At 41.7% G+C, this 54,946-nt stretch overlaps 1 pseudogene; it reads left to right on the top strand.

The window, feature by feature from the left end:
- Positions 1-14,062: 14,062 nt before the first annotated feature.
- LOC6051511 lies at positions 14,063-15,873 on the top strand (annotated as a pseudogene).
- Positions 15,874-54,946: the final 39,073 nt, after the last annotated feature.

Raw genomic sequence — 54,946 nt, 5'->3', positions numbered from 1 at the left:
GAAGTTCTCCCAAATACGCTAAGTTCGACGAGTAAGAGAAGTTTGACGACGAAGTGATTTGTATCGGAAGAAGTTCAGTTCATGCTGCAGCAAACCGCTGACCGACGACAAGGGACCGACATCCATAACGTACCACGACCTACCTACCTACCTCTTGCTGAGTTCCGGGAACGACGAAACACACGAAGAAAGCCAAGCAAAGATCCGCTTGCCGAACTGGACATAATCATCCCGTATTGCCAAGGATCGCTCAAAATCCCAACGGTGCTGATTAGGATGCCCCCTCCCTTCCCTCCTCCCACGGAAATTAATGTTTATTAATCAACACGAGAATACAATAAATTATGGCTATCCCAAACAAATCCCAAAAAACACCCTGCCAGCATATGGCCACGGTAACACAATGTCGTTAAAATCTTTTCGGGCCTTCGTACACGTCCTCAATCAAGGGTTGTCATTCGCCTTCCTAGTTCCTGGTTCTTCCCATGTGTCCATTGGAGTCTGTAGCTTCTGTCCGGTCCATGATTTGCCCACGGCCCCGTACGAAGAGTTATGCTGGTTAGGGCTTTCACTAGCGCACGAAACCAGATCCGTGCACATTCGGAAGTACATTCTTCAACATGATCTGGGGGAGGAGGAAAGTTAAAAAATAGACATGCTGGAGTTGGACAGTGCGGAAATTTCCTTGCGGAGGTTTTCCAACTCGTTTGGAAACTTCCCGTTAATACTTACCGGAGCCATGGTACTTGGAGTTGGTCGCAGAGCAAGGCTTTTCAGAAAGTTTAGCAACATAGGTATTTTTTCCCGAAAATAATATTTAATTGCCGCAAAACCAGTGAACTTTACAAGGCAAAATCAAAACGGTAAACATGACATCAGATGAGAAACGTCAACAATGTCAAAAGTGATATTTCTGACGAGAAGAGCGAGGTTTCTCTCATTTCTCCGAATTTCTCTCGATTCCTCCCGTTTGCTCCCGGAGTAACTCTAGTTTGTTCTGGTTTCTTCACTGTCTTGCCCCGAGGACAGTTTATCATGTTGTACTTCCGAGTGTTGTAGTTCTCCAGATGGTGCGATGCTGTCAGGTGCGTTTCCGTCAGGATAACAACTTTTGGCTCTAGTTCTCTACGAGATCCACCAGCTCATCAAAGTGCGACGATATTCCAGCAATGTTCATACTGATGACTCTCGGTTTCTCTGGTTGCTACAGCGTGAAATCGACTTGTTTTTCTCGTCGTTTTTTGAACCTCAAGTAAACAGGACAGTCGACACTCCAGGCAGCATGGTCAACGGCAATATCCAGCTTCTGTTCTACACGGCACTTTTCACAGTTGATACATTTTTCTTGGGTCGCTTTACACTCCTTCACGCGATGATTTTCGCTGCAAATCGGGCATACCTCACTTTGCAATCAGCACCTTTATGATTGAATCCACAGCACTTGAAACAACGCAGAACGTCGACACCGTCGAAAACACGGCAACGGTCCCATCCAACGTTGAGTTTTTCCAGCTCCATCACCTTAAAGAATGTCGCAGCGTCCAGTTCCACAATCGCAGAGTACTGTGCATATTCTCGCCTTGGGTTGCTCAGGAACTTCCGCAGTTTAAAGTGCTTGAGACCTTGAAAGACGTCATTCTGGCTGACCAGCGTTTCCTGTAGTTCCTCTTCCGCGTACTCCTCATTCATTCCAACTATTTTGATTGTGGGTTTAATGCTTTCTCGTACAGACACGTCAAATTTATCTCCCATTGCCTTCTTGACACTCTCCTTCAGCTGTTTCGACGATCCTTCATCCTTCAAAACTACCATTACCGCTCCATCTTTGCCTTGAATCACGCGACTGACGTTCAAATTTTCGGGTTCACTTTCTTTTCAGCGCTTCCTTGTGCTTCCGGCTTCCGTACCCTGCTTAGGCTTGATAACGATAACCGGCTCCGGTTTCTTGTACTGCTTTGGGGCTGTTGGCTCTGCTTCATCTGGTGGTTTCGCTGCTTTTTGCTTTCCGCGCCCATTATTAGACACTGGCGTTTCCGGTTTATTTTTCTTGGTTTCTGATCGAAGAACTCGTCCATTTTGCTCCTTATTATCTTTTTGCACTGTCACACTAGAGTTATTTTTCACTAATTCACTTTTAACAATTTTTCGCACTTTTTTGTTCAAAGTTTTTTACCAATTCGACGACACACGCGAGATCATTTAATTTGTTGACAATTTCATCTAATGTTTTATTACAGTGTCCAGCATCGTACTCATACCCGTGCAATGCATAACACGCATCACACACAAAGACTGCGTTGTGGATCTTTCTCAGCTGATCGATCTCCACCGCGGTAGCACCGGGCAAGCAGTTTGTGTGTATTTCGAGTCTACAGTGACCGAAACATTCTAAAGTCTCGTCTTCTTCTGTGATCGGTTTCGCACACTGCGCGCAAGGCTGCATGTGTGTATCACCTAGTGTATCACCGTCTTTGACCATTTCTACTGGTCCGGGCACTTGCCCGTGTAGAACAAACAAAAAAACAAATGCACAAGGGTACTTAGCTTCGAGACAGAGGCAGGATTAAAACTCAACGAAAAAATCAGTCTTCTGTTACAAATCAGGACTGCACTCCAATGTTAGCTCACTGCACAGATCTTTCCACGTCAACACAAAAATTTTGATGGAAAAACACTAGTTTTAACACCCTTTAAATTTAATTTTCCAGTCCGCTCATTTGAGACACAAACGGACACTCCAATACTTTCGTCAAACGTTTCTGTTCTCGAGTCGAGAATGTCGAGAAACGCTCAACCAAACCACATTTTTTTTAATGTTGATAGGGACCATCTCTTGAGCCAAAGAAAAACATGGGTGACTTCAACTTCCCAGCCATTCGCTGGACGCGGACCCCGACGAACAAACTGCTTACAAACCTAGCCCTTACTCCGACCAACGCTTTAAAGCACAACCTCCTGGATGACTATTCCACCGCAAACCTTAGCCAACTGAATGACATGCGCAACAACTCAAACAACGTTCTCGACCTGTGCTTTGCCAGCTCAGATACACCGATCAACTATACTCTTCTCCCAGCACCTTTACCGTTGGTTAAAGACGTGCCACCACCTGCCATTTCTCGTAGCGATATCTTGCACGGTGCTCCCTTTTCGTGCAGTCGCTGGCAACTCTTTTATGGACTACCGAAAGGGAAACTATGATGACATGAACAACTTCCTGACCAACATCAACTGGCACCAACTTTTGGCCAACCTTGACGCCGACACAGCCGCTGCTACTTGGACAGGTGTTCTGACGGATGCCATCAACACCTTCGTTCCAAGGAAACTGCGCCAGCCTCCAAGATATCCACCGTGGTCAACACATCGATTGCAGATTCTGAAGTCCAGGAAACGAGCTGCCCTCAAGAAATTCGCCAAACATCCGACAGATCGATGGAGAAACCATTATAGGTCAAGAAACCGGAAGTACAGTATCCTGAACAAACAACTTTTCCATCGTCACCAACACCGAATCCAAAGCCGATTGAAACGAGACCCCAAGAAGTTCTGCCAACCTCCTGTGGCCGAATGGTTACGGGTTTCGCCTCATAAGCGGAATGTCATGGGTTCTTCTCAGGGTGGCAGCATTAGGTTTAAGTTCAGAGGTAGCAGCAACCGTATGAGTATAAAACGGTTGCTTCACGTGCTCTTAAGCATGTGATCGATCTTGGGATATTCCTTTGCGCCTCTTTCCCAAAATACTTTCCTCGTGTCTTCGCATGTAAATAATGCCCAGCCGATCGGTATTGCACTGCAGTCCAGTCGCATTGTCCAATCAGAGCAAAGGGAACACCGCAAGAGTAGCGCCGCAATAAGACAATTGTCTTTACAAGACCCCGCGCGGCAAATAATAGCTGCTGGGAAGAGCTTGAAAAATGACACGAAAAAATTGTCACCGCGGTTCTAGCGATACATAGCGCACAAGGCACAAGGAATGGAGTTTACAGCATCTGGATGGAACAGCACTTTTCCTCTCAATAGGAACTGTGTTATAGATCTGGAAATGCTTAATAACAGTAAAATGGGTAACACGATACAATAGTCCTCGTAATAAGGATTCCGTGTCTTAAAAAAAAAAAAAAAGCGATCTTTTTCGTCGCCAGTTCAGCAGCGCATTCACCAACGAAGCAGTAGAGGAAACGCATATTGCTAAGGCTGCTAGCAACGTTTCACTGCGACCTCCCATCGGACCTCACCCGGTGGTCACTTCCGAGTCCATCCGTCGTGCCTGCGCCTCTCTCAAAGGTTCTACCAGCTGCGGTCCAGACGGCATCCCAGCGTTTGCGCTCAAAAAGTGTTGTGATGCACTCGCGGAACCACTGCACACTGGGAAAAAAGGGACCCGCAGCCCCATGAATTAGATGCCGCTGAAATTTTAACTTGGAAATATGTGTTTATCATGTAAAAAAATCCGGGGAATCGAATGGTGATGGTTTCGTCTGCCGGAGATATTGGGAAAGGGTCCATTTTGCCCAAATATCCCTAAAATGCAACCTTTTTATATTATATGCTACATTACGTGAAATACCGCAGGTTTTTAGACTTCAAAATAAGTGAACTTTATGTAAAAAACCATGATAAATCGATTGGTGAAGGTTTCACGTGCCGGAGACACCGAGAAAGGTCTTATTTTGCTCCAATTAACCCTATATTCGATTTTTTCATGTAATTTGCTCCACATCGTAAAGTGCCGCAGTTTTTCAGACTTCAAAATAAGTGAACTTTATGTAAAAAACTATGACAAATCGATTGGTGAAGGTTTCACGTGCCGGAGACACCGAGAAAGGTCTCATATTGCCCCAATTAACCCTATATTCGATTTTTCATGTAATTTGCTCCACATCGTAAAGTGCCGCAGTTTTTCAGACTTCAAAATAAGTGAACTTTATGTAAAAAACTATGACAAATCGGTTGGTGAAGGTTTCACGTGCCGGAGACACCGAGAAAGGTCTCATTTTGCCCCAATTAACCCTATATTCGATTTTTTCATCTAATTTGCTCCACATCGTAAAGTGCCGCAGATTTTCAGACTTAAAAATAAGTGAACTTTATGTAAAAACTATGGCAAATCGATTGGTGAAGGTTTCACGTGCCGGAGACACCGAGAAAGGTCTCATTTTGCCCAATTAACCCTATATTCGATTTTTTCATCCGGGTCCGGTGGTTTAGTGGTTAGCGTGGTAGCCTCTAAATCCCAGTATGGCCTGGGTTCAATCCCAGACGGACCCGGTGGTATTTCAAATATTTTGAGTTTGTGAAGTATTTAATTTATTTTGCGTATTTTAATTAGCTTGAGTTTTTGAAGTTTTTTAAGATTTTTAATTTGTTGAGTATTTTAAGAATTTCGGTGTTTTTTTTTAATTTTCAATTCAACTCTCTATGACTCTATTTGCGTCAAATTAAAGTGTTTGATCATCTGCATTTACAAAAATAAATCCTTCTATTGTAATTAATCACTTTAAAAAAAAATATTTTTGAAAGGCTGAGAAAATTCTCTATATTTTGCATTATTGAACTTTGTTGATACGACCCATAGTTTTTTTCAAAGGTGGGCAAACATGGGCACTAATTTAAAAAAATTAAAAACTGCGACTATTTTCAAAAAAGTTAGCTAAAAATGGTTATTACTTGAAAACGGTGCAGTTTATAAAAAATTCACTAAAGTACTTTTTGATTGCAAATTCGATTTTACATCGAAAAATGAAGTTGAAAAGTTTTTGCGACCAATATTTCGATTTTTGAAAAATCTGTATTGATTCAAAAAATCATAACTCGGTCAAAGATTTTTTGCCCATTCTGGAAATTTCTTAAAAGTTGGCATTTTATGTCTTCTAAAACATATCAAAAAATAAAAAAAATTAAAAATAGTGTTTTTTTGCAAATCAAGTTTTAGTGACAAAAGTTAAATAAAAATCACCAAAAATTTTTACGTGTATCATTTTTTCAGTGTAGTCCATATCCATACCTACAACTTTGCCGAAGACACCAAATCAATCAAAAAATTCCTTCAAAAGATACAGATTTTTGAATTTTCACATATCATTTTTGTATGGACAGCTGCCAAATTAGTATGGAAAATTATATGGACAAACTAATGATGCAAAAAGGCTTCTTTGGGCATACCAAAGGCACCAAAAAAGTTTCAGCCGGATTTAAAAATACAAAAAAAATCGAATGACCGAAATTTCAGAGAATTGCTCTTCAGATAACCATCTAAATATGTATTTTTATTTAAAATTTAAAACAGCTTTTGCTTTTTTCCATCAAAACAAACTGCCCGATTAAATTTACTGCTAGAACTGTCAGTTGCACTTGACAGTTCTCGCTGTCAAAAAAAAATCGAGCAGTATGACGTGCAACCGCTTCGAAAGGCTAACCAAAAAGAGTGCTAACGCGCGTTAAGGCTTGAAAAGGCACACAAAAGGAGGAGGAGGAGGAGTCTTTAAAAAAGGAGTAGCGAACCCAGAAAGGTGCAAAAAGAAACTTAAACGCTCGATAAAGGCGGAAGTGATCTACCCCTCGGTGAATCAGCTACCAAAAAAAAAAGCTTTATTGTGCAGCACAAGCTTACCAAACGAACGCACCAATGCAACTGACATGTAGCGTACTCAAACGAACGCACCATCGAGCTGTCAAACTTTTTCACTCGCGCGTGTTCGATCATGTCCGCGTAGTTGTTGGGTTCGGTGTCGAATTTTCCGCAATAAATCGCGTGTGAAAGTTTATTGGGCGCTTGCCCAACCATGTTTTGTTGAAAAGGCCCGCCGGGGACCAAGCCGGAATCACTCCGAGATTGTGACTAGGTGTGGAACGACGATTTTCAGCAACTTTGGTAGGTATTTCGAGAGTGGAGAAATTTGGATCTTGGAATTGTTTTCAACTGTGTTCGTGAGGAGACCGGAGTCCCACCCCACTTTTTGCAAGCAGTGACATTACCAAACTTTTCAGCACCTTCCGCAAACGTCAAACCAGTCCGAAGTTGGTGCGGATCTCTTCCGGAATAGATCCTGCAACAAATTGGTATGGTTTGACGTTGCGGAGGATGCCGAAAAATGTCAACAAATCGCTTGTTGCATTAGAAATAGTAGCAGCAGGCATTTTTCTTGCTTGGGCAGCTAGTTTTAACAATCTTTTGTATTTGGTTTCCAACAGGGAATATTTCGACCATTGATCATTTGAAGCTGTTGGCGCTCGATTTGGCAGAGAAACGACACCAGCGATTAAGGGTGCACAGCAACGAAGGAAGTTGTTGTCTTCTTATACCAAAATAGTCAAACTTACGGACCCAATCCTGCAAAATTGGGAATGTAAAATTAATCAAACTTTGTTGTAAATTATCTGTGGACCGTACTTTAGGGGATGAATAAAAAAATATTTCGATAGTACCCGTAGTTTTGAAGATACTAAAATGTCTGTTACAAAAATCTGGGTGCAAAAGCTCTGGTTGATGTGCACCGTTAACTCCAACCACAGAGTAACCCTCTGCACCTGCCTAAACTCCTTTCTCCATTCATGTCGTTCATCACCGGCCGATTTCGTCACTGTTGGCAGTATCCGTCGCACCGTGCCCCGTGAAACCTGTAACCAGCAGAATGAATCCCTTCTACCCACACCAATGCTGTTCCCGTAAGCGGTTCTCTTTGTGGTAAGCTGATTAAATTTTTCAAAGAATCAATTGTTGAAATCATAACGAGGATAAATTCTCTAATTCCAGCGGACCAGTATGCACAACAAAATTGGACATCCGTCTCCGGATGTTTTGGTCAGACAGGAAGCAAGAAGAGGAACCTCAACCAGAGCTAACAAACGATGTTCTCATCGTTGAGATCTTGGAAGACACGGATGAGGTCGTCGAGTACAAAAAAATGTAAGCTTTTTCGTTAATTTGGAACATAATTTCCACATCAACTAAATTATTATCCTGTTCCTCAGGTACTCGTCTATGTACCAAAAGATTAATAAGGCCTTTTCCTTGAAGACGGTGGCCCGCGGCAGGCTTGAATTTCATTTCTCGTTGGGTAAGTTTCACCGCAAAGCAGCGGGAGTTGCCAAAAAATAATTATTAGGCTGTACTGGGGAAAATAGTGATTTATATATTTACAATTTCAGTTTTAAGTAGGTTTTAGACTCATACAGCCGGCTGTATAGAGTAAATAGTAAGAGAAAATTTTGGCGTTGGATTAAAATTGACTCATTCTTAGACAGCCGGCTGTGGAAAGACTGAATCGTTGGGAAAATATAATGTGCATTTAGTATTTTCAGCAATACCTACATTGATGTCTATAACCGAACAATTAACCGAAGAAAAGCAACAAAAAATACAAACAAATACGGGTAAAACCAACGTGACAACGGGAATGTTTCGCGACGACCGTGACGTGAACTGTTTAGAAGCATAAAACATAAAAACGCAAAAGACGCGGCGTTGTTCTACTTCAAAATACGAAAATTAAATTTGACACGAATTGGATCTGTGGGTCTGTGACCTCTACTGTGAGTTAACTGTGGTAATCGGGAGGAGACGCACACGTACATACAGCCAATCACTCATTCTCTCACATCATCACGATCTTTCGCTCGATCACACTAACACAATTCAAGGCGAGAAACAAAACAAAATATAACATAAAAAGAACGATCTCACCGGGTCCGAAGCAGATGCGCCATGCGGTTTTCAAACAGCAAATTCCTCCTCTCGACTGACATCTCCTCTCCTTCTCAGACGAGCACCGAACCACCGTCCCATTGTAATGCTTGCTGTTTTAACTGTAAATGTATGATGTTTTCACAGTCGGGCCGAGTTTTTGGATGAATAATGCTACAATAAATAAACAGTAAATTGCGTCGTATTTGGAAAAAAATGTATGGAAAAAATCGAAATTTTTATGGTACAGACGCATGACAACCCCCTTTTATGGTAAAGTCCCAAAATACGACGCAAATCATCTTGAAAAACGATGCTGTCTACTGTGAAAACACTGTCAAAATGACAATATGTTTTATCGTTTTGTAACGTTAAAATTCACTGTAAGTTCATCAGAAATCTTTATGCGGGTTATATCCGGGGTGTCTATTACGATCATTTCGTATAAAGTTGTAACCATCAATTGCGATCAAAGAATCAGTAATAGAGGTATCAAGCCATGTTTCAGTAAAACAGACAACATCCGCTTTACTATCCTTGAAAACTCGTATTAATTCTTCAAGTTTAACTAGATTTCTTGCACACAAGCTTTGTACGTTGATTTGACAAATGTTTAGTTTAGTATTATCAAAGATTGCATTTACAACATCTCTTGTTATATATTGATTAGCTGAGGCATTTCCAGTTATTGAACTAGCCATTATAAAGATAAATCGAAGGAAGGCGCAAACTCTGAGCTTCAGTGAAGTTGGCGTAACCACCATCGAGCTGTTTTCGCGCTCTGCCTTGACTCCATTCACCATCTGCTTGATTCTGGTGTGGCAGTGCGTGGCCGAATGGTTACGCTGTCCGCTTTGTAAGCGGATGATTCTGGGTTCGATTCCCATCTGATCCAACCTTCCATCGGATGAGGAAGTAAAATATCGGTCCCGACCTTGGTTGTTAGGCCGTTAAGTAATTCCAGGTGTAGGAGTCGTCTCCATGCCATAAGTACAAACAACACACCAAACCAAGCCTACTCCGGTGGAATCGCTGGCGGCGGTTGGACTCGCAATCCAAAGGTCGTCAGTTCAAACACTGGGGTGAAAGGTTCCTTGGAGTAGAAAGAGGTTTGGGTGCTCTCCCCATTCAAGCCTTCGGACTCCTAGGTTCAAGCAGAAACTTGCAATAGAGACCACAAAAGACCCGGGGGTCGTTAATGTGGATGGTTTGTTTTTTTTTTATTCCGGGAATCGGCTACAACCGAAAAAAGGCCTTTTTGAGACCCGAACTTTGACGACCTGTATCTCCGGCAAATTTAAACCAATCAGGATGCTCCGGGTTGCATTCGACAGGTATATACCTGTACTTTGACCACAAATATTAATATCAGGGCCAGGTGACCTACCGGTTCTGGAAATCCGGAACATCCGAAAAGTTCATATTTTACTGGTTTTCCGCGTATATGTGATACCAATACTCTCTTGATAGTTGAAATTGATCCATAAAACTTACTAAAAACACAATACACGATTGCCAGAACCACTCTGGAGTGTTAGTGGCCACTTCCAGGTAACCTGGAACCGGTTCCCGGGTACCCGATGAACGGCCAATTTGATTCTTTTGTTGAAAACCCATCATGTCGCATATCAAACTTCATGAAATTGAAAGATATGTCAATCTACGGTCATGACAATGTTCGATGACCCTTCCTGGCTAATTTGGAACCGGTTACTGGTGCCCCCTAGGGACCACTTCCGGAATATAAGAGAAATCCTATCATCCGAGATATCAAACTTCATGAAATTGAAAGATATGTCAATCTACGGGCCAATGTTCGCTGACCCATTGTGGCCAATTTGGAACCGGCTACCGGTAGCCCTTTGGGACACTCCCGGAATATGAGAGAAACCCTATCATCCGACATATCAAACTTCATGAAATTGAAAGATATGTCAATCTACAGTCATGCCAATGTTCGCTGACCCATTGTGGCCAATTTGGAACCGGCTACCGGTAGCCTTTGGGACACCCGGAATATGAGAGAAATCCTATCATCCGACATATCAAACTTCATGAAATCGAAAGATATGTCAATCTACGGTCATGCCAATGTTCGCTGACCCATCCTGGCCAATTTGGAACCGGCTACCGGTAGCCCCTTTGGGGACACTCCCGGAATATGAGAGAAATCCTATCATCCGACATATCAAACTTAATGAAATTGAAAGATATGTCAATTTATGGTCATGCCATTGTTCGCTGACCCTTTCCAATCTGGAACCGGTTACTGGTGGCCCCTTGGGGACATTCAAGAATATGAGAGAAACCCTATCATTCGACGCATCAAACTTCATGAAATTGAAAGATATGTCAACCAACGGTCAGCGAACAACATCATGTCCGTAGATTGACGTAGTTTTCCATTTCATGCAGTTTGATATGTCGGGTGGTAGATACATTCATATTACGAGAGTGTCCTGGGCCACCGGTAACCGGTTCCAGATTGGCCAGGATGGGTTAGCGGACATTGGCATGACCGTAGATTGACATATCTTTCAATTTCATTAAGTTTGATATGTCGGATGATAGGGTTTCTCTCATATTCCGGAGTGTACCAAAGGCTACCGGTAGCCGGTTCCAAATTGGCCACAATGGGTCAGCGAACATTGGCAGGACTGTAGATTGACATATCTTTCAATTTCATGAAGTTTGATATGTCGGATGATAGGATTTCTCTCATATTCCGGAAGTGTCCCCAAGGGGCCACCGGTAACCGGTTCCAAATTGGCCAGGATGGGTCAGCGAACATTGGCATGACCGTAGATTGACATATCTTTCAATTTCATGAAGTTTGATATGTCGGATGATAGGGTTTCTCTCATATTCCGGAAGTGTCCCCAAGGGGCCACCGGTAACCGGTTCCAGATTGGCCAGAAAGGGTCAGCGAACAATGGCATGACCGTAGATTGACATATCTTTCAATTTCATGAAGTTTGATATGTCGGATGAAAGGGTTTCTCTCATATTCCGGAAGTGGTCCTAAGGGGCCACCAGTAACCGGTTCCAAATTGGCCAGGATGGGTCAGCGAACATTGGCATGACCGTAGATTGACATATCTTTCGATTTCATGAAGTTTGATATGTCGGATGATAAGATTTCTCTCATATTCCGGGAGTGTCCCCAAGGGCCCACCTGTAACCGGTTCCAGATTGGCCAGGATGGCTCAGCGGTTAACGGCATTACCAAAGATGGACATATCTTTCAATTTCATGAAGTGACATGCTTCATATGCGACATGATGGGTTTTCAACAAAAGAATCAAATTGGCCGTTCATCGGGTACCCGGGAACCGGTTCCAGGTTACCGGAAGTGGCCACTAACACTCAAGAGTGGTTTTGGCAATCGTGTATTGTGTTTTTAGTAAGTTTTATGGATCAATTTCAACTATCAAGAGAGTATTGGTATCACATATACGTGAAAAACAGTAAAATATGAACTTTTCGGATGTTCCGGATTTCCAGAACCGGTAGGTCATCTGTCCCTGATATTAATATTTGTGGTCAAAGTACAGGTATATACCTGTCGAATGCAACCCGGAGCATCCTGATTGGTTTAAATTTGCCGGAGATACAGGTCGTCAAAGTTCGGGTCTCAAAAAGGCCTTTTTTCGGTTGTAGCCGATTCCCGGTGGCCACAGTGACCAAATCCGGTATTTCGGGTCGGTTTCGAAAAGGGGACGTTCTAAGCTTTCATTTGTGACCAAAAGAACCGGAATCGGTCAAAAACTGGATTTTTGACGATTTTTTAAAGTTTGGGGTCGAAAAGGACCCCAATACCTTTAAAGTAACTTTTGTTATGGACGCTCCCCTAGGGGTCGTCCGAGGATTATTTGTTTTGTGAAATGTGTATTTATACTATAAATTTAATGTCAGAAAATTTGAAGGCTCTAGCATGTATATAACAAAAGTTATGGCAAATTTTATTTTCAAAATGCCGAAAAGGACCCCAATACCGTAGGAAGGTTAACCCTCCTTCTGACCTCCTGCAACACGGTCCTTCCGAGCAGGACTCCATCCTGAGGGGTACCACCGGCGAAGTTCAAATACGGATGACTTGGGAGTTTCCCCTCCAATGACTCCTATCTGCTGACTCGAAGCAGCCGCCTGGTTCAGCACTGGGGATCTCATCACCTTCCCGCTTCCACGGAACGCGCTCGCTCCTCCGCTTGCTGTGTCGCCGCCGTTTGACTCGCCTCCTGCCATTTCGACGTTTGCGTCCTCTTCTACCTCCGTGTTTTCCTATGCTTGGGGCGCATCGGGACCCTTTTGTTGGTTTGTTTCACTTGTCTTCATTTTGAATCCCACGAGTCGCTAGGGAAATGCGGTCCGCTGCGCCAGTGCCCTGCCGTGACGCAGTAAGAGCAAATTACGTGTGGGGTGCGCCCCTGTATACCACAGGCTCCGTTAGCGACTAGGAATTTGTTGAACCCCCCCAGCCATGCATTCCTCGACACGGGTCGCGTCACATCTTGGATTCGGGGTTTGGTGAGGTTTTGGGCTAAAACCTAGGGGGTGGACATATAGGTTAATAGACCATTAACATATTAAAATAGATGGTTAAAGTATTGACATTTCGTTAATTTATTGACGCGAACCCACCTTTTCATTTTCACCGTTTTGACAAATCTTGGTTTCCCATCCTAATTCTTTGAGCGTGTGCGAAAAATAAATGCGTGTGGGACGCCATTTTTCCATTGTTGTTGTTACGCTCGGGCGGTAAAGAAGTGTAAAAGTGTTCGGTGTTGTTTTTCTTAAAAAAATAGTTTGAGTTTGATGTTTCGGCAGGAATGGTGAGTAAATCTGTGTGCCAGCATGGAAAATATATATTCATAAGTCCTTGTACCAAATTAAATCCCACTAGCCACGGTTAGCGCCGGCCGGAAGATTCCGGGAATCAACAAACCCGCGAATGATTGTAAGAAACAGAACCAGCGATGGGTGTCCTGAAGCGGACCATGGAAAAGGAGCAGTTGCTGGAACCGGTGCCGGTGTTTTGCCACGATGAGGACAAACACGAGCGGAGTGACCTGCGCGTTGACTGGGGCAACATTGCCATCCTGTTCTTTCTGTACCTGCTGCAGGGTATTCTAATGGGGCTGGTGCGGCCATCCTGATGATGTTGCAGAATCGCGGCGCCAGCTACAAACAACAGGTGCGTGTTGAATGTTGGGCCGGTGATGCGTCTTATCTCGATGAGGTTGTTGAGATGAGTTGCAGGCATAACGCGTCGCGATAACAATTGTTAAACATTTCAGGCCGAGTTCAGCTTCGCACACTAGTCGTTCAGTATGAAGCTGCTGTGTGATCGCTCTCTACAGTATGTTTGTTGCGGTGATGGCGTTCTTTACGCGAACTAGCGGCCGTCGGCGGAACGTACATGACTCTGCTCAACACGCTAAGCAATCTGGGCGGAAACTGGCCCACCACCGTAGTGCTGTGGATGGTCGACGTGCTGACGTAGTCGCTACTGCTGGTGAGGAAGAGAAGAAGGAGGAACCGCCTACGGCCGGCAACCAGTGGCGACAGGGCAGTGGCCGGAGCCGGAGTACGCGTATGCGACTCGGTTTGAACTGCTGCAGCAGGTTGCGTCGGAAGACACCGAAAACGAGCAAATTTCTGAGCTTGACGGATCGAACCGGGGTGACGGTGTCGAAGATCCGTCGACAGATGGATTGGACCGATAGTGAGGAGGCTGACTCAACCAGCTAAGCAACCGTTCACGGTGAAAAAGTTCTACTCGCACACAATCTCCTCTTGATCAAGCGATCCCTCCGGTGTCGTCAGTGCGACCACAACGTGACCAAGTCCGAGTACAACCCGAGCTCGATCAAGTACCGCATTGCGATGTTCGCCGCGTACCACGCTCCGGAGGTTCGCTTCATCCGGTGCGAGCCGCTCATGTTCAACCAGAAGGCCATCCTTTTGCTGAAGCTAATCAATCCAACCATCAACGACATGACCATCACGATAATGGAACTGCCAACCGACGAGGAGGAACGTCGCATGATCGAAGAGCTCAAACTGTCCGCGGAGGCGACCGTCTCATCGTCGTCCTCTTCGCTGATGCTGGTCGGCCGCGGGGTCGATCTCGGATACGAGTAGTATCGAAGCAGGCGGCACTGCTGGAGGACCCGCGGATGATGCAGCAGAGCGTCAACGGAACGTTCAGTCTACACTTTTTCAGCCAGAACCGAAACCGAACGGTTAGCGGGATACTTTCCAACGAAGCATCCATCGCGATTGCGGCGATCAAATTGTTCACTACCGAATAGCTGACGAAGAAAAAAGCCAGATCGAAAAATTGAAAAAGAAACACAGATACGAACAGCTTTAAATTATGAATGTATTCAGTAAAATAAAGTAATGTTTTCGCTTTTTGTTAATTAGCTAATAAAAAAGGGGTGAGGAGGGGTATGTTTCCATGTGCATCCTGTAACGGGCCTTGAACACCTTGGCAAGAACGCTAGCGATGATGGGTTCATGGCCAGCGGACATTTTGAGAAAAATAGACTACAAGTTTTATAAAGATTGCTTTGATTTCATAAGCCAAAGCTACACCGGAAGTCGTGATGAGGACATGTCTACCTGTTCTCATGCGTTCTTCCTGGTGGTATTCTTCAGATTGGTGTGTAGTTCTGAGCGCCCGGGGTTCTGAAAACGGTTCCTAAGAAGCCACAGCAAAAGTCTAGCCGGGGATGCTGGAAAAGGGGAATTGTGGGGGAACGAAATAAACATACAAGTTTTGCTTTTGATTCAAGGCGAGATTCAAGGGCAGCTTGATGGGCTCCAACAGAAAACTATCTGAAAAAGGTTTTTGGCCTCGTTGATGAGCTTCATTGTACATCGCCGCGAAAGTTTTTGGGCTCCACAGGACTCAAAAAACATGATGGTGGACCGTTCCGAATGCTAGATTTTTCTTTGCCAGACGGTCCACGCAGAATGGGCATAAGAAGGTGCCGCCGGTTCTGGCCCTGATGAACGTCTTCTGGCACTGCACGACTCAAATAGCATAACTGTTGACCGTTGCGGATGCTTCCACTAACTTCCCGTCCTCGTTTTTGGTAAAAAAAAAATCGACTCCTTCAGGCGGCCACCACCATATCCCCGTCCACGTCTTTTGTAAAGATAGTTCTTCCTCTGACGGCTCAGGCAGGGCCGTGCACAGGATTTTCGAAAGGGAGGGTTTTCTCGAAAGGGGCGCATGCACCATGGGGTATTTCCATATAAGCGAGCGGCCAAAAATATTTTTGCTTTTTGTGACTTTTTGTGTTGTTTGTACTTAGTATAATGAAAACAAATGAATTTTGATATTTTTCCAAAAAAGTTTAATTTTCGATTTTTCATATATTTGAGGCCACATGCATTAAAGTGGTGAATTTTAATATTCTTGCTCTGTCTATTTGATGCACGGAATGGCGGTTTATGCTATGTTAAAGTTTCTGATTTACGTTCAATCTCCCTCCCCTTCTTCTTGAGTTAAAATCCACCTCTCTTTGAATGAATTTCTAATTTTAATAAACGTACCTAAGTACCAACAAAGTCATGAATATCAAATCAATTTCAAAACATGCATAGTAGGTACATTATTTCTTCCTCTGCAGGTAAAATAATATGCTTTTAACCAAGCGTATACGCGAAATCATTCATTTTCCTGCATGAATCAACATATTCAAAATGGCATAACTTAAAAAGTGCACATAAGTGCACTTTGAAATTTAGAGACAAGTTAGGACATGGTTCCGGGACCGTGGTGTAGGGGTAAGCGTGATTGCCTCTCACCCAGTCGGCCTGGGTTCGATCCCAGACGGTCCTGGTGGCATTTTTCGAGACGAGATTTGTCTGATCACGCCTTCCGTCGGATGGGAAGTAAATGTTGGCCCCGGACTAACCTAAAAATAAAGGTTAGGTCGTTAGCTCAGTCCAGGTGTAGGAGTCGTCTCCCTGGGTCCTGCCTCGGTGGAGTCGCTGGTAGGCAGTTGGACTAATAATCCAAAGGTCGTCAGTTCGAATCCCGGGGTGGATGGAAGCTAAGTGTAAAAAGAGGTTTGCAATTGCCTCAACAATCAAGCCTTCGGACACCTAGTTTCGAGTAGGAATCTCGCAATCGAGAACGCCAAGGCAATGCTGCAGAGCGAATAATTTGATTTTGAGGACATGGTTCAAATTTTAGGCTGCAAAATTTGCAGATCGCACAAATGCACACAAAAAAAGTACTCCATTAACAAAGTTGAAAAAAACTAAATTTTGAATAATAATCCATCTTTTTTGATTTTTATTTTTTTAGCGTGTAAAAGTGTGTTTTGAAAAATGTTATTGAAAAGTTGAATCAATTACCTTTCTGAATATATATAATGATGCAGGAAAAATACATAAACAGCTACACAGTACAACTATGAAAAATAATCATTTTTTTGTCAAAAACATGTTTTTCTTACCATTTTCGCCTTTGAAGGTCTGCAATTCAGTGAATTTTGATCCTACAACTTTCAGACTCCGGATTTTTCTTAGTTAGAATGTTTATTTTCGAAAAAAATACCAAAAAAATAATTAGAGTATGTCGGTTTTTCGATTTATGGCCGCCTGAAACCCCATAGTGGCATGGGGTGCTTGTTTAGATTGCGAAAGGGCGCTAACAGTCAATCTTTAAACTCAATAAATAGTACTTTGGTATATTTTACATATATTTTGCTGGTTCGAATCCCGCGGCGGACGCTCTAAAATTCTAAGTGTAAATATGGGTATCCGGCGCAGTCGCTCTGTGCCTTACTCAAACAGGGCGGCGAAGTCCTTGTAGTTAAAAGGAAGACAGTGGTTGGTCTAGTACCGACAGATATAAAGTCAACTTCGTTTTTTTATATATTTTACATTGGTGCAACAGGAGACTACACTTTTTGAATTGTCGCTGCAAATCGTGTTGAATAGCGCCATGAAGGGGGGGCGTTAATTCGGAGTTTGAGCGAATTTGAGATTTTTGCGCAAATGAGAGTTTTGGCGTAAATCGGAAGAGGGATGGGCCGTTCACTTGTGGAGCGTAAAACGTGGTTTTAATGAAGAAGTGTAGCAGTAATTACTAAAAACAAGTTTTCATAAGTTTTCTTTTTTTAATATTATGAGTAGTTCTCTATGATTTCGCAATTTTTTTCACGATTTTTAACTTTTCTATTTTTTGATTTGGATGCAACTTTGCCAAGGGATTTTCTGATCGATTTGGTGTCTTGGGCAAAGCAAAAAATCCGATTTTTTATGTTTTAGGGGACTAAAAAAGACATCTTCGGAGCTTTAGTGATGGTGCAAAATCTGGTTCAGGAGAAATGATTTTTGTGAAGAAAAAAAAACGAAGAAGTGGACAAAATTGGTCGAAGCAATCTTGTTAACAAAATGTACCGTTTTCAAGTTAAAGCTAATTTAAGGACTGCATTTTCAATTTATTTTAGTTTCTTTTCATTTTAAAATAATACTTCTGGAATTTAAAGTACCCCTAAAAAATATTTTTGAAGAGCCAAGAAAATTTCGAACAATTTTCTCTCTGAAACTTTCAAATCGAGCAATTTGTTCCTGAGATACACAATCTCAAAGAAATCAAATCGATGAACTTGATTTTTTCTAAGTGTTAACCCTTTGCTGCCCATTTTTTTCGATTTTTTTTTATTTTTCCCTTGTCATTTTAAGCAACTTTTGTTCTACGAAAAACTTTACTTCTCTTGTTGGCAAACTTATCGGAAATTGGACGAGCTTTCCGGTTAAAATATTTACGAGACTGAAAAACCAAGTCTGTCATATAGAAATGAGCATGAGCATGAGCATGAGAGACCACCCATGGTTGTCCTTCTCCGTTGCTGAACAGGACCGTAATCTCCTATCAATACAACTGACCATACGCTTAAACGATCTAATGGTGTTTCCCTTATCAACAGCATGTATGAATGCGTTGAAAAGATAAAACATCAAGATCATTAAAACTAGATCTGAAGCAAATAGGTAACAGTCATTGGCCACCAACGGCGCCCGCCATGTCAGTTTGTAGATCTCGAGGGGATTGGGACGGGAATGTTAGTTAGCACAGGTTGCTACAAAGGGTGGGTTCTATACGATATCCACACCCCACGTGTGCCGGAAAACTACTTCTACTTGGGATTTTGTTAGTGGGAAAGGGTAATGGCCAGGATTCATCATAGAGGATGATGATGCGACCCAATAATCAATGAATTTTGTTTAATGATGTGATGTATTATGCATTCTCAAGGCAAACAGTCGGATGATGCGGATGAGATTATTCCCGGTTATTTGGTGTTGAGTTTAGCATAAATGATTCAATCTTAGACAGCCGGCTGTGGAAAGATAAAACCAAATAAAATGCGAAAACGCGAAACCGACCGGAACGAAAAACACACACAATCGGGGGACAACAAAGACGGAAACGGCAACGAAAAACCGGCGTGTTAACCGCGACCCGCACCGTTCGAATTCTCCAAAGCAACTGTCAAACATCGCGAAATCATCCGGGTCGAAATACAAACAATCGGGGGGAAAACAAAGACGGAAACGGCAACGAAAATCCGGCGTGATAACCGCGACCCGCACCGTTCGAATTCTCCAAAGCAACTGTCAAACATCGCGGAATCGTCCGGGTCGAAATACACACACAATCGGGGGGGAAACTAAGACGGAAACGGCAACGAAAATCCGGCGTGTTAACCGCGACCCGCACCGTTCGAATTCTCCAAAGCAACTGTCAAACATCGCGGAATCGTCCGGGTCGAAATACACACACAATCGGGGGGGAAAACAAAGACGGAAACGGCAACGAAAATCCGGCGTGTTAACCGCGACCCACACCGTTCGAATTCTCCAAAGCAACTGTCAAACATCGCGGAATCGTCCGGGTCGAAATACACACACAATCGGGGGGAAAACAAAGACGGAAACGGCAACGAAAATCCGGCGTGTTAACCGCGACCCGCACCGTTCGAATTCTCCAAAGCAACTGTCAAACATCGCGGAATCGTCCGGGTCGAAATACACACACAATCGGGGGGAAAACAAAGACGGAAACGGCAACGAAAATCCGGCGTGTTAACCGCGACCCGCACCGTTCGAATTCTCCAAAGCAACTGTCGAACATCGCGGAATCGTCCGGGTCGAAATACACACACAATCGGGGGGAAAACAAAGACGGAAACGGCAACGAAAATCCGGCGTGTTAACCGCGACCCGCACCGTTCGAATTCTCCAAAGCAACTGTCAAACATCGCGGAATCGTCCGGGTCGAAATACACACACAATCGGGGGGAAAACAAAGACGGAAACGGCAACGAAAATCCAGCGTGTTAACCGCGACCCGCACCGTTCGAATTCTCCAAAGCAACTGTCAAACATCGCGGAATCGTCCGGGTCGAAATACACACACAATCGGGGGGAAAACAAAGACGGAAACGGCAACGAAAATCCGGCGTGTTAACCGCGACCCGCACCGTTCGAATTCTCCAAAGCAACTGTCAAACATCGCGGAATCGTCCGGGTCGAAATACACACAATCGGGGGGAAAACAAAGACGGAAACGGCAACGAAAATCCGGCGTGTTAACCGCGACCCGCACCGTTCGAATTCTCCAAAGCAACTGTCAAACATCGCGGAATCGTCCGGGTCGAAATACACACACAATCGGGGGGAAAACAAAGACGGAAACGGCAACGAAAATCCGGCGTGTTAACCGCGACCCGCACCGTTCGAATTCTCCAAAGCAACTCAAAACCAAGTCTGTCGTATAGAAATTGCCAAAAACCACCAAAAAACCAATTTTTTCATCATTTTTATTTTTAAAACCGCTGTATCTTCCCAAGGATTGGACATAGGACAATGGTCAATATGGAGACTTTTATGTAAAATTGTCTGGAGAATCGATTCCCACTACCGGGTTTCAAAAATTTTGACGTTTAGACCACTTTTCAAAAAAACTGTTTTAGTAAATGATTTTTGTATTTTTTTAGGAGGGACATAGCATCCTACATTTTTCGTCAGTCTTTTGGTAACATCTTAGGCTATTTCCTCAAAAATTTTGAACGAAAAAAAAATCGTGACAACACATTTAAATTTAAGTTTTAGACTTAAAAATCGAAAAATCTCATAGATGTGGCGTGTATTTTGTTTCAGTGTATTTTTTCAGAAAGCCCGTCCAATTTCCTATAAGTTTGTCTTTGACCACTTTTTGATACGACTCATCGGCTTCGAGATACAGTAATTTTTAAATTGCAAAATACAAAAATATTTATATACCTTACGCCCTTCTCAAATGTTATTTTCGAGTACTATTGGCTCCATATACACAAAAATGGCTTATATAGGCCTAGGATAACATGTCTAAAAAGTTTCATTGGAATCGGAGAGGGTCGGGTACAAAAGTACCAGAAAAATTCCTGATTTGAGCTGGAATTGCTCTATGATTTTGGGTAACCATTTGAGAAAACATCTGCAAATATTTTTTTTAAGTTATCAAGAAAATTGTTTACCATTACAAACATTAAAATAACTCTATTACATATGGTGACCATTTGAAAAAAATGTAATCAAGGTCCGCCAAATAACATTATTACAAATGGTGACCTTATCTCATAAGGTTTTTAAGTTCCACACTGCAATCGATATAGTTTTCGTTTATCCGGGTACACACTCCATACACACCTCAGTATCAGAAGTGATTTGCCCTTAGGGTAGGCAACACAAAGTCCATGCACTATTTTGGAAAAAAGTTGTTTCAATAGTGTTTAGAAAAAGAGTTAAGTTAAAAATTCTTAGTTTGAATTCCAGGGTGACTTTGATAGTCATAGTTTTTCTTGTTAAAATCATATTTAGATGTTCAAACTTTATTTGTACGTTAAATGTACCATCACTAAAGTAGCTGATATAGTTTTGAAGAAAAAAAATCAATGTTTATAATTAGTTAACTAAGTTTATAAGCTTTTTAACAAAATACACATAAATTTTAGGTAAAATTGTTAAAAAGTCGGAATTTTGTCTGAAATTTGTTAAAATTAGTTTTGTTTATAAAATTATCGATTAATATTGCATTTTAAACTGAATTCGAAGCACGAATCACAAGTTTTCACATTTTGTATAAAATTTGTTCTACTGAAAATGCCTATAAATCTGAAGTTTTTTTTAAATTGTTTTTCAAAAACACATATTTTTGTTATTTACAAAATTTATTTAACCTTCTCTTAGTGAAATTTTTCCAAAGAATCCGAAAATACATTCCGCTTTCCGATTCAAAATCATGTTCATTGAGAAAATTATGACACTTTGAGAAGTTTAAAGTAATGACTTTCATCAACATTTTCTTAACTATAGTAAACTAACTTTTTAAATTTTTCAAATTTTATGAAAAGTTCTTTTTGAGGTACTTTGAACACTTCTCTACCATAGTCAGTATGATTCTAAACAATTCCGTACGTATTTTAATTCTACTCTTCATTTTGCGGATAAATTGCAAACCTACACAGAAAAAAAAATTCCGGTAAATTTACATCATTAATGATGTACCAAAAGTGCACGTCATTAATGATGCGAATTTACATCAAATTCATTTTAAATTTACATGCCATCCAATGTAATTGTTTCGAACAAACAGCGGTCTGAAAACATGTAAATTTCCGATGAAATCTACGTAAATTTACCCAAGTCGAAATTTTTTTTACTCCGTTGAATCTTGAATCTGATGTAATTTTCAAATTCTTTTGTATCCTGATGCAGTTAGAAAGGCACACATTTAGATTACTCTGTAATCAAACTAAGCATTGAAATTACTTTTGTTTGACCAGAAAAAACTAAAGTGAACCTTTTTAAAATGCTATAGGAAAAGATTTGAGGATTGCAGACTTTAGATTCAACGGAGTAATATGTAAAATTAAGTAGGAACCAACAGCTTTTGATTTCCTAATCTTACGAATAATTCAGAAAAGGATAGACATAAATAAAACAAAGTAACTCACTCGTGTTCAATTCACCATTTTTCAAACCAGCATGATGATGTACTGCTGTTTAAACAGCATCTCTCTGCAGGAACCAGCTCGACGAAGATTGTGATCATGTGACCTCGCGCACAGCTAGCCCGGAACAGGCAGAGCGGCGCAACGTCGGGACTCCACGGCGTGTGTTTGTGCATCATGCATTTCTTCCCAGCGTCGACCGGTACCTCCGGCTTCAAACCACTGTAATTGTCGTGCAATGTGACCTAAAAAATCAATAATAAATATTATTATTTTGACTTACAACAAGCTTTGAAGGTGAAGACGAAAACCAAAACAAACCTGTAGAATTAAGCCCCGGCCAATTGTTGCAAGTTGCAATAGAATCTGGCCATGCAATCGGTGTCGTTCTTGGCAGCGGTGACGGCGGATAATCTGGAGCCATCATCAGCGATGACCTGCAGTTCCAACGAACTCCACGTTCCATTGATCAGGATCAGCTCGTTTTGAGCGGCTTCAACGCCGTAGCTGGTTTCGAAGCGTTTCTCGCCCTCCATTAAACGACCCAAATCGTCCACCTTGCAGGCCGGATAGATAATTGACGTGAGGGGAATCTTCTGTTTCACCAGTAGCTCGGCGACGATGCTGTCAACCGATGTGGTTCTTCCATCGAACGTCTCGTTCTGTAGCTGGACCAACGTAAAGAGCACATTGTGGCCAGTTGCTCGACCTCGACCAGGCGCAGGATGGGGGCTCCGTCGTTCGTGATCGTCACATTACCCTCGTCCTCCACCAGCACTTGTCCAACCCGATCGGGCCCGGCAAAGATTTGTTGATGGCGGCAGTTATGAAACGGACATCACTGAAAACTGCACAAAAAAAATATTAAAACTTACCACAACTCTGTCAAAGTGAAAAGTTACTTTTTGGCTGTGTATTTGCCCTCCGGATGTTGTTATTTTTTGTGAAAAGCCTGCCCTGGCACTGGCGTCGGTGGAGCTGCTTGTTACGAAATTGAGAGGAACCGGCAATTTTACGCGAAAATTTGGCGCAGCGAATCGGAGAGTATTTTGACAGATAGCTTCTTCTTTTTGTTTTACAGAACGCGCGCGAGAACGTCAAGGAAGTATACCTTTGGTAGAAGCAGGTAGAAGCCATGCGAGAACGTCGCGAATGTCGACTACCCCTGTGACTGAATTTACTTTTCAGCCCAAGCCCCCCAAGCCACGTTTAATTTGTATGTACTTGGCAAAAAATCTGTACAAATATATTATTTATTTGAACAACGCGAGAAAAGAGCGTATAATCATTTTTACCATTTGAACAGGTTTGCTTTGGCTTTAACTAACTTTTTTATTTTCATATTGAGGTTTTAAATCATATTTGTTCATGACATGAACTAGTATCGACATAAAAGGTAAGGCATGAATTTCATGCCTTGCCTTTTATTTACCGCAAACCGGAGTGATTTTGATAGGTTTGAAATTTTTCCGCTCAATGAAGAGGACAAATTAAATTCGTACGGAATGGTATGGCATTATACAGGCCGTGGTAGAGAAGTGTTCAAAGTATTTGAAGAAGTAGTTTCAATAAAATTTTGAAAATTTTGAAATTTTCAAAAAGTCAGTAAATTAAAGTTAAGATTTGACATTAGTCATTAGTTTAATTTTATCAAAGTGTCAATCAATCAAAGTTTCTCAATAATAATAAATTCAAATCGAAAAAAAACACTAAGAGATGACTAAATTAGTTTGTAAATATTTTTTTAAATGTAATTTTGGAACACAATTCGAAAATTCTCAAAATTTTTGGCCATTTTCAGTAGAACAAATTTCATATAAAATGTGAAAACTATAGACGTAAAACTAACATTTGAACACTTCAAAACTGATTCTGATCAAAGTCACCCCAGATTTCAAAATAGTAATTTTCAAAGCAATTATTTTTTTTAACGCTATTAAAAAAATGTTTTTTCCAAAACTAGTACAAGGACCGTGTGTGGCCTACCCCAGCTCATGCTTTAAAAATAATAATCTTGAGAGAAATCATAACAGTTAGGAAATATTCCAAACTAAATTGAAATCCTATCAATGTCACCCCCGGTTTACAGTACATCATTTGTTAAGAGCTAGAAAAAAATAAGAAATAAGAGTTTTAGAATTTTTAAATTCAAGATGGCAGCCAAAATAGTAGTAAGGAAATAATTAAAAAACGCAATATTTAATTTCACTGGCAATCAGCTATTCAAGTTTTACTAAAATGGGGTCGCAAAATTCGGAATTTTATGTAAAAAAAAATAAAAATTGTGAAAAATGTGAAAGTAAAAATTGAGACCTTAGGGCTTTCTGATAACCGTGACCAACTTTTAAAATCGTGTAGAAGGGTAATATTTATCGTTATTTTGCTAGGCTTTAATTTCTTTTTCTTTTTTGTAATTGTATAAAAAACATTGAACGATAGATAGAGGGAGGAGGTGAAATGTCCAATTTTGGTTTTATAAAATAACAATAAAATAAACAATAACGTAATAAAAGAACGCTCCCTAGAACCGAACTGATTTGCAATTCCAGTCACAGGGGCATACACCGAGCTTCATCGACTTCACCGACTTCACCTGATCGAACTGCATGGCCTCGATCAAACTGTCAAAATGTCATATCACGAAAAAATCCGTCGAAAAAGTCAGCGTCTTAGCACCTAAAATTTGAAAATAATATCAATTTTATATTTCTCTATAAGTGAATGTTACTAAATGAGCATGAGCATGAGCATGAGCATGAGAGACCACCCATGGTTGTCCTTCTCCGTTGCTGAACAGGACCGTAATATCCCATCAGCACAACCGGTCACACGCTTCAACGATCAAATGATGTTTCCCTTATCAACAGCATGCATGAATGCGCTGAAAAGATAAAACATCACGATCATCAAAACTAGAGCCGGTGCGGATAGGAAACAGTCGTTGGCCACCAACGGCGCCCGCCATGTCAGTTTGTAGATCTCGAGGGGATGGGACGGGAATGTTAGTTAGCACAGGCTGCTACCAAGGGTGGGTTCTATACGATATCCACACCCCCGCGTGTGCCGGAAAACTACTTCTACTTGGGATTTTGTTAGTGGGGAAGGGTAATGGCCAGGATTCATCATAGAGGATGATGATGTGGCCCAATGATCAATGAATTTCGTTGAATAGTGTGATGTATTATGTATTCTCAAGGCAAACAATCGAATGATGCGGATGAGACTGTTCCCGGTTATTTGGTGTTGAGTTTAGCATAAATGATTCAATCTTAGACAGCCGGCTGTGGAAAGATAGAATCAAAATTATGTGTGATTAAAAGGTGAAATATTAAACTCAGCGTAACATATTTACGTAGAGTTGACCTGAGACTATTTATACTTTTAAATTATTATAAGATGAGCGACCAATTAATGACTGATGAGTTATGATGTTATCTGAAGGACTTGAACAATCGCGTTGAAACAATATTTGTCGCCGTGATTCACGGGAAACGAATGGTTGAATTGAATAATAATTTATATTTTACTAACGCAATTTAAAACGAATCTTCCCGTGAAACAACTGCAAATCATTATAGTATCAATTCGACCGAGATTCTCCACAAATTCTTCGTCGTCGTGCCTTCCGATCAACGGTGATGTAGGAAGGGCTTCATTCATTAAAATGAGTTTATATCATAAGCCTTAAAATATATTCGTCGGCGTGCCTTCCGATCATCGATTATATAGAAAGGACTTAATCCAGCAATACGACTTGCTTGTCTTAAAAAAATTCGGATCGTTTCTATCGAAAACTATATAAATAGAACAAAAACTCATCGGCCAACGAACGCACGAACTAAAAAAAATTAAAAAAAGAAAAAGAAGACCAATCACCCCATGCAAACAAACAGCGACACAAAAGAGACGAAAATAACACGAAAAAAAACAGGACTGTGCGTCCTCATAGGCACTGCACTAATCTCTTTACCTAAGAATCACAAATAATACACTAACACAGAAATCACGATTTCAAGGAGATATTCCAATTCACACACATGAAAGCGACTAAAAATAACACAGCAAAATCCGAATCATCTGCTAAACATCAGAGAACAATAAATAGATGTTAACTAACTGGTTATCGTTATAAATAAGCGCACAAATTACAAAATTACAAATTACTATAAAACAAAAATTATAAGTTTTAAAAAAAATATATGCGCATATTACATTTTGTTTAATTAGAATCGATTCATTCTTATACAGCCGGCTGTGGAAAGACCGAATCGTAGGTCAAAATATTGTCACTTATTTTTATTCCTAATCCTTCCTAACTGAATAATAAGCTGAAGAAAGAGAAAAAAAACACACACACACTCACACACACAAAGTGGGGAAGATAAACGGCAAAAATGGTAGTGGAAATCTGGCTTGAGCTGTCTAATAGCATCAAACGAAATACGAGCAAAACAATTACAATTGGAATTTAATTTGAAGTGAATATTTTCATCAGTTGTCTTCTGGTTACGTCTATACAATATTGCATGCAAGTTTTTTTTAATAAGGTCTATCCGGCATTGGCAAAAAAACTATAGTTCTTCTGTCGACAAACACATTCATCGACTTTTATTTCGAAAGAGCGCTCTCTCTCCTTTTCCCCCCTGACGCAAACCCGCACTATCTACCAACACTAGCATGCACCCTCATACCCACACATAACAGCCCACAACCCAATATAAAAGGTGCAAAAAGAACGCTCTCACCCGCTTCCTCGTCAGGAAAGAATTAAGCCGCATCGCCCTCAACTCTGCTGCCAATCGAGCCGGTCAACCAAATCGGATGAGCCGGCACGATCCAGAGTGTATGTGCCACTCAACGTCGGAATCGTCCTCTCATTCCTTGATCGCCCAGCCCGGCTCCTCAGTCTCAATCAGCAACAACACCAATACAAACACTCGCGAGTCGCGACTCTTCCATCGACTCTTCCATCGACTCTTTCTTCGACTTCAAAAGAACAAACATCGCTGGCTTGAGGGAACAATTTTGGTCATCAAAATTATTCCAAAAATCGACACTAAGCATATTTTTCCGCGTCACTCCATAACTACCGAAACGCGCACATTAAACCGATTCGATCCGCACTGTCTCTAAAACGAAATAATCACGATTTCACCGAAAAAACGCGTTTCCAGTAGGACACCAACAAGACGCGCCGTTAACACTTTTCTCTATAAGTGAATGTTACTAAATAATGCTGTAAGTAAACTTATATACAACACCCAGCATAAAATTTTGGATTTAAATTGGCAAAGACTGCCGAGTAAAAACAAAAACATACATGTTCTTTTTTGTGTTTCCCGTTCCTGTTCCTCCTCCAACTCTCGTACAGCTGAGGACCAGCAGCTTTCTTCCGGACTCCGTAAAAACCTACGAGGGAGTTTGCAGAACATTTCCGGACCACGTTCTGACATTGTAAGATTGTGAATTCAGAATATTGCGTCTATCTTCGCCGCATAAAACCTACCGCCGCATAAAAGCCGCCGAGAATACCAGTTTCGGCCGTTCAAGCCGGGACAATGGCACCAAATACTTCAACCGATGAGGAGACCCAGAAGAAGGACGCTGTTCCGGATAAGGTTGCCACCGCGTAAGAGGTTCCGGCTGCCGCCGCTAGACGTCATAGTTGCCGGCGAAGCTCAACATTCCTGCTGCCAGCATGAATACCGAACCATCTGAAGCAGCTGCGAAGGCAAAAATGTAATATTTTGTAAGTAACCTTATAAATATTTACTCACCCGGTGGTGCAACTGCTACAATCAAACCGGAAGGCTTTCACGTAATCCTCCTAACCCGGGTTATTGCCAGACAAATGAGCCTTATTGCATAGGAATTAACTGATTTTTGATTAGGTGTTTGGATTGGATTTGATTGGCACTATGAAATGTAAACAAACCATACCTTTGATTGCTGCTGGTGTCGTTGGTACAGATTCCATCTGTCCTCTCTCAGCGGCTCTGTTTTTTCAGTTCAACATCGACAGCAATCGATCCACAAGGTTTGTTTACATCTCTCCAGACCGATCGTATTCTACCTGAAACACCTTTCATCACTTGTTTAAGCGAGAGAAGAGCCGATTAAAATCGCAATTGGCCATCCAAACCCGGATGAAACAAAATTGTTGTACGGAACCTTTCCCTTTCTTATCCGCAGCCATCTACTGTTGTCCAACAGTCTCGCGAAATAAACAGCTGATTGGACAACAACTAAAAATTTCATTTTAACACAAAATCTACCGCAAAAACACTTCCAACTCAACCGCACCAAACAACAATAACATTGAGCTGATTAGTTTTGTCCGCCTTTTGTGCTGTCATTTGCAAAGCTGCTTATATTTAAATTTAAATCTTTTTTGGGATTACATTTAGAAAAAATTACATCAGATATGCAATTACATGTTATTCATATCTTCAAATTTATGTTTGGCCACAAAATAAAGTTTTATTTACATGGGAAACAACGATAACATCGGATCTCATTTTACATGAAGGCTCTTTAAATGCGAATTAACGTTTTACATTGCATTTAAAAATTACATTGAGCATGTTTACGTTAAAAACATGATTTCAGTATTGGGTAAATTTACACTTTTTTTCTGTGTATCAAAGTCACCCCGGCTATCAAAGTCACACCGTTTTATGGTACCTTTTTGAAAATAAAATTTCACTAGAGGTGCCCTCATGACAAAATAAAAAAATAAAAATAAAAGGAGAGCAACATAAAAAAAGATCAAAGATATTTTGAAAATAGTATTTCACCAGTGGCGTTTTGCTAAAATAAAAACAAAATAAAATTATTTGACTATCAGCGCTCCTCAAGCTATAAAGACTGTTCAAAATTAGTCAAACAAAGTTTGCCAACCGGCGCAAAAAAAATGTTGTAGCTAGAACGCTAAACAGAATTTTTATTTTTATGTTACCGTACGCCAAACTTTGTTTGGCTCTTATTAAACAGTCTTTATGTTGCTAGAGGGGCGTCGACAGTAATTTTTTTTTTGTTGAATGTTTTAATTTTGTCATAATAGCGTTTCCAGTAAAATCATATTTTTAAAATATTTTTAATCATTTTTAAGCTGCTTTGGGCACCGATTACTCAACTTTTTTTTCAATAATTTCAACAATTTTTTTCCCCACTCATAACTGCGCCTCCAGTAAAACTTACATATTGAGAATTTACATAAAAATGTTAACGTCATAAGGGCGCCCCCATTCCATTTTCCATATCGAGAATTTGCATGATTTTTTTAAGTCATAAGGGCGCCTCCAGTCAAATTTTCATAACAAAATTTGTATGATTTTTTTTAAAGTCGTAGTGGCGCCTCCAATTAAATTTTCACATTGAGAATTTTCATAAAAATGTTTAAGTCATAGGGGCACCTCCAGTCAATTTTCATAGTAAGAAATTGTATGATTTTTTTTTAAGTCGTAGGGACGCATCCATTAAATTTTTCATAGCGAAAATTTTCATGATTTTTTAAGTCGTAGGGCGCCTCCTGTAAAATTTTTTATATTGAAAATTTGTTTAAAAAAAATTTAAGTCGAAGGGGCGCCACCAGTTAAATTTTCATAATAAGAATTTGTATGATTTTTTAAGTCATAAGGGCGCCTCAATCCAAGTTGCCATATCGAGAATATGCCTTAAAAGTCGTAGGGGCGTCTTCAGTCATATTTTTACATTGAGAATATGTATTTAAAAAAATAATTCATAGGGGCGCTTCCAGTAAATTTTTTATATCCAGAATTTGCATGATTTTTTTAAGTCGTAGGGGCGCCTCCAGTCAATTTTTTAATGTTGAGAATATGTTTAAAAAAATTAGGTCGTAGGGGCGCCTCCAGTTAAATTTTCATATTGAGAAATGTAAAAATGTTTCATTCATAGTCATAGGTCAAATTTTCATAATAAGAATTTGTATGATTTTTTTAAGTCATGAGAGCGCCTCCAGTCAAATTTTCATTATAAAATTTGTATGTTTTTTTAAGTCGTAGGGGCGCCTCCAGTTAAATTTTCATAATTTGCATAAAAATGTTTTAGTCATAGGAGCGCCTCCAGTCAAATTTTGCATGATTTTTTAAAGTAATAAGGGTGCCTCCAGTCAAATTTTCATAACAAAATTTGTATGATTTTTTTAAAGTCGTAGGGGCGCCTCTATTTAGTTTTTCATATCGAGAATTTGCAAGATTTTTTTAAGTCGTAGGGGCGCTTACAGTGAAATTTTTATAATGCATATTCGTATTGAAAAAAAATAGGTCTTAGGGGCGCGTCCAGTTAAATTTTCATAATTTTCATAAAAATGTTTTAGTCAAATGGGCGCCTCCAGTCAAATTTGTATGATTTTTTTAAGTCATAAGGGCGCCTCCAGTCAAATTTTCATAACAAAATTTGTAAGATTTTTTTTAAAGTCTTAGAGGCGCCTCCATACATTTTTTGCATGATTTTTTTAAGTTGTAGGGGCGCCTCCAGTAAAATTTTTATGTTGCATATTCGTATTGAAAAAAATTAAGTCTTAGGGGCGCGTCCAGTTAAATTTTCATAATTTCCAGAAGAATTTTTCATATCGAGAATTTGCATGATTTTATTAAGTCGTAGGGGCGCCTTCAGTCAAATTTTTATTGCATATTCGTATTGAAAAAAATAAGTCTCAGGGGTGAGTACAGTTAGATTTTCATAATTTTCATAAAAATATTTTAGTCATAGGGGCGCCCCCAGTCAAATTTGTATGATTTTTTTAAGTCATAAGGGCGCCTCCAGTCAAATTTTCATAACAAAATTTGTAAGATTTTTTTTTTAAAGTCTTAGAGGCGCCTCCATACATTTTTTCATATCGAGAATTTGCATGATTTTTTTAAGTTGTAGGGGCGCCTCCAGTAAAATTTTTATGTTGCATATTCGTATTGAAAAAAATTAAGTCTTAGGGGCGCCTCCAGTTAAATTTTCATAATTTTCAGAAGAATTTTTCATATCGAGAATTTGCATGATTTTATTAAGTCGTAGGGGCGCCTTCAGTCAAATTTTTATTGCATATTCGTATTGAAAAAAATTAAGTCTTAGGGGCGAGTCCAGTTAAATTTTCATAATTTTCATAAAAATATTTTAGTCATAGGGCCGCCTCCAGTCAAATTTGTATGATTTTTTAAGTCATAAGGGCGCCTCCAGTCAAATTTTCATAACAAAATTTGTATGATTTTTTTAAAGTCGTATGGGCGCCTCCATTCATTTTTTCATATCGAGAATTTGCATGTTTTTTTTAAGACGTAGGGGCGCCTCCAGTCAAATTTTTATATTGCATATTCTTATTGAAAAAAAATAAGTCTGATGGGCGCCTCCAGTTAAATTTTCATAATTTTCATAATAATGTTTTAGTCATTATGGCGCCTCCAGTAAAATTTTTAATATCGATTTGAAAAAAAATCTCTTTGGAATTTTAGCAACATAGTTAATAAAAATCGGCCCTTCGGGCCGAGGGGTGCATGGGATGTAACTAGCTTAATTTACCAGGGGGGAGGGGGGTTAAACCCCTGAACCCCCCCCCCTTGTACACGGCCCTGGGCTCAGGCTAAAATGGCACACAGATTCCGTGATTCCGGATTAGGTCCGTTTTTAACTTTCCTTTGTGCTTCAGTAAATACATATTTAAACCTAAAAAAAATCGCGAAAAGGCAAGTATATTTTTTTGTTTATCAGCTGTCAAAATGTACCGAGATTTATAATACACGGTGGGAACGCTAGCTCAACTATTCGTCAGTCTATTGATAAAAATATCAAAACCCCCGTCAATAGATTAACGAATAATAAAAACATTATTTCTGTCCAACCCCTAGGCTAAAACACTTATCCAGGTTTTTAAGCGAAGATGGCGTTCGAATGTTGAACGTCCGAAATGTCAAAATCGCGCAGTAGCACCAACATTAGAAAAAAAATGCGGCTGTCATGCCATGGCACACTTTTTTCGTAATGTTGGTACCACTGCGTGATTTTGACATTTCGGGCGTTCACCATTCGAACGCCATTTTCGCATAAAAAGCTGGATAGCGGCGTTCGATCACTTGACAGAGGTGTTTACCGACCCATGTGGTTTTTTCGAAGAAATTAAACAGAGCCCTTGTTCAATTCCGTCACGTCCTAGACATCCTCCCGCTGCTGGTCCGGGGCGATGCAATGAATCTATGCAATCGCCGACAGCTATCCGCCTACTGCAACCCGCCCGGTAGCTGGCAGCTAAGCTCCGCAGGGACCCTCACCTGTCCCCACGGTTCACGGGGTGTCTTTCAACGCGTGTGTGTGTGTGTGTGTGTGTGCGTGATTTTTTTTTTTTTACAAGGAATCTGCTATCAGACACCTGAGAATTCATTTCTCAGGTAGTGTGGGGTTGGGAAAACAAAAAGAGTTTTCCCGACCCACTAAATCAGTCCTTGAACGCCGTGCCCTTTTCCCCCCGGGACCACCTTTCGGTATAACTTCGGGGGGAGGCGTTGCATTTTCTGCACTAGTCTACTTACAGGATCCATGCCGGGTGCTAGAACCATTTCCTGTTCTACATGCATATGAGTCCATGCGAGGGTTTAACCGCGCCCAAGAATCGCGTTGCTTTTGATCGGTTAGTCATATGCAGCCCTCTCCTTGGACCATCGAGACGTGTACCGATTTGGTAGAGCCAACCGTCATAACGTGCTCTCCTCCACAGCCACACTCGTGGGTTCTCAACTCCTGTGACCATCGAGACGTGTACCGATTTGGTAGAGCCGACCATCATAACGTGCTCTCCTTCACAGCCACACTCGTGTGTTTTCGACTAGGCTTCTAGTCGTTCCTCCTCTGGTCGTCTCTCCATCTCCGCTGGAGAGCCGAAGTGATCTGCGTCACCGCTCCGACGACCGCATTCCACTTGGCGATGTCGCTGCACATTCTTCGCACCACATTATCCGGGTTGGTGTCTGCTCCGATAATGGCCAGCATTTCGCTTCGCGCTGCCTCGAAGCGAGGGCAGCTGAACACCACGTGCTCCGGTGTTTCCTCGCAATCGACGCAGTCCGGACAGAGAGGAGACTCTGCATGTCCGAACCTGTGCAGGTACTTCCTGAAGCAGCCATGGCCCGACAGGAACTGTGTGAGGTGGAAGGTGACCTCTCCATGCCTTCTGCTCACCCACGTGGATACGGACGGGATAAGCCGATGCGTCCATCTGCCTTTCTCCGTAGTGTCCCACTCACGTTGCCACCTTACCAGCGATTCGGCTTTCGCAGCTTCCCGGATACCTCTCGTGCCTCTCCGGGTGTAGCGCACGGTGTCCTCCTCCAGTGTGATGCCGATGGGGATCATTCCGGCTATGACGCCAACTGCTTCCGACGAAATGGTCCTGTACGCGCTTGCAACCCGCATGGCCATCAGTCTCTGCGTTCTGTCGAGCAGCGCTCGATTTCGCTTCGTCCCCAGCGCCGTCCACCATACCGGTCCGCCGTACCTAAGTATGGACGTCGCGACACTTGCCAAGAGGCGGCGCCTACTGCTCCTGGGTCCAGCGTTGTTCGGCATAATCCTCGACAGTGCCATGATCGCCTTAGCCGCCTTCTCGCAGGCGTAATCGACGTGGCTGTTGAAGTTCAGCCGGTCATCCACCATCACCCCGAGGTACTTGAGCGCTCTCTTCGAGTGCACTACGTGTTCCCCAACGTGTATCTGGGCCTGCTGCACCTTTTTGTGGTTACTAACCAGTATCATCTCCGTCTTGTGGTGAGCGATCCGCAGCTTCACCTCGAGCATCCAGTTCTCGATCATTGCGATTGCCTCCATAGCCAGCACTTCGACCTCCTCGACATTTTCGCCGGTTACCGTCAGCACTATGTCGTCTGCAAAGCCAACGATCTCCACGCCGTTGGGTAGCCCCAGTGTCAACACTCCGTCATACATTCCGTTCCACAGTGCTGAACCCAGAATAGAACCCTGTGGAACTCCCGCGGTAACAACAACGGTTTTTTGTCCATCGGCAGTGTCGTAGACCAGCACGCGGTTCTCGAAGTAGCTCTTCAAGATCATGCACAAATAGTCAGGCACCTTCATTTTGTGCAGCGCTGCTGCTATGGCCGCCCAGCTCGCACTGTTGAACGCGTTCTTGACGTCAATCGTGACTATTGCGCAGCAACGGTTCCCCCTGCGTTTTTTCCTCCGCGCTTCGTCGGCTTTCTCGACCACTTTCCGGATGGCGTCCACCGTGGATCTCTCTTTACGGAAGCCGAATTGCCTCGCTGCTAAGCCATGCTCGCTCTCCGTGTACTTGGTCAGCCGGTTAAGGATGATCCGTTCCAGAAGCTTGTCATATGCTATTTTTTAGCCGCATGAGATAATTAAGATTAATCACTCCTATGGACGTTTGTGGAAATATTGGGCCTGTTTAATATAGCCGGAAACAGGTTCGTGGTCTAGCGCAAAAATGACTAGACAACCATTAGTCCATCCTTCACCCAAAACAAAAGAAATGCCGCTATTTTACAAGAAATTGGCCAAAATGGCCTTGATGGCTTTTATTAAACTTTTCCCCCAGACGTACTTAAAACTAAATGGCGAACTTACTTACTATTTGGCGGTACTAATCCTAGGTGTTGTAGTGTATGTCAGTGTAAGTGTATATCCCTCGGCGCAATGCTTGGTTGACCATCCGGATGGTCCATTCCCGGCCTCGACCAGGTCTGGTCCGTACAGCATACCAGCTAGACATCGCGCGGGACGACCAGGCAGCGCACTTGGCACGCCGCACCCGCCATTTCACAAAAATGTGAAAATAGAATATAGGCCTACACACGGGATCGAAAGGGTTGTTTGTAACAATAGCGAACATGGACGGGTAGCAATTCTCCATTGGAGTAAGATGCACAAAAGAATCCATACCGATCTCTTAATCCTCATGGTGGAACTACTCCAGCGCCATTACGTCCCTCGAAGAATCCAGATCCAGGTAGTGTCCCCTTCCTTGCGTCCTCAGCTGTCGAATTCACAAGATTAGAACACGCTTCACCACCCACGCACTATCCTACACCAACCTTCGCTCAACGATCACACTTGCCTAGCCGGCGATCCTTCCTTTCTTGTTCAATCCAGCGGCACGATGGCTTGGCCGCTTCGGTTAACTGACCCTAGATCAGCACTAGATATTTGAGGCAAATGTGATTAAGTGGAAATCAAACACTGACTAAAATCCTTACGTCACGAGTGAGATCAGAAAGTGGCACTTCACATAAATAGTTTACTTGAACGTGGTGATCTCCTTTGTGGTTAACACGCAACTGGTAACGATCTTGCGTTTGTGTTTGGTTTTAACGAGTTTGTTCTTCTCGTGCGTAATTCACCACAGCACGATCGCGAGCTGTTATCAGCGAGAGTGAGTGGTTGGGTGATAGGGTTACTTGTACAGGAAAACAGTAATGTTGTACCGGTTCGATGATTTCCTTCGATATCCCATGTTTTTGGTCCAATTGAGCTATTGTCATTCGTTCATATTGAAGATGATTTAGTCGTAAAATGATTTGCAGCAATTTTACCGGAAATTGCAGAAGAAACAGTTTGGAGTAGTTGACTTTCATTGACCGGCCTGTGGTCGTTTTACCCTTTCGAGAGCCCAATCTCGTGAGAACACAAGATGAGTGATAAGAGATAAGTGAAGTTGTCTCCGATGAGCCTTTTAAGTGTGTTCGGACTTGCGTATGCAACACACGATCAACTACCAATTGGCAATAGTTGACCTTTACGACGATGGGTTCTGTTGTGCTGATGTGAGTGTAGTGGTTTATAAATATAATTGGAATAACCCCATTTAAATTGCCTTGAGATCAGATCAGGGTAATGGTGGTACAAACACTGTCGCATGTTATACTTAGCAGGTGACAAGCTTTCCGAGGGTGTCCAGCAAACATATAGGCCTATACGATGATGAGTCCCCCGGTGGTTTGCCTGGCTTTGGCAGCAACACGAGCTTTTGAACCTTCCACGGGTCGGGGAAGTGTCCTTCGTCCAGGCATTTCTGCAGGACTGTTCGAAACCTATCCGGGAATGCTTGAACCGCCGATTTCAGGGCGAAATTCGGGATTCCATCCGGGCCGGGAGCTTTCTTCACCTTCAATCTCTTCGCTACTGCCACAAGTTCTTCGTTGGTGATCAGATGACCTTCGGCGTTGCTACCCCTTCGTCGTTGTACGGTGTAGGAGGCCATGTCGTTGGGTCATGTCTTGGGAAGAGCCCTTCCACAATGACCTTCAGCTTGTCGGGACACGTTTCAGCCACCATCGATGGGCCTCTGATCTTCGCCATCGCGACACGATATGCGCTCCCCCAAGGGTTTGCATCAGCGTCTTGGCATAACTCCTTGAAGCAGTTTGTCTTGCTGCATTTGATCGCTTTCTTGAGCGCGGCCTTTGCAGATCGGTACTCCTCTCTGCACTCCTCTCTAGTTGCTTCGGATCTTGCTCTCTGGACTCGTCTTCTGGCGCTGAGGCAACTTGCCCGAAGGGTACCGAGTTCTTCATTCCACCAGTAGGCTGGACGACGACAGTTCCTTGGCTCCAGTCTCCGCGGCATGGTTGTGTCGCATGCTGTCACCAGTTGTGCTGTTAGCACGTCGGCACTCAAGTCTTGGGGACCATCACACCAATGGAGCGCTTCCACGAAGAGACCCTCGTCGAAGTACTGCAGCTTCCATTTCCTTCCGTAGGACCGGCTGCTCCTATCTGGTACAGGGGCTCGTCTCCCGATGCTGTACCGGATCGCTTGGTGATTGCTATGGGTATAGTCCTCACTCACCCTCCAGTTCATGTCGGCCGCCAGTCGCGGGCTACAGAACGTAACGTCGATAATGGACTCACGACCGTCTTTGCGGAAGGTACTGCTGGTTCCGCGATTTGCCAGCCTAACGTCTAGCTTTGCCAGAGCTTCCATTAGGCTATGCCCCCTAGCATTGGTGCATCTGCTACCCCACTCGACCGCCCACGCGTTGAAGTCACCTCCGATAACGATCGGGCTTCGTCCGATCAGTTCATCGGTCAGACTATCCAGCATCTGCTGAAACTGCTCCAAGGTCCATCTTGGGGGAGCATAACAGCTACAGAAGAAGGTTCCGTTTACTTTGGCGATCACGAATCCTTCAAACGCCCTCGAGACCACTTCCTGTATGGGGTACCGCCCCATCACACGGAGAGACCGGCCGGGGCAAATCTAAGAAAATCTTGGTTAATTTAACTAAAAGTATGGGTTAATTTTTTACACAGCTTTTTTTCAACAATCGATTGTTGATTTTGTTAACCCGAAATTGCTGACCACCGAAAATTAAAATTAACTAAAAAAATACTTGGAATTGTCATTTTTGTTGGTTAAATGGCCGAAAAAAAATTCTAGCAGTCGACTGCTAGAATATTTTTTTCAGAAAATTAACAAAAAATTTCTTGTTTTCAGCTGAAATATTGTGGAATATTCTGTTGAAGACTGGCTGGGAAATGTTTTTCAACTTTTTTTCAACAATTTTTTTCGTTGTATCAACCGAAATATTTTTGCATGCAGCAAATTATTAGTATTTTATAACAAAACATATCTTAATTAGACATAATTTATGTAAGTGTTGATATATATTTTCTTTAATTATCTAACGATATAGGCTGGGCCGAATTTCTAGCTATATTTTAACTATTGTCTTACTTGAATTCAGAAAAATATTCGTACATGTAGTCAATAACTAGCAGTTGTTAGCGATATTTTTATTGAATTTGCAGTAAATTTTGTAATAATGCCTCACAAATTAATGCTGAGTGTTTTTATTTTCGCATTTATTCTGCCTAAAAATCTAACGTTTTGTACTAATTTGTTTTTTTGCATGAAGTTGTTAAGTTACTGTTAAAAGCATCAAAACAAAACTTTTTTTTAACTGTTGTTATAAAACATGTAAAGTTTGATTAATGTTTTAAAAAATTACGTTGCATTAAACTAAAAATAATGAAAAAGCATATTACAAATTTTTTTAAACATATTTAAAAAAAATGTTTAATTTATCATGAATTCCTGAAAAATAGAAATCGAGCAAAATTTTCACCAAGTTTTAAGCTTATATTTTTATTATGTTGTATAAAATTAAGTGTTGTATCCACTTACCATCACTGTGAAATCATCCGATAAGTCATCATCATCTACAATGGTCTCAGGTTTAGTTATTTTTCTTGTGGTTGGAAACAGAATTTTCACTAAAGTGAACCTTTTGCTGCAAATAGACATGTGAAATGTATTAGTAATTTAATACAAAATTCTTAATTTCGGCTATAAACTGAAAAAAGGAACGTAAATAAATGAAATTATATTGAGGAAAGAAGAAATATCAATAAAGCTACTTACCAAAGTTGCATTAATTTAACAATTACTTTTGGCAACAAACTTTCATTGCATTTGATTCAATTTATTCAACGTACTTCGATTCCTGAAAAAAATATTTTGAGTTTTACTTACCAGTTTATTGAGCAGTCGTATTGCAACAAAACTTTCAAGATAATAATTATCTTCTTTTATATATTTTATATATATTAGGGTGTTTCATCCAAACAAAAACGTTCTCAGAATCAGGCAAACCGAGGTTCCCCTAGTAGAGGATACCCAAAGGGACTCTCATGCCAAATATCAGCCCATTTGGTTGAGAATTGGCCTGTCCCCAGCGGTTCAAAGTTTACATGGAAATTACTATGGGATTTTTATGCTTTTCGTTCAATCGTTCCTACAGGTCTGGGGACAACATGGATTCACTCGGAATAAAGACATGTGTGTAGGGGATGGTCCAATGAACAAATTCCAGAAGGAATTAAGGTTGTCCATTCTGTCCCCAAGGTGCGCATTGGATCGACGTCCGGTGTCTCCAGAATCAACGATTCACCCTTCAAATGTACGCATTGTCCTTAGTATGCTATGATGGCTAGCTGAAAATTACGACGCCCCATGTCAGACGGTAAACACGTGGAGAAGCATCGATTGCATTATTATTACAAAATCATCATGTTACGTTATTTGGAATAGTTCAAATTGTTACAGGAACATCAAAACTTATAATTTTATTACTTTAAAGTATGTTTCTGAGCCAAAACTTGAGTGAATGCTCTGCCACGTGTTCACCGTCTGACATGGGGCGTCGTAATTTTCAGCTAGCTTTCATAGCATACTAAGGACAATGCGTACATTTGAAGGGTGAATCGTTGATTCTGGAGACACCGGACGTCGATCCAATGCGCACCTTGGGGACAAAATGGACAACCCTAATTCCTTCTGGAATTTGTTCATTGACCATCCCCACACCTGTATTCCGAGTGAATCCATGTTGTCCCCAGACCTGTAGGAACGATTGAACGAATCCCATAGTAATTCCATGTAAACTTTGAACCGCTGGGGACAGGCCAATTCTCAACCAAATGGGCTGATATTTGGCTCTATGGGTATCCTCTACTGCCCCCTGAGAACTTTTTTGTTTGGATGAAACACCCTAATATATATATTTTTTTAATATTTTACTTCATTTCTATTTTTTATGTTGTTTATGTTGCTTACACATGGCATTTCTATGTATTGTATAATTGATGATTCCGGAAAAAAAATAATGGTTCATTAAGATTTTATCCGTCGTAAGCACGAAGTTTTTTAATGATTCAGTTTTCTAATAAGAATCACATTAGATAAATTATTGTGCAAAAATAAACCCATACTTACTTGGATTAACCAACATTTTGTTAAATTTGCCCGGGCTGCTCTATCCGTGAAGAGTCGGCCCGCATTTCCCTTCTATTGCCCTCTCGTTCTATCAAACATTCTTCTAACATGTTCAACTCACTCGCATTGGAGGTCCTCATGGCAAATCGTCCTCTTGCTCTTCATAGTTTATCACCTGCAAAGAAATCATCAACAAACCTACTCACCAATTCCACCTCCCCAGTTGCAACACTTTGATGTGCCACTTCAACATTAGCTAAATAGTGTAAGTTTCACCTTTCACATCCTCTCACTTCATAATTAACAACACAAACTCAACAAATCGACCGCTCTCGTTCGAATCCTGACTTCAAATGACAGACGTAAACAAACCCAAGTTCATCTTTTAAATATTCAACCAAATGTAAATTATATTCAACCAAAAATTTTTGATTTTCCTAAAACCAAAGCTAACAGTCGAGCACGTTCATTCGAGTTCGGGAAATCTGTTAGCTTTTTGCCTCTAGCATTTTCAACAAACAGGTTATTAAATTAATACTAAATTTTAGTTATTCTAACGGAATATTGGCAGTAACAAGTACGTTTTTGTTAAAATTAACGAAAGTAAAATCAACAATTTTAATTGTTAAAATTTCTGGGCACGGTCTCTCCGTGCACGTATATCGCCGCCATTCTTGCTGTATCCGCGGCCCAGTTTCCGTTGTCGTGTGGAACTCGGTACGGTTCTGCAATAATTGCCACGTCACACCCCGTCTCCGCGGTCGACTGCCACAGCAGTTGCTGTGCAGTGTCGCAGTGATTGAGGTTCACCTGGGACACCTCCATGTGTGTGTGTGTGTGTGTGCAATAAAATTACCAACGTCCGTCTTTGATAAAAGGCTGATGGACACTAAATCCTCCAGAGGCTATCTGTTAGCTTAAATAGTTGGCACGGCATGTTGCAGCCTCCACGCAAAAGAGACAGTATGTCACGCCCGAGGTCACGCCGGGGGCATGCGACGGTAATGCTACATTTTCGAAAAAATTTGCATTGACACCCAGATAGCGCTTTAAGACACAAGTCCTTTGTCAAAAAAATAAAAATAAACTATAACTAAAATTAATCAAACTTAACTTACAGTCTGGAAATCGGGGTTACATGATTTTTCAAGTAGCATCAACGTGTGGATTTTTTGAGTGTACTACATAGATGTGACCCAGACACGAGAAGTTCTTGCAGGATTGGTACTGTTAGAATCCTGCTAGAATGATTCTAGCAGGGCTGCCAGAATTCTGCAAGAATTTTGCCGGAATGTTCCAGCAGAACAAAATCTTTCGAAAATGACGCCATTTTGCCAGAACCGCTTTGCGGCGAATGTGATTGCACCCAGAACCATTTCATTGACGAACTTGTTCGTTCAAGTTTTTTTTCTGTACTTTTCCGTTGAAAAAGATGCCGCTGTTTCCAGCCTCGTCTAATTTTAGTAAGTTTATTGTGAAAAAGAATGGATATCAGTGAAATTGTGAGAAAACATGAAGTTGTAGTTAACCTTACTTTCTGATAAATAACTGCATCAGCTAGTTTTTTTTTTTGCTGGAGATAATCTAGCAAAACTCGTAAACAAATCAAATCTCATGTGGTCTTTTCTAACAAAATTCTAGCAGTATTCTCACAGAAATCTTAGCCATTTCATTCTAGCAAAATTCTAACAGAATTCTAGAAGCAGGCCTGTCAGCATAGTTCTAGCAAAATTCTAGCAGGATTCTTACAGAACCGGTTGATTTCGCCGACTTCTGCTAGAACCGGTTATTGCATTTGAGCTAGAATTCTTTGAGAATTCTTGCAAAGTTCTGGCAGGATGATGGCACAGTTCTAGTAAGAATATTTTGCTCTACTGGAATTCTGTAAGAATCCTGTGAGAACGCCGTGACTGGGGAGGAAGGCAACAACTACCAAATGCCCAGTCAACTCAATCGGAATTCTGAAACGGAATCCAATTCGAATCGTTTACGTATTCCTTTTCAAACGCAACAGCCGGTACGTACACAGAATCGGTTGTTGCATTTGAAACGGAATACGTAAACGATTCGAATTGCATTCCGTTTCAGAATTCCAGAATTAATTAACTGGGTGGTAGATAATGTAATGTTATTTTTTGTATTTTCAGATATGTTGACGAATTACTTTACTGGTCAGGAAAAAGGATGAAACTTGATGAATTTTTACAACAAGACATTATCCCACACAGACTACCTTGCTCTTGGGCCAACAGTAAACAATTTGTTTTTCAATCTGATGACGGAGGACTTGCAGTACTGGACACTGCCACAAACTCTGTATCTGCATTGGTATCAAACCATACTTTGGTAGGCAAATTTGTTATCATTAAAATCATACAAATACATTAATAACAGGGTGTCTTATTTTTTATATACAATCGTCACACGTTTGAAACAAACTCGACGAGCAGTTCTATTTCTGATTCAAAATACTGCTCGAAAAATAAAACTGCAACTCCGCGTTGCGGGTGGTCTGTTTCAGTTCTATTTGAAAAATGAAACAGCTAGAACAAAGTAGCAGGTTGCAGGTAGTCTAAGACTATCTTCAGCGTGAAGTTATATAATGGAGCACCCGCAGTCGAGCAGTTTTTGACAGTTCGCTCCATAAGAAATACATTGTAGAAAAAAGCAAAAAACTGCTCGAATGGAAGTTCAAATTGCGAGCAGTTTTAAATTTGTAGAAAAGGGTGAAATGAAACTAGAACAAAATGCTCGCAACGCGCTGATCTTAATGTTGTTTCAAAAAAAGCTTCAAATTGTGTGCGTATGATTATCAACACAGCATCATGTTCCTGTTCCACATACATGCGAGTCCATGCGAGGGTTTAACCGCACCCAAGAATCGCGTTGCTTTTGATCGGCTAGTCATATTCAGCCCTCTCCTTGGACCATCGAGACGTGTACCGATTTGGTAGAGCCAACCGTCATAACGTGCTCTCCTTCACAGCCACACTCGTGGGTTCTCGACTCCTGTGACCATCGAGACGTGTACCGATTTGGTAGAGCCGACCATCATAACGTGCTCTCCTTCACAGCCACACTCGTGGGTTTTCGACTAGGCTCCTAGTCGTTCCTCCTCTGATCGTCTCTCCATTTCCGCTGGAGAGCCGAAGTGATCTGCGTCACTGCTCCGACGACCGCATTCCACTTGGCAATGTCGCTGCACATTCTTTGCACCACATTTTCCGGGCTGGTGTCTGCTCCGATAATTGCCAGCATTTCGCTTCGCGCTGTCTCGAAGCGAGGGCAGGCGAACACCACGTGCTCCGGTGTTTCCTCGCACTCGTCGCAATCCGGACAGAGAGGAGACTCTGAATGTCCGAACCTGTGCAGGTACTTCCTGAAGCAGCCATGGCCCGACAGAAACTGTGTGAGGTGGAAGGTGACCTCTCCGTGCCTTCTGTTCACCCACGTGGATACGGACGGGATAAGCCGATGCGTCCATCTGCCTTTCTCCGTGGTGTCCCACTCACGATGCCATCTTGCCAGCGATTCGGCTCTCGCAGCTTCCCGGATACCTCTCGTGCCTCTTCGGGTGTAGCGCACGGTGTCCTCCTCCAGTGTGATGCCGATGGGGATCATTCCGGCTATGACGCCAACTGCTTCCGACGAGATGGTCCTGTATGCGCTTGCAACTCGCATGGCCATCAGTCTCTGCGTTCTGTCGAGCAGCGCTCGATTTCGCTTCGTCCCCAGCGCCGTCCACCATACCGGTCCGCCGTACCTAAGTATGGACGTCGCGACACTTGCCAAGAGGCGGCGCCTACTGCTCCTGGGTCCAGCGTTGTTCGGCATCATCCTTGACAGTGCCATGATCGCCTTAGCCGCCTTCTCGCAGGCGTAATCGACGTGACTGTTGAAGTTCAGCCGGTCATCCACCATCACCCCGAGGTACTTGAGCGCTCTCTTCGAGTGCACTACGTGTTCCCCAACTTGTATCTGGGCCTGCTGCACCTTTTTGTGGTTACTAACCAGAACCATCTCCGTCTTGTGGTGAGCGATCCGCAGCTTCACCTCGAGCATCCAGTTCTCGATCATTGCGATTGCCTCCATAGCCAGCACTTCGACCTCCTCGACATTTTCGCCGGTTACCGTCAGCACTATGTCGTCTGCAAAGCCAACGATCTCTACGCCGTTGGGTAGCCCCAGTGTTGTAGCCTTGATTACTTCAAGGGTCTTTAGAATTTGGGACCATAGGCTGTCATCTGAAGTAGATCGGTGTCCTCAAGCCTGGCTTGGGAGCGATCACTAAACTGTACAGTTCTGGTCTGTGTTCTAGAAAGAATTTCTTTATTTGGTGGCTCCTGGCCCTTTTATATGAGTTTGGTTACATTTCTTACATCGTATTTGTAGAGTTTACTCATTGGAGACATCTGGAGTTGGCTCTCTTTGTTTATGGCCCGAAGTGTCCTTTGCGCTGGATCAGCATTATCCAGCGCATGGCCACTTTGCCGTAAAACCCGAAAAATTGTACAACCCGAAACAGTCCCATGCGCAAGCACAGCAGTTATGCCAGCGCATATTGAACCGATTGTTATGTAATTTGAGTCCTGGGCCTGGCTGTGTGTGGCTCACTCAGCCAGGCAGGGCAATAAATTAAAATTGAAGTGTGAGGCAGTAAATGATGGGTTGCAACTAATTAGCTATGCAGGGTTGGTAAACCCGTGCAGGGGTGGTAACCTATCACACCTTCCCCCTAAAAGAAGAATGATTTTTATGAAGTAAAAATTATTCTTTACCATTCTCCAGTTGCCTTTTACAATCTTGTGTATATAATCAAAATCTTCCTGTTTTTTGTTATTTCCGAATTATCCACTTCCACGGCCTATTGCCGGGAAACTTTCACCTACTTCGGTTGAAGTTAGGCTCGGATGAGTTTTTTTTTTTATTTTTAGATTGCGTATTTGATTACCCTATTTTTATGGATTTCTTTATTTTTATTCGAGGGTGTATGAAAAATTGTTATATTTGGATGATTTAGACTAACTATAGTATATGGGCCTTCATAAATGTTGTCTTATTTTCTATTGGTTTCTGATTTAATTAAAATTTTGTCTCCTACTTTAAGATTGATTGGGTTTGATGATTTTTGGTTTTGTATTCTTTTCAGCTTTGTTTTGATTATGATATCACGTACTCTTTGAGCTATTGTTTGTAATTTGAATTTTAATTGTGTATAGTATTCCTCGTGATTGTACATAGGTTCTATGTTGTTTAGTGTGTATGTGGGAAAATTTGCTTGTTTTCCAAAGACTATTTCGAAAGGTGTATACTGCATATCAGTATTTGGTGTAGTATTGTAACAAAAACAATAGTAAGTAAGCCATGAATCCCAATCATCATGCAACTCATTTGTGAATGACCTGAGGTATTCGTTGAGGCAACGATGATTACGTTCCAAATTACCAATTGTTTGTGGGTGGTAAGCTGTTGAAAATTTCAGATTCAACTGTAAGAACTGAGAAATTTTACCGAATACTTCATTTTTGTATTCTGTTCCTAAATCTGATTTAATATTTTTGGGACATCCAAAAACTAAAATGAGGATTTCTACAAACGCTTTTGCAAGTGTTTGAGCTTGTTTGTCTTGGATTGGAACAACAATAAAGGACGCGCATGGTTTAAAACAAGAGAATAAATACATAAATAAATAATCAAAAACATAGTTAAATTACAAAAATATCTAACAAGATAAATAAACTTCATGTAATCCCATGGGCGGGGGTTAGTGGAGGGCCATCATCATCAATAACGTATTTGGATAGATCGCATTGCATAGTTAATGCGTATCGATTACCATTTTGCGTTTTTGTCATAGGTCCAATTGTGTCTATGGAAATTGTTTCGAAAACTGAATGAGGAGTTGAAGTTTTGTATAAATTTCGTTTGTTTTTGCAGAATGTTTGTTAATTTTACACTGAACACATTTTTCTACAAAAGTTTTGATTAGTTTTTGCATGTTTTTAAATTCAAAGTATGCTTTAAATTTTTTCCAAAGGCGGTAAGAACCAACATGACCTCCTATCGGTGAGTCATGATAATATTCTATAATCCTTAGGGCATCTCCACCGCAGGGACCTAATTGCGTTGCAAAGCTAATTTGGCACCCGCGTCAAGCCCACCGCGGTACTTGTGCGAGAGCTAATTTAGGTTCGAGTTCATCCGTGTTCATCCGAATCTAAACAAAACTCAGGTTAGCTTCGGGATCTACCGGGAGCAAATCATCTGACGGATGTTTTTTTTCAAGCAAAACATTGTAATTAAACCAATGTGAGTTTGTAAACAAGAGCTCACGTCAGTAAATGTTTACATTAGGAGTGATGATTGATTTTTCGGTTTCAATTCTTCGAGTTTAATAGTGAGTTGCTTTGGAGGATTTGAACAGTGCGCGTCGCGGTTATCACGCAGGATTTTCGCTGCCGTTTCCGTCTTTGTTTTCCCCCCGATTGTGTGTGTATTTTGACCCGGGTGATTTCGCGATTGTTTGACAGTTGCTTTGGAGGATTTGAACAGTGCGCGTCGCGGTTATCACGCAGGATTTTCGCTGCCGTTTCCGTCTTTGTTTTCCCCCCGATTGTGTGTGTATTTCGACCCGGGTGATTTCGCGATTGTTTGACAGTTGCTTTGGAGGATTTGAACAGTGCGCGTCGCGGTTATCACGCAGGATTTTCGCTGCCGTTTCCGTCTTTGTTTTCCCCCCGATTGTGTGTGTATTTTGACCCGGGTGATTTCGCGATTGTTTGACAGTTGCTTTGGAGGATTTGAACAGTGCGCGTCGCGGTTATCACGCAGGATTTTCGCTGCCGTTTCCGTCTTTGTTTTCCCCCCGATTGTGTGTGTATTTTGACCCGGGTGATTTCGCGATTGTTTGACAGTTGCTTTGGAGGATTTGAACAGTGCGCGTCGCGGTTATCACGCAGGATTTTCGCTGCCGTTTCCGTCTTTGTTTTCCCCCCGATTGTGTGTGTATTTTGACCCGGGTGATTTCGCGATTGTTTGACAGTTGCTTTGGAGGATTTGAACAGTGCGCGTCGCGGTTATCACGCAGGATTTTCGCTGCCGTTTCCGTCTTTGTTTTCCCCCCGATTGTGTGTGTATTTTGACCCGGGTGATTTCGCGATTGTTTGACAGTTGCTTTGGAGGATTTGAACAGTGCGCGTCGCGGTTATCACGCAGGATTTTCGCTACCGTTTCCGTCTTTGTTTTCCCCCCGATTGTGTGTGTATTTCGACCCGGGTGATTTCGCGATTGTTTGACAGTTGCTTTGGAGGATTTGAACAGTGCGCGTCGCGGTTATCACGCAGGATTTTCGCTGCCGTTTCCGTCTTTGTTTTCCCCCCGATTGTGTGTGTATTTCGACCCGGGTGATTTCGCGATTGTTTGACAGTTGCTTTGGAGGATTTGAACAGTGCGCGTCGCGGTTATCACGCAGGATTTTCGCTGCCGTTTCCGTCTTTGTTTTCCCCCCGATTGTGTGTGTATTTCGACCCGGGTGATTTCGCGATTGTTTGACAGTTGCTTTGGAGGATTTGAACAGTGCGCGTCGCGGTTATCACGCAGGATTTTCGCTGCCGTTTCCGTCTTTGTTTTCCCCCCGATTGTGTGTGTATTTTGACCCGGGTGATTTCGCGATTGTTTGACAGTTGCTTTGGAGGATTTGAACAGTGCGCGTCGCGGTTATCACGCAGGATTTTCGCTGCCGTTTCCGTCTTTGTTTCCCCCGATTGTGTGTATTTTGACCCGGGTGATTTCGCGATTGTTTGACAGTTGCTTTGGAGGATTTGAACAGTGCGCGTCGCGGTTATCACGCAGGATTTTCGCTGCCGTTTCCGTCTTTGTTTTCCCCCCGATTGTGTGTGTATTTCGACCCGGGTGATTTCGCGATTGTTTGACAGTTGCTTTGGAGGATTTGAACAGTGCGCGTCGCGGTTATCACGCAGGATTTTCGCTGCCGTTTCCGTCTTTGTTTTCCCCCCGATTGTGTGTGTATTTTGACCCGGGTGATTTCGCGATTGTTTGACAGTTGCTTTGGAGGATTTGAACAGTGCGCGTCGCGGTTATCACGCAGGATTTTCGCTGCCGTTTCCGTCTTTGTTTTCCCCCCGATTGTGTGTGTATTTTGACCCGGGTGATTTCGCGATTGTTTGACAGTTGCTTTGGAGGATTTGAACAGTGCGCGTCGCGGTTATCACGCAGGATTTTCGCTGCCGTTTCCGTCTTTGTTTTCCCCCCGATTGTGTGTGTATTTTGACCCGGGTGATTTCGCGATTGTTTGACAGTTGCTTTGGAGGATTTGAACAGTGCGCGTCGCGGTTATCACGCAGGATTTTCGCTGCCGTTTCCGTCTTTGTTTTCCCCCCGATTGTGTGTGTATTTTGACCCGGGTGATTTCGCGATTGTTTGACAGTTGCTTTGGAGGATTTGAACAGTGCGCGTCGCGGTTATCACGCAGGATTTTCGCTACCGTTTCCGTCTTTGTTTTCCCCCCGATTGTGTGTGTATTTCGACCCGGGTGATTTCGCGATTGTTTGACAGTTGCTTTGGAGGATTTGAACAGTGCGCGTCGCGGTTATCACGCAGGATTTTCGCTGCCGTTTCCGTCTTTGTTTTCCCCCCGATTGTGTGTGTATTTCGACCCGGGTGATTTCGCGATTGTTTGACAGTTGCTTTGGAGGATTTGAACAGTGCGCGTCGCGGTTATCACGCAGGATTTTCGCTGCCGTTTCCGTCTTTGTTTTCCCCCCGATTGTGTGTGTATTTCGACCCGGGTGATTTCGCGATTGTTTGACAGTTGCTTTGGAGGATTTGAACAGTGCGCGTCGCGGTTATCACGCAGGATTTTCGCTGCCGTTTCCGTCTTTGTTTTCCCCCCGATTGTGTGTGTATTTTGACCCGGGTGATTTCGCGATTGTTTGACAGTTGCTTTGGAGGATTTGAACAGTGCGCGTCGCGGTTATCACGCAGGATTTTCGCTGCCGTTTCCGTCTTTGTTTTCCCCCCGATTGTGTGTGTATTTTGACCCGGGTGATTTCGCGATTGTTTGACAGTTGCTTTGGAGGATTTGAACAGTGCGCGTCGCGGTTATCACGCAGGATTTTCGCTGCCGTTTCCGTCTTTGTTTTCCCCCCGATTGTGTGTTTATTTTAACCCGGGTGATTTCGCGATTGTTTGACAGTTGCTTTGGAGGATTTGAACGGTGCGCGTCGCGGTCATCACGCAGGATTTTCGTTGCCGTTTTCGATTGTGTGTGTTTTTCGGTCCGGGCGGTTTCGCGTTTTTGCATTTTATTTGGTTTTATCTTTCCACAGCCGGCTGTCTAAGATTGAATCATTTATGCTAAACTCAACACCAAATAACCGGGAATAATCTCATCCGCAAACTCCGACTGTTTGCCTTGAGAATGCATAATACATCACACTATTAAACAAAATTTATTGATTATTGGGTCGCATCATCATCCTCTATGCTGAATCCTGGCCATTACCCTTACCCACTAACAAAATCCCAAGTAGAGTGTTACCTATTTGATTCAGAGTGTTAGTAGTGTTACCTATTTGATTCAGATCTAGTTTTAATGATCTTGATGTTTTATCTTTTCAACGCATTCATACATGCTGTTGATAAGGGAAACACCATTAGATCGTTCAAGCGTATGGTCGGTTGTATTAATAGGATATTACGGTCCTGTTCAGCAACGGAGAAGGACAACCATGGGTGGTCTCTCATGCTCATGCTCATGCTCAATTCTTCGAGTTTAATAGTAGTTTATGCAACAAGTTGCAAAAAGAGGATTTTTTCAGCACGAGTCGTACATTTATCCAACGAGGTTCACCGAGTTGGATAAATACGTCGAGTGCTGAAAAAATCAAGTTTTGCAACTAGTTCCATACAACATTTTTTGCAATTCCGAAAAACACCCATTGAATGAAATTTTAAGTGAAATTTTCTTGTATTGTGTCAATAAATCGTTTAAATCAAAAAAATGTTGAAAAGTGTTACTTTTCGAAACAAGTGCTGAAAAGTTCAACTTTTCAGCACCCATTTCAGTTCTGAAAAGTAGAACTTTTCAGCATTTATTTTGAAAAGTGTTGCTATTCAATTCTTTTATTTTTGGTACAGAAAAGTAGGCTATTTCGTCGTTCAAGAATGACAGGAAAAGTAAGCAGTTTCACGACGGAATTGCAAAAAAATATTTTCCCTCCTGTGCTGCAAGTTACGCATGAAAAATTACTTTTGACAATCTGGGGTGATGCAGTTTAGTTTTTTAGGTCAGATTGGGGCTGTGTTTGATAAATTTTGGTCAACGCATTGTCGATCAACTGCCGGACATGCAAGAGACAAGTCATTTGTATTGAGTAAAAAGCAAAGTTCAAGCAAAGCATTTTAAATAATCCAATGCGGATTTGAAAACATGCAATCCTGATCCAATTCATAAATTCCTAAATTGTTAAATTCTTAAATTCCTAAATTCTTAAATTCTTAAATTCTTAAATTCTTAAATTCTTAAATTCTTAAATTCTTAAATTCTTAAATTCTTAAATTCTTAAATTCTTAAATTCTTAAATTCTTAAATTCTTAAATTCTTAAATTCTTAAATTCTTAAATTCTTAAATTCTTAAATGCTTAAATTCCTAAATTCATAAATTTTCAGCCTTTTCATAAATTTGTATTTTCGAATTTCTTAATTTCAGAGTTTAAAGCTTTTGGAATTTCGACTTATAATTTCTGATTATTTTTAAATTGTTGAGCTCTTGAATTTATAAATACTTTAATATTTAAATTATTATTCAATTCTGCATATTTTTTATTTTGAATTTCCAAATTTAAGATTTTTTATTATTGAGTTTTTCAGTCAGAAAATAGATATTTGTTTGATAATTGTCAAGTTTTTTTTCACTCTGGTTTACTTCATTTCGATCCCGTCCGTGTGGATCAATCGGCGCACTGGACTCACAATTCAGAGGTTACTGGTTGGTGTCCGACATGCCGACAGCTATAAAGACAATTCTTTTTTTACTCCATTTCGACCAAAAAACTATATCTGTCCTTTTAATTCGGTAATTCTGCATTTTGAGATTCGGTGGGGATTTTCAATATTATTATATCGAATACAAGATTATTTAAACGTTTATGATTTTCAGTCGCATTCAAAAAGGAAAATTTCAATTCTTCGATTTTTTCATCAGAACATATTGCAAACAAGCACCGCGCGAAGAAACGACAAACGCCACTTTTCGTTTTTGTTACCTTTTTTTCCTGACCGTTTCTTGGGCGTTTTTTATATGGAGTTTTGCGTATCAGCCTTTACGGTAGAACTACAATTATATTTTTTAAATGAAATGAAAAAAAAAATAAAAAAATAAAAAAACGTATTCGTAATTTTATCTTACTCCCCACTGACGTGAGCAAGATACACCCTTTAAGCATAAGCATAAGCATAAGCATAGGTGCCCACCCGCAGTTGCTACTCCGTTATTGACCAGGACCCCCAGAAGTTACATCCACGAGCCGTGGAAGATGAGTGGGTGCTATCTTTCCTCGCTTCGCAACTTCTCAAAGGCCCCTATCATGCTGATCAATACCGGCGCCGGCCACGACCAGTGGTAGGGTCACGGGGAAGTGGATGGGAATGTTAGTCCGATACTTGAGTGATAGAGACCGCCCAATCGACTGCTTCTCCGACAAAGTATCACATGAGTTTTGAGGGGGTTAGTAGATGGGTATGAGGTCAGGATTCACGAGTGGCAGTGATGTGACCATGAGCATTTTGTTTATCGGTTGAAATTTTAAATCTTAGGCAGCCGGCTGCGGAAAGATAAATAATTGATTATTTGAAAAGTTTGTTTTAATCGAACGCGTGCCAACCGAGCGGCAGTGCTATGGGCTGGACTTATCAGTATATTTTTACTGTTGGTACAATTAAGATAACGCGAGCAAATGTCAAAAATAGTAGATGAGTTAATACTAAAGCTGCCAGTTGGAATAAATTATTACGATCAACGAATATAAACGAAAAGAAAACAGGACACCACGTAACCGATTGTAATGAAATTAAAACAATAACCTAAACGAACTTAACCGGCGGCGTGCCTTCCTATCAACAATGATAAAAGAAGGACTTATAAATTTAAAATATAAAAAGACTCCAAAAAATACGTTGCATAGTAACCGCGAAGTCCCGCTACTCACAATCGAATCCGAAAGATAGCTATCTAGAATTTTAAATATAGTATTAATTCGACCGCGATCCTCCAGAAAATCTTCGTCGGCGTGCCTTCCGATCAACGGTGATGTAAGAAGGGCTTTATTCATTAAAATGATTTTATATCATAAGCCTTAAAACATATTCGTCGGCGTGCCTTCCGATCATCGATGATATAGAAAGGACTTAATCCAGCAATACGACTTGCTTGTCTCGAAAAAAAAGAATTCAGATCGTTTCTATCGAAAACTATGTAAAGAGAACAAAAATAAACTCATTGGCCAACGAACGCGCGAACTAAAAATAAAGAAAAAAGAAGAAGAAGAAGAAGAAGACCAATCACCCCATGCACACAAACAACGACACAAAAGAGATGAAAACAACACGAATCAGAAGAAATCCAATCACCCCATGTACACAAATAGCGACATAAAAGAGACGGAAAATAACACGAAAAAACAGGACTGAGCGTCCATACAGGCACAGCACTACTGATGCCATTATTTAATTATAATGACCAATCACCCCATGCACTCGAACAGCGACATAAAAGAGACGGAAAATAACACGAAAAAACAGGACTGAGCGTCCACACAGGCACCGCACTACTGATGCCATTATTTAATTATAATGACCAATCACCCCATGCACTCGAACAGCGACATAAAAGAGACGGAAAATAACACGAAAAAACAGGACTGAGCGTCCACACAGGCACCGCACTACTGATGCCATTATTTAATTATAATGACCAATCACCCCATGCACTCGAACAGCGACATAAAAGAGACGAAAAATAACACGAAAAAACAGGACTGAGCGTCCACACAGGCACCGCACTACTGATGCCATTATTTAATTATAATGACCAATCACCCCATGCACTCGAACAGCGACATAAAAGAGACGGAAAATAACACGAAAAAACAGGACTGAGCGTCCACACAGGCACCGCACTACTGATGCCATTATTTAATTATAATGACCAATCACCCCATGCACTCGAACAGCGACATAAAAGAGACGGAAAATAACACGAAAAACAGGACTGAGCGTCCACACAGGCACCGCACTACTGATGCCATTATTTAATTATAATGACCAATCACCCCATGCACTCGAACAGCGACATAAAAGAGACGGAAAATAACACGAAAAACAGGACTGAGCGTCCACACAGGCACCGCACTACTGATGCCATTATTTAATTATAATGACCAATCACCCCATGCACTCGAACAGCGACATAAAAGAGACGGAAAATAACACGAAAAAACAGGACTGAGCGTCCACACAGGCACCGCACTACTGATGCCATTATTTAATTATAATGGCCAATCACCCCATGCACTCGAACAGCGACATAAAAGAGACGGAAAATAACACGAAAAAACAGGACTTAGCGTCCACACAGGCACCGCACTACTGATGCCATTATTTAATTATAATGACCAATCACCCCATGCACTCGAACAGCGACATAAAAGAGACGGAAAATAACACGAAAAAACAGGACTGAGCGTCCACACAGGCACCGCACTACTGATGCCATTATTTAATTATAATGACCAATCACCCCATGCACTCGAACAGCGACATAAAAGAGACGGAAAATAACACGAAAAACAGGACTTAGCGTCCACACAGGCACCGCACTACTGATGCCATTATTTAATTATAATGACCAATCACCCCATGCACTCGAACAGCGACATAAAAGAGACGGAAAATAACACGAAAAAACAGGACTGAGCGTCCACACAGGCACCGCACTACTCAGACGTGAGCAAGATACACCCTTTGTTTACAAACTCAAATTGGCCCAATTACATCTCGTGGCGTAGGGGTAGCGGCTTCGGCTGCCGATCCCGATGATGCTATGAGACGCGGGTTCGATTCCCGCCTTATCCACTGAGCTTCTATCGGATGGTGAAGTAAAACGTCGGTCCCGGTTTCTCCTGTCTCGTCAGAGGCGCTGGAGCAGAAATCCCACGTTAGAGGAAGGCCATGCCCCGGGGGGCGTAGTGCCAATAGTTTCGTTTTTCGTTTTTTTTTACATATATATTTAAATTTTAATACATAAATTAATAATGTTCAAATCGGTTAAGTTATTTTTAAATTTTGAACATTCATGTTTAAATTTTCTGTGATGGTTTACTTATATTAAACATAGGTGGCTGATTATTTTTTATTTTAAAATAAAAAAAAATGATAAACTCCATAATTTTGCCTTTCTTACTAAAG

Source organism: Culex quinquefasciatus, chromosome 3 (assembly GCF_015732765.1).
Source record: "Culex quinquefasciatus strain JHB chromosome 3, VPISU_Cqui_1.0_pri_paternal, whole genome shotgun sequence".
In the NCBI taxonomy this organism is placed as follows: Eukaryota; Metazoa; Arthropoda; class Insecta; order Diptera; family Culicidae; genus Culex; species Culex quinquefasciatus.
This window is presented reverse-complemented; position numbering and strand designations above follow the sequence as displayed.